At 25.7% G+C, this 72,089-nt stretch overlaps 2 protein-coding genes and 1 pseudogene across 3 annotated transcripts in view; 2 read left to right on the forward strand and 1 right to left on the reverse strand.

Annotated features, from left to right (window-relative positions):
- The first annotated feature begins 9,878 nt into the window (after positions 1-9,878).
- Positions 9,879-32,275, forward strand: LOC145849932 (uncharacterized). 2 transcript variants are annotated; one of them, XM_082955052.1, is made up of 17 exons: positions 9,879-9,973; positions 14,423-14,556; positions 15,726-15,847; positions 16,585-16,726; positions 16,993-17,066; positions 17,437-17,543; positions 17,610-17,668; positions 17,727-17,862; positions 19,129-19,169; positions 21,422-21,522; positions 21,846-21,953; positions 23,578-23,710; positions 26,157-26,252; positions 26,391-26,501; positions 29,282-29,380; positions 29,513-29,666; positions 30,924-32,275. In XM_082955052.1, exons 1-17 carry the CDS (start codon positions 9,922-9,924, stop codon positions 30,941-30,943), a joined length of 1,689 nt encoding a protein of 562 aa, XP_082811178.1. In that variant the 5' UTR covers positions 9,879-9,921; the 3' UTR covers positions 30,944-32,275. The 2 variants fall into 2 exon arrangements, with proteins under 2 accessions (XP_082811178.1, XP_082811179.1); XM_082955053.1 differs by having other exon boundaries at positions 21,425-21,522.
- A 3,512-nt stretch (positions 32,276-35,787) lies between these two features.
- Positions 35,788-38,392, forward strand: LOC145829193 (uncharacterized; annotated as a pseudogene).
- A 19,326-nt stretch (positions 38,393-57,718) lies between these two features.
- LOC145828589 (complement component C8 beta chain-like) overlaps positions 57,719-72,089 on the reverse strand; it is a 16,799-nt gene continuing 2,428 nt past the window's right edge. The window contains exons 3-13 of the mRNA XM_082936343.1: positions 72,064-72,089; positions 67,535-67,667; positions 65,563-65,708; positions 63,832-63,961; positions 63,613-63,761; positions 63,349-63,552; positions 62,667-62,848; positions 59,019-59,164; positions 58,811-58,907; positions 58,652-58,738; positions 57,719-57,923 (exon numbers count right to left, since the gene is read on the reverse strand). The exon at positions 72,064-72,089 is cut by the window's right edge and continues 69 nt beyond it. Coding sequence (XP_082792469.1) covers positions 57,719-57,923; positions 58,652-58,738; positions 58,811-58,907; positions 59,019-59,164; positions 62,667-62,848; positions 63,349-63,552; positions 63,613-63,761; positions 63,832-63,961; positions 65,563-65,708; positions 67,535-67,667; positions 72,064-72,089 — 1,505 coding nt within the window. The remainder of the gene's footprint in view (positions 57,924-58,651; positions 58,739-58,810; positions 58,908-59,018; positions 59,165-62,666; positions 62,849-63,348; positions 63,553-63,612; positions 63,762-63,831; positions 63,962-65,562; positions 65,709-67,534; positions 67,668-72,063) is intronic.

The following is a 72,089-nucleotide window of genomic DNA, read 5'->3' on the forward strand; positions in this document are numbered from 1 at the left end:
TAATTTATGTTTGCCAAATATAAAAGATAAATCTATAGGTCATATTAATATCTACAAGCCATTTTTTGCTAAACATTAAATATTTTTTGATATATAGCTTGAATAAAGTAAAAAAATTATTTATTTTTAATAATTTTAAAATATCTTGAAAAATTTATAAAATTTTTCAAAAAGAAAAAGTGGCTTGTATATATTTCAAGGTCTACATATGCATTTTTTTCTATTGCTTTTTAAAATAGTTTTTTGAATATTTTTATTAAGAATTTTTATTTTCGGAATTTAAGTTGTCTGAATTTAAATTGTCATGTACTCTATTATCAAACACTAATGCATTTTATAATAATTCCTAATATTAAAATAGTGTGTTATTAATCTAAAACTTGTTTTACTAATCAAAATTGCTGACTTTATAAAGTAATTAATAAAACTAATGTTATACAACATATAATATATCACAATGATTTTATCTATTTAGAATTAGAACCTAAATGCAACAGTTTATTAAACGACATAAAAAGACGCTCAAAATACTTGATCCTAGGTCCTGGTGCACGAAGAACCTTTCGCTTACCGAGTCGCACACCATGGAGACCTTTTATTGTCATGTCCAGGAGTCCTGGACCAGGACAGATGTTTTTACAAATTTTGTAATTATTGTTATCTAATCTGCACTGCACGTTTTGTATTACATTGTATATAAACATCTAAAATTCAAAAAGTAGCAATTATACTAGAACAGAAGTCGGCAGGTAGTTGGTGCTCCCATTAAAAGCATGTACTAATAATAGGCAAGTTTTTTTAAAAGAAACATAAATTAGAAACATAAAAATGCCTATTCTTAGAGCTTTTTTGAGGATAGTACATGCTTTTATTAAATTTGTAGTTTTTGTAGACAATTTTATATTTTTATGTTTTTATTCCAAACTTTGTTTTTAAACCATAAAGTTTGTTTATAGTTACTACTCACATAACTATTATACATAATTATACATACTTTTTTCCTAATGTCTGTTAATATTTTATAGACTCAGTAGATCTGTTCTTAAATTTATTTGAGAGAAGTGAAACGCCGTTAGTCGGAATAAAGTTTTAACACAAAAACATCTGTGGTATATATTCTGATAAGCTTAGGTTATCAATATCTCTAGGATTTAACGCCTTTAATGTTATATCTTATAAACTATTAATGATATAGAAATGTTTGTTTTTTATTGAGCATTATGATAATTTTCTATGCTTTATCTGTAATTAAAATCTTGCATTAAAAAAAGTAAATGTGAAATGTTAAACAAACTATAATAATTATAAACAGTTAGTTAAGCTAAGAGTTATTGCAAATACAAAATTTCTTAAGTCAGTTTTAAGAAAGCACATGATTATTTTCAATAACTACAAAACTGATCAGAAGTATGTATCAAGCCAAGTTATAAAGTAGCATAAGTTATCAATTAAAAGAAGAGTCTGTTTAGAATTGAATTTTTTTTTGTGATGACTTTAATAAAAGCATTTTGTTTGTTTTTTTAATGACAATAAAAAAACGTGTTTAGGAAATTTCTGAAGACTATAAAGCCGCATAAATCAAATAAGGAAATTCATCAATCTGTTTAAATGATAGCACTGATACACAAATACTGCTCATCTGAGAATATTTATTCGAGATATTTTTACTAACTTTCACATATTTGAAGAAATTCTAGGTTTATTTCCGATGCAAAGTACAACAACAAGTAAAGACATTCTAAAATCAATGTTGCAATGCACAAACTTAATGGTTGTTGGTCTTAAATAGATAGTTCTGTCACCAGCATTGTTGCTTCTGTATTTTTTGCTAAAAACGTGATAGTATTTGTGTTAAAACCAGATTTTAGACTGTCTTTTTTTTAATTAAACTAGTAATACACCAGCAAGCATTAAAATACACCAGCAATGTGAAGACAAAACTTAAAAGGTCTTATGAACATAAAAAATAAAGTAATTACCACATTTTTTATAAAAAAATGATCACTAGCAGTTTTGAAAAAATACTAGAAGAAGCGGAAACTCAATACGTTGACCTAGTGTACTTTTGCCCTTTTTGTTGGTTAAGTCTTGGTTTGATAATATTACGAATCTATAAGTTATGAAACGAAATTAAATCATTTCTAAAGATCATAAAGATAAAAACTCTATATTGTATATAGCACTTTTGGTAGATCTTATATCACATCTTAACAAACATAACTTGGTTTTATTATGAAAAAACAGGTTATTCTATCCGATAATACCTTTAAGACAGGGTAAATTGTTCATACTTATATGTATATAACTAATTTAAAGATTATTTTAAATTATAGCAGCTGCAAGACTTAAAACTTTACATAAAATTAAAACCAAAACTATCAATCTAACAAAACATACACCATAAGTTTACTTTGCCACTCTACAAATCAAAAAAAGCCAGGCTAAATGACCAAAGACTAACCTAATAGTTTCGAATAAAAAACAACAATGCAAGCCAAAAACTTTAAAATAAATTGCCTGAATTGTTATAAGAATTAAAAATTTCTTAACTAGCTTGACTTAGTCTGAGTATGTGGCGGTTTTTACTTTTCTTTTTGCTTTAATTTAAACTATTTTGATTATTAATATACAGACTTAATAAATTTAACATCCCTAAATTAAGCACACATAAATAAGTAGTACAAAAAAGAGCACATATGTATATTAGTGTGTGATGCATCAGATATAACGAAGTTTTCAAAGAAATATTGTTTTAAAAATGAAAGTGTATACTGAACAAAATATTATTTTAATCTGATACCTCATATATTGTTTCATATGTGTCTGTACAATTAAACATAATATGTAGAAAAAGTTATAAAAGAAATTTTTGCCTAATTTACATCTAATCTAACTTAAGTTTTAACTTTTTAAATGGTTCTAAAAATAAGTATCTGCGTATATTAGTGTGCATAGAAATTAATTCAATGTGCAGTGGAGATTTCAAAAAAAAAAATTATTCTGTACAAAAAACTCTTTTATCTCATGTCATGCATATACATTTATTGAGTAATTTTAGTTTACTAATAATTTCAAACCAATACAAGAACTAAATTGTAATTTAAAAACATTTTTTAAACTAAATGAATAGTAATTCTACATTTGAATACTTTAATTTTTGTTGTGTTTAATTAAAATAATATTTTAGCTTTTGAAATAAAAAAGTGTAGCATCTAAAAATGTATTAAATTAGTTTTAGGCTGTTTAGCGCCACCTAAGTAAGTATTTTAAAAATAAATAGTTTCATTTGTTATGTATATAACAAACACAATAGTCTATAATAGGGGTGGGCAACGTACGGCCCGCGGAGTCAAAATGACCGGCCCTCACACTTTTTTTAAATTTAATTGGAATCCGGTCTGCGGATAAAATTGATCCCGCCCACTAAGCATTTTAAAAACTTATATGAAAGCCGGCCAGCCAATGTAAATATTACAAAATTTGTACAAAACCTTTTTTTGAATAATTTTCACAAAATAAAACTGTAAGACTTTGACCCTGAAAAAAATTCTAAAATGGCTCTTTATTTTTGTGGTTATAAAAACATTCTTTTGTTTGTTCTTTTTCAAGTCATTTGAAATAATCTATTTACAAGTTATCCAAAAACAATTGTTAGCTGAACTAACTTTGATGATCTTACCAACTATAATGACTTTCATAAAAAAATGAGCGTGTCAAAAATTGTCTTCTTTTCCAGATGTGTAGTGAGTTGTTTTTATAAATGTGAAAAGTTTTTTTTTTCTTTAAAACTTTGAAAATTATTTTAAGTCAAGCTGCTCAACTTTAAATTTTAGTAAAATATTCCAAGTTGAGACTACAGTTTGCTTTCTTTTCTGCTATTGATTTATTTATTAAGGACTTTTTGATCAATTATATGATTAAGTTTAGTGATGACCAATTGACGACAATATTTCAAAGTAATATCTCAATAATTTCAAGTACGTTTTGTTAAGCAAATTTATTTTTGCATGTTTGTAATAACAGATTACTATCTAATTATTATTTTTAAAGTACAGAATTTAGTTAAATTTCATAAGTTGTTTATTACTGTTTGATATTTTAAAAAGAAAAGTATTTAAATTTTTAGTCAAAGTAATTTGTTATCTAGGTTTAACTGTTTTTTTAAAATAAGTTTATATGAAAATTTAAATCAAACATATAATTTTCTATGCTTTTAGTAAATTTTTATATATATTTTGTGTATTATTGAACAAGCCAAAGTTTATTAACTTCAAAAGATGATCATGAAACTAGTTGGTTTTTTCGAGACTTCATACATTTTCAAACAAACATATCCGACATAAACATCAACAAGGATAAGCTAATTTCAAACCCAATCGGTATTCCAAAGCACTTGCGGATTTTCCCAGACCGTCATGCAACTAGACTTAAACAACTCTAATATATGATCAACCTTAAGTGTTTCAATGACACCTTTTAATTTTATATTTGCTTTTTATTGTAAAACTGTTTATCATATCAGAATTATTTGTTGTTTTGTTTCTTTTATACCTTCAAAAATATGTAATGAATCTTTATTAGTTTATTTTAACTAAAAGGTAGTAATTATATATTGTAATAACTTCTGTTTATATTATTAATGTAAACTCCAGCCAAGGATTGCCAAAATTAAATAATTTCGAATAGTTAACAATTTTTTAGTGTTTTAGCTTGAAATGGTAGGCTCGAGTAACTTTTAGTAAGTAAATTATTGGTTTTATAAGACTAACTAGTATTAATTCGCTCTAGAGTTATAATAAATATAAAATTATAAGTACTTAAAAAAATTAACATAAAATTTCACACTTGAAATACTTAGTAATTAATAAACTGAATTAAAATTCTGAAATACCCGATCAATTAACATCTAGCCAAATCAAAATATTTTGGAATTAGTTTCCATTTGGATCCGGATCTTTGTCTAAATTTAGTATTTAGCCGGATCCGGATAATATATTCAAATTAGGATGCGGATCTAAAAAGGATCAAGCTGAATCCGGTAGATCACTAACTGGAAATGCTCCGGCCCGCTGAGGACTTTTTTTAGATCTGGCCAGTAAGGATAATAAATAGGCCCCATAAATATTAAAAGTAAAGAAAAATTAAAAAGGCTATTTCTCGAAAAACATTTAAGTTTAAAAATATTTTGTGCAGAGGCATAATACAGTGCAGACTGCAGACCATTTAGTTTATGTGGGTTTAAATAAAATATTTATTGAGATCTACCATAATCGACTAAAACCAGTAAATCATGCATTTCATAATAAAAACTATTTAGAAAAAAATCAAACTGAAGGTTTTGTAAAATGCTATTTTATGTGCGTAGAAAAACTCTAAATAACAACTGTTTTTTTAACTTCAGATTTTTCTAAAAATACTAAAAAATAGTAATGACAGTAATGTGTCTAGGCTTTTCTAAGTAGGCTACCACAACTTTATTTCATTTAATATTATATTATCTCATAATAGCTTTTAATAAAACAATTTAAAAAAAGATGTAAGTATCTACTCAAAAGAAAAAGGCATATTAAAGCATTAGTTTGTTAAAAGTGTTGTGTAAGTAATCATTAATTTAAGGTATAGTGTTATTTGTTATTAATTATTGACTGAAATGTAAAAAAAATGTAATAAATATTTAAAGTTAATCCTTTTTTAGTAGAAATCCAAGCGAAGCAAATTCACAAGAATATATATTAACAAGTTTTCACAGCCTTCTTTCATTATTAAACTAATATTGTTTCTTTGTGTTACCAAGTTAACACACTTCAACGGAGCTCTGAAATAAAATGTACAGTAAGTTTTTTTTACTGAGCTCCGTTGAACTTGTAAACACACAAAAACACATGTTAGTTTAATAAAAAAAGAGTACGGTGAAAATTTGTTTTTGAAAAAAAATTGTTTCTTTCAAATATCTAGTAAAAATTATTTGTTTTTCGTCAGATTTTTCTAAAAATACTAAAAAATAGAATAACAGGGGTGTGTCGTGTGTTTAGGCGTTTCTAAGTACATCTTAACTTTGTTAAATATTAGATAGTCTCATATTAGCTTTTAATAAAACTTTCAATATACTGTTAGTAAGTATTATTCTAGGGTATAGTGTTAATAGAAATTAAATAGGCCTTAAACTTGATTATTAAACAAAAGAAATTATAATCTTGAAAAAAGTAGTAAAAACCTTTAAATTTATAGTAGTTCTTATTAAATTTGAAAATATTTTTAGCCTTTAAAGTTTTAGTTGAATTTTTAAGACAAAACGTAATTTTTATTATAATTAAGGGAAGAACTAAAAGTTATAGAACGAAAAAAATTATTTTTATCAAATTTGTAAATATTTTTTATTTATTTGTTTAATTATTAACAAAAGCAAATTTTAGGTATAAAACAAGTATGTACTAAAAACTCTTGGAAACCTAAATTTAATAAATAACTACTTTTGAATAAAGATTGAAAACAATAGTTCTTTTTTTTTTCTATGATTTTATTTAACTAATAAAGTTTAAAATGGCTTTACAAAAAAAAGATTTATTATTAATAGAAAATTATTTTTAAACGATAAACTAAAAAATAATATTTTAAGTTAGATTATAATTTTTTTTGAAGTATTACTATATTGAAGTTGTATTTGAGTAGTTAAAATGACATGAGCAGTTATAGAGGTTTATAGAGTACAGGACATGACATTAGACTGTATCCTGGTGTATGACTCGATAACCGAAAGGTTTTTTTTGTACACCAGGTCCTTTGACCAAACTTTTGAGCCCTTTTTTTTTTCGTTTAATGAACAATACTACTGAACAAAAACGAAACGTTGAAATTTTTTTTTGGTTTATGGACCTGGATACACAAAAAGACCTCTTCGATCTCGGTCATCGAGTTGCATACCCAACTCTAATCAAAACTATAATGAGCTAAAAGATGAAAAAAAAATCTGTAAAGTCAAAACTAAACTCTATAACTCTTTGAAAAATAAGACTATTAAAATTTACAACATGAAATATTTTTCTAAACAAAAATATCCAAAAAAAAACTTAGTATCAAACATTATACACCTATAAAATATTTATTAAACTCTACGTTAAAAGGTAAAGATTGAATATCAAATGGTTTAACTTTTTGATTTATCAGTATTTTAAGCAAATAATTTAACCTTTTATATAACTTAAAAAAAACAAAAATAAGTTTGAAATTTTATAAAGTATGTTTAAAAATTTGGATTCTATTATCAACTTATTTTAAATTATTAAGACAAAGAACAATAAAATAAAGCAATAACATAAAAATAGTGATAATAAAAATAAATAAAAGTGTAATATTCTAAAAAAAAAAAGCAAAACAAAGCTGTATTTAATAAAAACAAAACTTTTTTTTTTCGTGAATTAAATAAAAAGTATAAAATAAATATATCAAAACTTTTAATTAAAACTATCAGTTTTAACAAATTTAAATAAATATCAAAATTTGGGAGTTTAACTAAACCAAAATATTAATGTAAACAATCACTAAAAAACACTTATAATAGTTAATAAGTTTTTTGAAAAACAAAAAATTAATAAATAGAAAAAAAACGATAATAATTATATAAAAATGGTTTTAATTATCTTAAGTTGAAAGAACCAAAACCTAAAAAATTAAATAGAATATCATTTTAAAACATATAAAAAAACTTATTAACCATAACCTAATATTAGATTTATAATATAAAAATATATTAAAAGTTCTGTTCACATAAATTATTCTACAAGTAAAATAATGTAATCTAACAACTTCGTAAACTTAAGTTAAACTGCAATATATCCTCAAATATAAAGAAAAAATCAGTTAAAAGTTTTCTTTTTACAAACAAGCTTCATAATTTACAAATTTATTTTGACATCGTAACTAAATTATATTTTAGAATTATTAAACAAAATTATGTGTTTTTAAGTATAGTTAGTGTACACCACAAAATTAAAACTTTATTATGATCATAAGAAATATTTGTATTTCGTTATGCTATTTGGATGCTCATGTTTTAATATTCGAAAATTAGAGTTTAGTAAGGAAACACAAGCAAATATATTATTATAAGTAAGAATTCGTTTTATTTGTTAAATTATAAGACAATTTAGTGTGGATATTAGGCAACTTTTAAAATAGCAAGTTATTTTTGTTTTGTATTTGTTTTTATTAAATATTGTTAATGATTTAAGAGTATTGCCTTAAAAAAAATCTATTAATATTATAAGTCTATAAGCTAACTAGTCAGAACTTTTTTTGGTTTTCAATAAATCTAAAATCATTTTAATATTTCAAAGATTAATAGACAATATGGATTAATTTTTTTTTGGCCTTGCAAAACTATAAATTGAACAGTATGTTGTTACATGATTATTAAAATTAATAAAATTTGGTTAATGTTTACATTTCGAGTTTTTACTTGCTTCTTATGTTGTAAGATTTGTTATCTGATTTGTTTGTTAAGTTTTTTTTTTCACATTTAGTTGTACATTTACAGGTATGTTTTTTCCTAGAATAGATAGAAGATCTAAAGACTTTGTTTAAAATTTGTTATGCTCTACAATTTACGATTGTTTGTTTTTGCAAAGAAAAAGGTGAGTCTTTTGAGTTTTTACTGTTAAAAAATATACACATGCTTATTTTTATATGTTTAAAAGATAAGAAGTACGTTATAATACTATAGATTCCTTGTCTTCTACGTTTTTTAAGATAACTACCTGAAATTTTCAGGAAATGTCCCTTGCAATATTTAAAAATTTTCTGTCGGAGCAAGATTTTTATAAACTAAAAAATAATAATTTTAGTACAATTAAACAAAAATAAACAGTTTTTTTGTTTATTTTTTATATAATTAATTTTTTTTTTCTTTTAAATTCTTTTAAATTAAATTTTTTAAATATTGCAAGGAACATTTCCTGAAAGTTTGAGGTAGTATTCTCAAATAATGTAGGAGAAGATAGATTTTTAGTGAAAAAGTCTATTTTTGAAGTGTTTTATTACCAGGAGGAGACTGTGTAGAGCCTGTGGTAGACTATGGTTTCCATGGTCAATATTGGCGGTTAATGGGTTGAAAAAAATTCTTACCATTTTAAACTTGAAATTTTTCTTTTTTAATTTATATATAATTACTATTTAAGTTTTTTATATTTTCATTATTGTTTTTAAGTTAGCTCAAAATATTAGTTACAAGCAAAAGATGCACAGCTCATGTCATGACCAAATGGTTTCCACACCAATCCATTAACCTTAGTTGTGTACACATTTTTCTTTTGTTCTTTATTCATAATATTTTTCTTTTTGTTTTGTTTATTTCATTTTAGTGGTTGCTTTTGTAGAAAGGGCAACAAGAAAAGATACTTACATGATATAACAATTGTAATATAAGGGAGGAGACGGTGTTGTGCCATAGTATACTGTGGTTAATACTGCCAGAAATGGGTTTAAAAATATTTCATACCTTTTTTTCTTTTAGTGTTAATTTTGTAATTAAATTTAAATAAAGGAAAAAACTAAATTCTTAATAAGTTTATTTTATAGTTGATTTTTATATACTGTTTTAATTAAAGCTCTTCAAAAATATTTACAATGTATATGGTGTGAGGCTCATGAACAAAAGATGTTTCCCATACCAATCCATTGACTATAGTTGTGAGCCTCCACTTTTCTTTTTAAATCATAATTGTAATTGTTATTTATAATTTAGTATTTTACAACTGATAATAGCTTATCAACTACAGTTTTTAAACAAAAATTGTTTTGATGCTAAAAAATAATAGTAAAAAAAAACTTAGAAATGGTTCAGTACAACTAATAATTAAAATTGATTAGAAACTACTTACTTCAGTTAATTTAATTTAAAATATTATAAGCTAAAAATAAAAAAATATGGGAGAAGATCCAAATGAAACATTCAATTCAAGTTCTACAAGTTTTGCAGGTAGGTTTACTTTACTTAATTAATTTGTAATCAAATTCCTAAGCCTTTTTATTATTAATTGTTTCTTGTTTTGTATATTGCTTTGGAAGCCCCTTCAATGTTTACTGGAGTTTAATTGTCAGCTTGATTTTTGATATATACAGTATTAAATCATTTTTACCAAAACCAGAATCCTGAAAGTTTTTCCATCCCCAAATACTTGACTATGCACCAGTATCAGCTATAGCAGTTACCCATACAAACTTGTATTTGCACATTTAGTAATTTTAATTGGTCCAAGTTGATGATCAATGGTTGCTTTGGCCTTATGCAAAGTTTTATATTGCTGTTCACTGTGGCATGTTGGCGCCAAATTTTTTACTTCTAACAAAATAAATTATATCAAATGATGACTTAGACAAGATATCCTCAGTCCAAAGAACTTCTCTTCTAATCACATCGTCACCTACACCTTTCACATTCCTCTTTCTACAGTCACACTCACTGACTGTATTATTACAAAATTACAAGTTTATGCTTAGCTGGAAACACAGGTTGCAAAAATTCTGCTTTTTTGACACCTTTTGCAATTTTTATGACTGCATATCCTTCTAATTTAGTTATCAGTCTAGGGTCATTTGCTGACATAAGACCACTAAGTTGTCCTGCACACACTCAATTGGGTAGCTATCAAATTTGCACAAGCCTACAAAATTGCACAATGGGACAAATTTGCCAAGCATTCAAAATTGCATAAAGACACTTTTGCACTAGAGGATAAAGAATATAAGCTAAATCAGGTATATACATGTGTCTATTAAAAATGAAAATAATTGCTATAGATTTTTATAGGTTAATGGGCAACGGCTTCTTTATCCTCTAGTGCAAAAGTGTCTTCATGCAATTTTGTAGGCTTGTGCAAATTTGATAGCTACCCATTTGATAGCTTCTTGTATGACATTCCAAAATTGTCTTGGTAAGGAAATATTTTGGCTAGCTTGCAGGTATCTTGTTCTAGAGCTGCTACTAAGTAAAATTTTCAGCTCTTTAGCCATAGAAAAATCAAAAACACCTGATGTAGATGTCTTAAAAATTTTAAGAATCATTAGTAAAATGTCTTGCAACATTTTGATGGAAACTATGTTTTGAATTTAGAAGTTACTTCTAAAATTTATCAAAAATATCAAAACTTTAATTGCCTTGTCTGCGTGATGACTATAAAGAGGCTGATAACTAGACTTAATTTACATTGGAGTTGTATTATATAGTTTCACTTCTCAACGTCCTTGGGCTGTTTCTAGAGCTAAATGGATGAGCAAAGTCATTTGAGCTCTTAGAGTAGTTTTGCTTTCAAAACAGAATTCATTGAAAACAATTTTAGACACCACTTGTTTAAAAAAACGGAAACGTTTTGTTAATTTTTGCATAAACTGCTATCTTCTCTATTGGATCAATTCTACTCTAGCTTCAGCAGCTCTTGGCAACAACTTGGATCTTTTAATTACACTTCAAAAATACATAAGTACTGATAAGTTATGTGCAACCTTGGCGTTAAGTGCCATTAAGTACCATTTTGGTATCTTGTTGAAGAACCAGTTCCTTTAAGTTTGTTTGAATGTTACTAGTCAATCAGTCAAAACTAAGGTTCCTGATGTTTTAAATCACCAAATAAATTAGGATTAGCCCCGATCATTTCAAAAAAACAATGAGTTACCTAATTGTTCTGTATGGTCTAATGAGAAGCAAGATTTAGCAGACTTTTTTGGAAGTAACTCCATGCTTTTTTTTTTTAAATCATAGACTGCAGTCATTTCTTTTTATTAAGTCACCAGAACAATGGACTAGTATTATTCAAAAGAAGTAGTTTATCACATGAGTGTAGTCAATGACGGGTGTTAAGGGCATAGGGGTAGTTCACCTTGATTTTTAAATGTTGATCTTATTTTATAGAGTTTTATCTGAGCTATCAGAAATTTTTAACCGCTTGAAAATATTCAAAGTAATTTTTGAGATATGAACAATATGAACAAAAGTTGGTGACCTCAATAGGTTCCTAATGAAAGACTCAACTAAAAACGCCAAAAAAGATTCACTAAAAATCTATCTCCTCCTTCAATCTTTTACAGACACTGTATTATTAAATTTTAAAAAGATCAAATGTAGGATTTTTTTAATTTTGAAAAATAAAATTTTTATTAAAAAAAACCACCTATGTTTTTTGTTTTTTTAGTCCAAAATTTTAATTTTTTAATATTTAAAAAATTCCAACATTTGAAGTGTTTTAAACTACAAAAGGAACGTTTTCTGAAAGTTTGAGGTCTCCAGCTCAAAAAATGAAGAAGAAGATAGATTTTTAGATTTTTTAAACTTCCAAGAAAATTGACCCCAAAAAATTTGGGGTCCATATGTTTGTATCAGAAACTTTAAAAAAAAATTACAATGTCTCAAAAGTTTAATAAGATTTTTAAATTCTTTAAAAACTGGCTTGTAGTTTGAACTTCAAGCTTTCATATAAGATCAATGTTATTTTTAGTAAAAAAAATGTTAAACCCCCTATGCCCTTAAACTGTCCTGTAACTTTATTGAAGATACGTATCAAAACTATTGAATATACGTAGCAAAGCAATCACTATCAAGGAGGATAGGAAGTACCAAAACTCCGAATTATAAACAAACAAAATATTGTGATTTGTTTTTCTTTTGATTTTAATAAAAAAGTTCAATGCTCAAGGATTATTTGCGTCTATTGTATTAATTAAGAGCAATAAAAATCAGTATAAATGTTTGGAAAACTTTTAAGATTAGTATAACAAAATTATTGTAAAAAGTACAATATTGCTTCTACTGTCTTAAAAATGGACAAATAACACGCTTTCAATTCACTAGTACTTTTGTTTATTAAAACATTATCAAGCAATAAGCGGCTGAAAATATAACATTTGGGGTCCATATGTTTGTATCAGAAACTTTTAAAAAAAATTACAATGTCTCAAAAATTTAATAAGATTTTTTAATTCTATAAAAACTGGCTTGTAGTTTTTACTTCAAGCTTTAGATTAGTATTAATATATTCTAAAACTTATTTTAAATACAAAAAATGACCTTTTTCAAATATACTGATATAAACCAAAATTTTCAAAAGTGTTTTGCGCTAACATGCAAACAGTTGGGAAGCTTTTTTTTTTGTGCTGTCTTAAAATGTGATTTGCCTTGCACAAAAAATGGGCTAAGCACTAATAAACTTTTTTCATTTTTGAGTGGCAACAGATGCACCATACTGTGCAATTGTATAAATGTGAAATATAAACTTTTAAGTCTAATTTTTTTATCTAATATCAGTAACATTTCTTTTTATTTTGAAATTTTAAGATTTGTAAGCATGTATAACTGTCAACTAATGAATTAGAATTAAAAAACATGCAATATAAAGTTGCTTTACAAAAAAAATTTAACAAACACATTTAATTTATTATTATTACTTTCAAGTAAGGCTTATCAAAAATTGTATCTTACTAAAATAAACTGAATAAAGATTTTATTGTAGTTAGAACATTAAAGTTTAAAAAAATAAAAAAATATTTAATGATCAAATACAGACCTGAAAAGTTAACTAGATGCTTATATTAAACAAAATTACTGTACTAATGAAACTTGTTAGATTAAAATCAAACTAAAATGAACCAGCAATAAAAACTAACAATAGAAATAATATTACAAATTAAAGAAGTACTTAAAGATTATGCATTCAATCTTTAAGGTCCATTTTATGTAAGCAGATAAAGTTCATATATCAGAATAAAAATTTTTAAATGTTGTATTCTTAATTTTATATTAATTGGTTCCTTAGTTTATAAGTGTTTTCTTTTAATTTTATTGTTAGTTTTTATTGCTGATTCATAGTTCAGTAGTTTGATTTTTATCTAACAAGTTTTACTTATACAGCAAAGTTGTTTTATTAGCATCTAATTAATTTTTCAAGTCTATAATTGATTATTAGGTCATTCTTAATTTTTTTAAACTTTAATGTTCTAACTACAATATAATTTTATTTAATTTCGTAAGATTTAATTTAGTAAGATACAATTTTTGATAAGCTTTACTTGAAAGTACTAAATTAACTAAAAATTAAATGTGTTTGTTATATTTTTTGAATAAGTTATGCACGTAAAAAATTATTCAAAGTTGTATAAAAGTAAAATATGCTTGAAGTACATGACTTTTATTCTTTTAGGTTTAAATTTTATTAACTCTGGCTAGTTTTTTGCTTATAAGGGTGGGCACAATGACTTAACTGATATATATTTTAACAACTAGAATTAATAAAATAGAAACTTCGCATTAAACTACAAATTTTGACCTAATACTATTGTCATCTTTTTTGTATCCAGTTAAAAATTTTGAACTTTTTTTAAAACTTAAATTTTAAATGCTGTCAAATAAAACTTCTTTACTAAAAAACACACTGTACAGGTAAACTTCCCTATCACTGTGATGTTCAAACTCAATATGTGTATGAGTCTAATGAACACCAAAAAAGTTTATTGTCTAGTATGAATGAACAAAGAAAACGTGGAATTCTTTGTGATATGACCCTTGTTGTTCAGGTAAAACATTAATTTATCAAATTTTAAGGTTTTGAAATATTTATCAAGGTTCATTACCAAGTTTTATTTTTTAAACTGTACGAAATCTCAGCTTTAAGCACAACAAGCTTTTTTTTTTCAAGAGTAACTAGTTAGTACTAGTAACTTTAAACGTTTTAGGTTAAATTATTTGTCAATTAACCTTATTTTTAGGAATATTTGTAAGACATACAATATTTTTTAATTTAATTTTTCAAAAATTTATTTAGCATACTAAGTTTTGCTCAAAGACTTTAAATAAACTATAAAAAATATTTTTTTACAAAGTAGAGACCTTTAATTGTTTTTCAACAATCAATATTTGTATCAATAATGTATTATTTAAAAATTATCAGTTTTTAATAGTTATAAAAATTGAAAATTTCTGAATAAAAAAGGTTAAAAATTATTATTTTTGGGTAGATTATTAGATTTTAAATTAAAATCATATGATTTCTATTCCCTAAATGTTACTAAAATTTAAATGTCAGAATTTGCTAGTACAAGTTCTCTAAAGTTTTATTTTATTTTTTAAGACATTTGAGAATTATAGTTTTTTGAATATATAATTTAATGATAAATTTCTTTCTATATAAACATTTGTGGTTTTTGTAAGGAAAAGTTAGGGAATTGTTAGTTTGTTTGTTTTAGTTAAATTTACAATTGTATCGATTTTTTTGAGATTTGCAGCTTAATAATATTTTTGAACAAGCTACATCCCTGGTATGTACCAAAAATCATATGATTTTATATCAAAAGTTAATTGAAATTTTTACATTGTATAAAAACAGATTTATAATTTATTTTAAGAGTTTTGTTTAAAAGCAAATGTTAATTTTAATAAAAAGATCTTGATGACCCCCCAATGACTTTAAAAATAAATTTAAAGGAACTTTTAGTATGCTAAGTAATATGGTTATGCAAGATAAGTTTTTATTTGATTAATGCCAAACAATGTTTCAGAAATTCTTAAGCTTCAATAATTTATAATGCGGAGATAAATATATCTAATGAAATAATTAAAATTTTATTCTATGTTAAACTTTAGGTAGTAATTTTTTTTGGTTATATGTAATAATTAAGTTAAAACAGTCGGTTTTTTACTTTTATATTTCATAAGGTTTTTCAATAGTAGGCAAATTAAACAACAGGGCACACAAGTTAAAGCACATAGAGCAGTTCTTGCATCATGTAGCTCTTATTTTAACAAAGTCATAATGGATCCTGAAAACTTACGTCATAACATAGTCTTAGAATTAAGCAATGTTTCAAAGTAAGTTTTTAGACAATATTATATTATTACTGTAACTTTAGTAAAAATAAAGTGATTAAGTATTTAGAGTTTTAGTACAGTAGCAAACTTTTTATAGAAAAAAAAATTAACCTAAATTAGTTTTTAAAAACACTTGTAGTTTTTTATTTTTGTATAAAAATTAATCAATGACTTTAGAAAAAATTATACAACAACTACTTTTGTTTTTTCAATTATATTATGTGTTAACAATCAGTAGATTTTTTAGCATTTTTTTTCCAATGAATTATTTTATGGAGTTAAACTTTGAATTTAAATGCTGTTTTATATACAAAATTATTTTTAATACTTTAAATAAGTAAAGGCCTTCCTATGTTTTGATGTAATAAATACTATATAAAATTTTTTATTGATTATCATATTATTGATAAAAAATACCTTAATAGAAGATTGAAAAATAAAATAAAGTTTATATATTTTTTTTGTAAATTATTAGATTTTTGAGAAGTTTGACTTGAAAAAAGTTCAATGATTTTTTGTTAGTAATTTTTTACAACACTGACTGTATCTCAAAAAATAATCGAAACTTTTTATTGATAATTAATACTAAGAATTTTAATTTATGAGCCAATGTAATTTTTTTAAATTGTTGGACTCTTCTATGGACTTTACTGATATATAAAAATATTTATATTGTTAGAAATCATATTAGTAGCTTAAGTATAAAAGCTCAAATAAGTGTTTTAATCGTTTTTAAGATTAGCATTAGAGTGTATACTTGATTTTGCCTACACATCAAAATTGACCATCTCAAAAAGAAATGTATCTGAAATTTTTTATGCTGTTAAAATTTTGGATATGAAAAATATTGAATTAGCATGCATCAGTCATATCCAACAGGTAATTTTATTTTTTATAGAAAAAAGTTGAGCCATAAATGATATTTTTATGATATATTTTCTATAAAAAAAAACGACTTCTATAATTATTAACTAGAAAAAATATTCATAAAAAAACAGACTTGTTTTAAAATTGTATATTGTACACAAATTTAACGTTTACTTTTAGTTTATTTTTGAGAGTATAGTATAATTATAGAAGTTTAAAGAGTTAATTATGTTGAGATTATTTTTAAAACTTAAATTAATATCAAATATTATCTGCAGAAACTGTTTACTAGTACAGAAGAGCACAATAGGCATGCAATTCCCTCTAAAGCTTCAAAAACCAATTTCAAAAGGTAATATTTTCTCTATAAATTGCTGAAACTTTGGCTAATAAAAAATATTAGCTTAGTCTTGTAAAATAATACTTTATTATGCTAAAAATTAGATAATTAAGTGTATAATAATAACAATTAAAGTTAATTATTTTAATAGTAACTTAATTAAAGTTTTTAAAATACTTCTTTTAAATGACATGTAAATAGTTACACTAAATAGTTACACTAAATAATATATTATTAAATAATGCAATAGTATTAAAAGTTGTATTGTATAATAAATGAAAAATTATCCACATAAATTTTAAAGGAAAGTTATATTACTAAAAGTAGGTCTTAACTTTATAAATTATATAGTACCAACTAATCATAATGTTATATAAAAAAGTTGTGAAGGCAATAATCACCAGGACGTCACGCAAAACTTCTACTCTTCACCTAAACTAAACAATTCTTTTGGAAGTGATAAATGTAAACTGAACGGATACAGTCCAAGTAAATGAAATTGCTTCTTATCAAAATAGTATTTAGTTTTGTAATTTTATATTTATTTTTTTCTAGACAGCCAAATGAACTCAGTTACTAAGTGTTATCAAAACAACGTTATTGATCTAACAAAGGTATATAAAATAATTATGGTTACTGTTTTAATAAGAATTTAGCCTTGCTTTATTTTAGGACGGGGTAGAAAAATTAAATAACTCTTCCACTTCTGGTGTACCTTCAACTAACTGTCCTGCAATTGCTAATTTAAGATTTACAAATAGTTCATCTTCTAGTACGACACAGTTTCCTTGTAACATTCGTAATTGCTGTAAGTTATTTTTTAGTAGTTAAGTAATTAAATCTAAATATTATATATGCATGCTGAATTTGCTAAAACAACCTGGTTTTGTAAAGAAATGAGATGTATTTACTTTTATTAGTTTCAATTATTTTTATTTGAGTAGAGGCATATGCTAACAAATGTAAACTAGATAGAAAATTATTATTTTTAATTATAATACTATTTATTACTTAAAATGGATGCGCATCTTGGTAAATATGATTCTGAAACAAGTAAAAACTGGTTTGAGGCCTCTTCTTAAATATCAAAAAGTTTTAAGAGAATTTAGAAATTAATGATTTGAAGTTAATAGCAGGGTGACCACGCAACCAGACATCATATCATATTTTATACTTATTCCAAAATTTCTTCTTAATGTTTGTTGTTATTACATGTTTGTTTGTAAAGCTGGAAATATATCTTTACTTTGAAAAATCTACTGCGTAAGCCAGAAAGCAAAACTTAAGTCTTGTTGTTATCATTTTAATTTTGTAGTAAATATTATCTTAAATAAATTTTATATACAATTTTTTGTTATGTAAATGTAAAAAAATAAATGCCCTTTACAATAATTGTAGGTAGTAAGTATATGAAGCAATTGTTTTTACAGGCTTTTAAAATTAGGACAGTGTTTAATTAGTATACTAAAAAACTACATAAATTATAATAACGTAAATATAAAAAAAAATACGCACTAGTATGTTGTTAATTTGATTAGTTTTAAGCAGATACACTAGAATGGCTTAAGTATTTAAAATTATCAAAATAAGAGTTAGAAAAGTGCTGTAAATTACTGTAATGTCCTTATCTTTTATCCAGCCCTTAAATTCATTTATTTTGCAATTTCGTTTTGTTTCATGTTTCAAAGAGTATATTATTTCTGTTCGAATTAAATTTACCAGGCTTATATTAAAACCTACACTTATGTCTTTTAAATCCAATTTTATTTCGAAAATGTTTTATTTTTTGTTATTGTAAAAATATTTATTCGTTATGTATCTGTTTTGAAATTACCCAATTACCAAGCGTACTGTTTATTGCCCTCCATTGTCCTATCTGTCGCTTTATACATGACATTAGTTAGTAAGCAAATGCCTTAGACCTTGCATTTTCCTTTCAGTTGCATAAATTTTGTTCTTTTTTACCTACAACATTTTCTAATTGTAAGACATTATTTTGAACTTTGTGCTAACTATGCACGAGTTTAAATATGGTGAGAGTTATACTATTAAGAAACTGAGTTTATTTTTACAGGCATGTTAGAAAGCAATAAGCCTGCATCAAAAGAAAAATATGTGAGTTATAGTTTTTAGCTTCATGAATTTAGTTTTTCTATTGTATTAAAACAAAATTTGGATAAATATATTTTACATATTTTTCAAATTTTAAATATTATACTTTGATATTTTTTTGCACTAACTTTTGTACAGTTTAGATGGGAACGGGTCAAAATTGCACGAGGGCACAAAATTGCACAAAGATACTTTTGCACGAAGACAAATTTGCGCGAGGGGACAAAATTAAACAAAGACAGTTTGGCACTAAGGGTCAATTTTGTACGAGTTAAAATTTTGCACGGAGGGTCATTTATGCACAAGAGTAAAAAAACAGAAAATAAGACATTACAAAAAACTTAAAGATAAATTAATAAAACAAAAAAAAAAGAAAAAAAGTTACTGACTGAAGGTAAGGGTTAGGGGTAACAATGATAGTAAAAAAAATAAGAAAAAAAAAATAAAATGAAAAAAAAAAAAAGAAATAAAATAAACTTCAACCCGTGCAAAAGTGACTTAGTGCAAAAGTGACTTCGTGCAAAAGTGACTTCGTGCAAAAGTGACTTTGTGCAAAAGTGTCGTCGTGAATTTTTATCTTCGTGAATTTTTATCTTCGTGAATTTTTATCTTCGTGCAATTTTATCTTCGTGCAATTTTGTACGCTCGTGCAAATTTGACAGCTACCCAGTTTAGATATATGTAGTATTAACAATTTTTTTAGAGATAAAACATAGCAAAGTAAAATAGTTTTTTATCAGTTAAAAGTATTGATTTTCATAGATTTATAAACTGCTTCTTAAATTCAACAGTTTTAAATATGAAAATTTTGTTATAATTTTAACATACACTTTAAAATGAGATCAAATACTTCTTTCACGGTTTATAGGTTTTATGTTGGTTTAGAATTTTTATTAATTTTGAAATGAAATTATATCAATATGTAATAATTTTATTTAAAAACAACCAAAAAATTAATAAAAAAATTACCAAGCTGAATTAACAAGTACTTAATTTATTAAAAACTAACGACGTTTCTCTGTGCTATGGCTATCACAATTTTATGAAGATAAAAAAAAAAGTTTATGTTGTTCAAAGAATATAAGATTAAGAAAAGCAGATAAATGGTAGTTTCTATAAATATAGATGCAAACGTATATAAATGTATGTATTATTAAACAAATTAAGGCCATAGGGGGGGGGGGGGGTAAGCCACAATTTTTAAAAGTTGATGTTATTTTATATAGTTTATTCTAAGCTTCAAGATGCTTTTTATCGATTTAAAAAATTCGAACTATTTTTTGAGATATGACCAGTTGAAGTCGGGCCGCATAATAGGTTCCCAATGGGAAGGAAAAACTAAAACAGCGAAAAAAGACTATTTTATTTAAAATCTATCTCCTCCTAAATTTTTCAAGCAATCTTCTTCAAACTTTCAGTCTAATCTTTATACAATAACAAAAAAATGTTATTTTGAAATTAGAATTTTTTTTCTAGAAATATTATTTTTTTTAGTTATTAATTTTAAGGTAAAGCTATATATTAATATTTTTTTAGTTTTTGTTGTTTATTAACCAACTTGTTTTTTTTGGATTTTCTATTAGCAAACGTTATTAGCAACTTATATTTTTAAACACTAGTTGAAAAATACAGATTTTTATACTAACCACAGATGTTTTCGTGTCAAAACTTTATTCCGACTAACGGCGTTTCATTACTCTCAAATAAGTTTAAGAACAGATCTACGGAGTCTCAAAAAAGACTAGTCTGATTCTTAGAGCATATAAACTATTCTTAGAGCTTTTTTTAGACTCCGTAGTTCTGTTCTTAAATTTTTTTGAGAGTATTGAAACGCCGTTAGTCGGAATAAAGTTTTGACACAAAAACATCTGTGGTATATATTCCAATAAGCTTAGCTTATCAGGATCTCCAGGATTTAACGCCTTTTAACGTTACATCTTATTATGATTTTTATACTAATTAAATTTTTATATACTAATTATTTTTCTTAATATTCAAATCATCAATAGTTTTAAATTTTTTATACTAATCAAAAAAGCTAATTATATAACATTAGATATTGTATTTATAACAAAATAATGAGTGCTAAATTAGTATTTTAACTAAACTTTTTAACAAAACATTGTCGACTGAAATGTTAAACAAAAGTCTGTTTTCATTAATGACTTTGATATTCTTAATGTCATAAATTTGATATATTGGACTTTTGATATATAATAATTTGATATATTAGTTTATCTTAAGCTTATTAATAGAAGCCTTTGGAAATAAATAGTTCTGTGTCGATCGATAAGCACCAAAGTCAAAAATATTTACCTCTCGAAGATAACAAAGTTAAGACTGTACCAAATAGCATGTTAGTTCTATTTTTAGTTTTTAGATGTAGTCTTTCAATTTGATATTTAATTAATAAAGTATTACAACTTTTGTTTACTAGTACTATTTTTAGAATATTTGCGTTTTCAAAGTAATATTTCAGTGTTGACGTTTAGTCTTATAATATTTAAAAACTTTTTATTGATTAAGTTCTGACTTATAATCTTTCCAAATTTTCTTAAAGATAATTTTAAATACTTTATTTGATACAAGCAAAATTTTTTGAATTTTAAATATGTTTTATTTAGTGAAGTAGAATGTTTAAATTTTACACTCTTCACAATTATAATTAGAATTTTACAGAAGGGAAAAAAGTAGTATGGAAACTACAACTTGTATATCTTTTAGAGACACAAGTGCAAGAAGTCATGTTATGCCTGAAATTTGCAATATATTAAACAGTAATGTTAAGTAAGTTTAATGATAAATTGGGTTGACTAATTATCTAAACTTTACGTTTTGTATTACCTAAATTCTTATTATTTGTTTTATAGTTTGTATTTAAAATTTATGAAACTTATTTTTTTTTTACAAACAAGTGAAAAACCTTCAATATCTTTATCACTAATTTTATCAATTTAATCTTTTAATAGGTCAATCAAGCTAGTTTTGATATTTTTTTAATATCAGGCTAGTTTTTATGACTTGGAAATATATTCTTTTAGTGATGTATGTATCCAAGCTTGTGAACAGTATTTTTTTGAATTTTTGGTCTCTTACTACTTAATTTAAAAAAAATCACTAACTCAGATTAGTTTTTGGTCAAAGGCTGATTTTTTTGATTTAAGTAGTTGTAACCGTGTTTTAGAGCTAAATACCAATCAGCAAAGAATTAATCTTTAAATTTCAAAACCTTTACTATAGAAATGACGTTGTAGCTGCTTTTAAGTTACTTCTTTGCACTGTTAGAAAGTTTATTTCTAAAAAGAAATTAAAAATATAAAGATTTAAAAAAACTAACTCTTTTTCTTTAATTGTAAAATTTTACTTATTGTAGTTGTATTAAGTAAATACCAGAAATAAATATATATAAATCACCTGCATAGTTTTAAATATGATTTATATAATAATTTCAAATTTAGCAAAAAAAAAAAAAGAATAAAATAATTTTTTATTTGAATAGTTATTTATTAGACGAGTTTAAATTTGAAATGTCATAAAAGTTTCAAGTTCCTAGGGGGCCACAAGGTATTTAAAAAATTAAAATAACATGGTATCATACATGAAAATCTAAAGAACAAACTATAATTTATTATACTGCTTTCCTGTCAATAAAATTGCTGATAGTTCATCTTGGAGTCGAAAACGTTATTAAATTATGATTTTAAGCACCAGGTAACAAGGGCCAAGTGGACGTAAACTTACAAAACGTATAGGTATATGATACAAACGTATGGACTAGTAGTTTTTTATTGTAAATATTTTCAAAAGTTGGAAGTTTACAAAATTATATCTACTTTTTAATTTTTTGAGCTAAAGCCCAAATTTCAAAGTCACACTTCTTAAGTTGTTTATAAACATTACATGTATGAATTTATAAAGTATCGAAAAAAGGTATAAAACTACCAAAAAAAACTTTCAAAAAAGTACTTGTTTTCGAAAAAAAAAATCCTGCTTGTATTTTAAAATGATTATTTAAATGATTTTTGAGAAATTTAATTAACAAGAATATAGATTCAAAGTAAACTAGTATTTCTTACCTTTTTAGTTCACGTCTTTTATAAGAAACTTGTTGAACTCACAATTTTGGTCCCTGACATTTTAAAATTTTCTTTGAATTTTGTTAAAGGGTAAAAGGTGTTAGTTAGCTAAGATAAAACTTAACGAAATAATTATAAAACCACTGAGTATGACCACAACTTACATTTTAAACAATACGTATATATTGTTTTTGGTAAGTTCTGAATGATATACCTAAGTTTAAAGCTAGTCAATGATTTTGTATGTTAAAATTTTAGTTATTATACTTAGTCACCGTTGCTTAGTTAATGTTTGATAATCAAAAAAAAAAAAAACCACAACAATAAATCTACAGTAACAAACTGGACACAATAAACAAAAATTGCACGAATGTAATACTTCCATTTACGTATGATGAAATTACCAAATCGAGTCGAAGTGAGCTGCAGGATCTTTTAAACATGCACCCAAAACTTACTCAAAAACAAGTTTTTTCATTTACTTAATTTTATTTTAGAAATTTAAGATTCTTACAAGCCATCCAAAAATTATAAAGCTTTATGCAATGATAATTCACAAAAACTAACATTAGGTCGTATATGAAAGCTTAAAGTAGAAACTAAAAGTTAGTTTTAACAAATTTTATATTAATCAATTATTAATTTAAAAAAATTTTAAGGTATAGTATTTTTTATAAAAATTTTACGATGTAAACCTAATGACAGTTATTTTCTCTGAGAATTTTAAATTCACAGAAAAATTGTATCTCCTTTTTTGTTTTTTTAATTGAGAGACTTGATTTTTCCAGAAATATTCATTAACTACTTTTAAAAAAACGACAAGTAAACTTTTTCAATTTTAGAAACATAAAACATTTAGATAAATTCGCCGAAAAAAGGTGGTTTAAAAAACTTTTATTTTTCAATTTAAAAATACTCCCAAGCAGGGACGTAGCTTGGTACGTTTCTCTGCAAATCTACAGAAACGTATACTTAATTGCGAAAAATTTTGCTTTTATTTCAGCTTGAAAAGACTCTGCTTTCTTAGCTTATAGTATTTATTTATACTTAGTTATGCACTCCTGAGAGATAATTTTGACATATATGTACTCTTTAGCATTTTTAGTGTCGTAAAAAATAAACGAATTTAATACATCCAAATTGTAATATTTAGCGCGTTAAAGCTTTAATTTTTCAAAAAGCTGCATTGCAAAATTGATTCTAATGGAAGCTGTAGTTTCAAAAGTCAAATTCATACAATTTTATGTTACAAAAATTTGCATAACTTGTTGTTACTATTGACTACTTATGTTTGATTTTGAAAACAGTATAAATATTTTTGAGTTAAATGGTGATTTTTGTATACTTATTTGATTTAATGTTTTCTGGGTTTACATAAGTGACATGACATAAAGAGTCATAGGGGGTGTGGAGCAAAATAAATTGCCTTGTATACAGTTATCACTCGTACTTCAACATTCCATTTTTGATGTATTAACATAACTGCATATTTTCAGATTAAATTCAATAACATTAGAGGTAGTTTAAGTTGCTGTGTTCCCGCTAGGACGTGTTATTTCAAATGTTTAAATATTTGCAGATACGTAACTTTTTTGAGTTAGCTAGTCCCTGCTCCCAAGTAAAACACTTGTAACAGACTTTATAAATTTGAATAAGATTGGTCAAAAATTATGATTAAGGTCAGTTTTTAATGAAATAATCTTATTTCGTCTTTTGATTTAGCCTTACATGAATACATTAAACTCTCTGACATTGATCCCTATTATCTAAAAATTTACTTTAGATTATGTTAAGCTTATAAAACTCTACAAAGTAAGATCAACTTGTAAAAAACAAGGTGGACTGGATACCCCATTTTTAATTTTATTTTGTAAACTTTGAAAACTAGTAAATAAGTTTAAATAGTATAGTACACATATTTTCGACAAAAAAAAATCCGGCTAATTAAGAAAATTATTATGTATATATTTAAGTTAACAAAAAATTAAAAGCTGAAGTTAAAAAATTACTTAATTAGTATTTTTTTTATTTAACCGGGAACTGTGTTAGTATTTGTTTACTTCACAATTGAAACCAATGTCTTTCATTAATAATTATTCATACAAAATTCATTTTCTAAACAAAACTTTCAAAAAAAAAACAAAGTTAAGTATTTAATTCAAAATAAATCAAAAGTACGATTTAATTGTTTTAGTGTACTGAAAAATAACAATTTCAGTTTTGATACCAATAAAATACTTAAATGGTAAGTGAAACAATAAGTTTTCGTACGCATCCTAGTATTAACAGTATTTCAAACATTTTAAAGTTTTGTTTAAATGAAATATTACTTTATTGATTAGATGCCAGTATCATACTGTTCTTAATATTTACAGTTACAATGATTATCTTAAATTCATCTGTGAAAATATGAAATAGTATAGTATATAGGGAATTCTCATTGTAAATTTATAATGTTTAATGTATCTTATTTTGAAAGTAAACCTTTTTAGTTCGGTTCTAAATAAAAAAGTGTATAATGTTTCACAGCGTTTTATATAACATATCATAACTTACATTTTTTTTTAAATTTATTATTGCCGCTTTCTTAAACGATATTAAATTTATAAAAGAAAGTAGTTAGAAAATATTTAGATTAGTTTAGATTTATTAAAAAAAACTAGAGCAATATATAGTTATTTCAGTATTTTTTATGTAAAAAAAGGTTTTTGTTTACTTCTACCTTTAACCATATTGAATTTCTTATTCTCGCATAAAAAGAAATTATATAAGTTCACAGAATATTCTTCAATAAATTTTTATGTAATTCTAAAAAAATTGGATCAACTTGATTTTCGATCTGAAGATCAATCTATTCTTTACAATATTGTATTATGTTTTGGTTTGAAATTAATATGACTTACCTTTTTTATAGCTAAACACAATAAATGAATTACGTAGAAGGGGAAAAAACAGGATCGCAGCCCAAAAGTGCAGAAAGCGAAAAATGGATGAAATAAAAAATTTGCAAGTAAGTGTAACAGTGTTACATAAAAATTCACCATCTCATTAAAATAAAATTTAAAGAGCATGTTGAAAATAGTAAAAATTGTGTATTTTTTCATTATCTATACAAATAAGCTTTTAAAATGTTTGTTTTTACTCACAGTTAGTTTTAGAAGAACTTCATAAGCATCACTCATCTTTGATGGACATAAGATGCAAATACTTAAGAAAAAGTAAAAACTTGAAACATAGCTTTTCTGAATTGCTTAAACACGTTAGTTTTGAATAAATTTATTTTATAGTTTAACACGAAGTAGTTATAATTAATTTACATTTACAGTATACTAATCACAATTATTTTCACATTATTTTTCTTTATTTAAGTGATGCAAGTTTCTCTCTGCTAAACAATTAAAAAAAATTCCACGGCGTTCTGCTAAAAATAAGTACTACAAAAAAGAATAGAATATAAAGGAGGTGAATATGTGTATTTTCCATATATGCTAACTATAAACTAAATATGGTTTATATTTTGACAAATACTCATATTCATAATCTTAATCTTCTTTTCTTTTTTGCAGTACTTATTTTATACAGAAATATGTGGAGCTAAGAAAGTTGTAAAACACAGAGAAACGTACGTCAGTTAAACATAGAAAAGTACTGTGTAAATTATTGCAATTACTGTTTATACTAATGAATTTAGTTTGTTAGGATCTGTATTAACAAACTGTTAGTTTGTGTATTTTGAATATCTTAATATTTACAATACAAACATGTTTCATTCGTGTCATATATTACAAAATGTAAGTTTTTTTCAATTCAAATGCCTAAAATTTTGTTGATTACTAGAATAAAATTGAAAATCTGTTTTTTTTTTGAGTACATTTTTAAAATATGAACTTAATTCTTATAAAAGTTTGGTTTTTAGCTCTATTTTTAATAAAATTAAGGCTATATTGGAAAATTTTCCGTATTAATCAGTACAAAAGCTTGAAAAGTTAAGAGATTCTAAAATAAATTCGATAATTAATTTGTTATTAAAAAGACTATCAAATTGTAAATTTATTTCTAGATAAGCATTTGGTCTTAGTAACCTTAATTTTACTAAAATCAAATGCCAGGATTTTTCAGCACAAATGCCAGAAAAATTTCTGAATTTTGAAAATATGTTTGAGATTTACCTTGTTTAATTTTGAATATCTTATTTTATTGTAAGTATCTTTTTAAACATCATTTGGTTTTTGTTACCCAGAACTCTGTAAGCTAGCATTCTGAAAGTAGACTTTAAATATGTCTTTAGCAGTTAATTGACTATTCAAATTTTGGCTACTCAAATTATTTATGATATTTTCCAGTGGCCAATATTATAAAATATTTTAGAAAATGTACAAAAAGTCCTGTTAATATTTGGCTATGCCTGACTTGGTAAAAAACACTGTGTTTTGTGTTAAAATATCCCCGGCAGTAGGATTTAAATTTAAATTTGTATTATTTAAGTCTTACTGTCTTACGGAATTTTAAATACTTAACACAGTGCCTTTTACCAAGTTTTGGCTATGCCATTAAAACGAAACTTATAAGCTACGTAATTTAATCTGACTATAAGCCCATCTTGATGCGAAAAAACAAAGTTAAGAAAATGTCTGTCTAAAATTGCAAAATTTTGCGTACGGACCCTGTATAAAGTACTAACACAATTTCGTTTATATTGAAACCTGTGGAGACACGTGGTACTTTTGGTAGGGCGTGCTGAAAAAAAAATAATTTGAAACTTTTTTTTAGCTCGAAACTTTTGTATTGATATGGTATAAAACAACTAGAAGCTTAGTTTTTAATGTGAAAAATAAGACTAACTTAAAAAAAAAGTGATTTACCTCCCGAGGTTATAATATTTTTTTGAAGGCATTAGTGGAAGCATAAATTACTTAATAATTTTTAATAACTTGATAAATTTTAGGCCCTTATGGCCTAAAAATTACTTATAGAAAAAAATCTATGCTGTTTTTATCAAAAATATTTTTTCAATTAGTAGAAGTTAATCAAAACTTACTTTAGAAAATAAAAGTCAATGCTGGATATATTACTTACAATCAAGCAGTAAAGGACTTTTTTTTTTAATTTACATTGGTTCTTATTTGAATCTAAAATAAACTATAAATCAGATTTTATAGAATTGAAAATTCTTATTTAACTTTCGAGATATTGTAATTTTTGTAAAAAGTTTCCGATACAAACGTATGGACCGCAAGTTTTTTGGGGTCAATTTTCTCAGAAATTTGAAAAATCACAAAAATCTTCTCCTTTATTTTTTGAGCTAGAAACCTCAAACTTTCAGGAAATATTCCTTACATTATAAAAAAAAAATACTATGAATTTTAATAATTTAAATAATAAAAATTTTAGGACAAAAATTAAAAAAATTCTTTTTTTTTTTCAAAAAAAAAAAGGTATTTTTACTTAAAATCTTTTAAAGTCTAAAGTGAATTTTTTTTATTGTATAAAGATTAGACTGTAAAAGTTTGAAGAAGATTGCTTGAAAAGTGTTGGAGAAGATAGATGTTAAATGAAATAGTCTTTTTTTGCTGTTTTAGTTTTCCCTTCCCATAAGGAACTTATTATACGGCCTGACTTTGACTGGTCAAATCTCAAAAACTAATTCGAGTTTATTAAAACAGTAAAAAAGTACTGTTTTAAAGCTAAGTAAAAACTCTGTAAATAAGATCAACTTGTAAAAAACATGGCTTGCTTCTCTAGGACGTTAATTTAGTAAGATACATTTTTAGATAAGCCTTACTTAAAAGTACTTAAATAAATAAAAATGAAATGTGTTTTGTTATATTTTTAGATTAAAGGTTTTCTAAAACAATTTTTTTCTATAAGTTCAAACAACTCTTCTTTATAAGGTTTTCTGATAGTACTAGACTCCTTAATAATTTTAAATTATTTACTAGTATATTGACTTTATTTTGAGTTTCTCAGCTTACAGTAATAAGTAATGCTTTTTGATGCTTGTATATACCATTAATTAAGTTTGTTTGAAAATATTTACAGACCTTCGATTGTAGTAAAGACTCTTATATGCAAACAAGTGAAAAGGGTACCAAATCTATGACAAACAAAGAAGTTGAAAATGCTTATTGTAATTACAAGGTTACCATTTTTGTTTTTAACGTTTAAAAAGTTAATAAGCTAATTGGTTCTCCATATGGATATGAATTAATTTTTTAGTGATTAATTTAATTATTAACCAAATTTTTAATAATGTTATTAAAATATTTTCAGCAAATAGCAATGAGGCTCGAACGTTATGATAATAAGTTGAAATTGTTGTGTTGTAAACATCAACCCTTGTATCCAAGTAATTCATCTGCTATTCAAGAAGATGATGATGATTATGATGATGAAGATCTAATACTTTGTTGTGAACAAGACAATGGTATGTATTTATAAAATTTTATTAGTTCTTACTTATTATAATAGTTCATTTTAAAATACATTTCCAACTAGGTACATTTTAGCCTTATATCAAAATATCTTCTAAACGCTGTTGTTAAATGTTCATTTATGTTTACATTAAAAGTATAAGGTGAAAATAACTACAGCTTACCAGACAAAAATATTATTTTTTAATTTTAAGTAGAGATAACTTCTTGAAAGATTTTAAACTGCTGATTAATTTATAATCAAAGGTATCCATTTTTTGACTGTATTGCATATTATTTAGAGAAACAAGAAAGTTTATTATCAATTATTTTAAATGACTACAGGGTTGCCACTTTACCTGGAATCATGGAAAATCCTGTAATTTGACAAATTAGGCAAAAATAACCTGGAAAAACCTGGAATTTGAGAAATTTTGAAAAAAACCTGGAAAAATCTGGAATTTTTATCAAAAAACCTGAAAAAACCTAGAATTTTTAATAATTTTAATATTTTCAGTAGTAAAATTTCGATTTGACACAAAAATCTATCATATAAATACAATTTTTTTGTCATCATCAAAAATTTATTTATTTGTAAACACATTTAAAGTAACTTTACAGTATGTTTTCAATGTTTTTATACTATTTAACACAGTTTCGTATATAGAAATTAAGTTAAAACTAAAAATAGACCCAAAAGTTTGTAATTTTAAAAACCTGGAAGAAATTTGGAAAACCTGGAAAAAAATTGGAAAAAACGAGTGGCAACCCTGTAACTAGGTTTAAGGTTTGTAATCACTAATAGTCATCTTAGCATGAAATAACATGTTTTATATACGAAAACAAATAGAACTACTTTTTATTTTGTTACTAATGTCACTGGCTGGCTAATTTGTATTTAAAATCAAAAAAATTACATGTAAGAATTTTTTGAATAATGCAACAAACATTTACTGAAAACTTAAGTTAAATATTTCAAAACCCGTAGAAAAAGTGATTTGAACTTTTTCACCGTTTTAATTATCTCATCCCATAAGTTACTCTTCAACTTTAACTAGCTATATCTCACTTTTTTTTTAATATTAAAAATCTGTAAAAAGCAACTTGTAGCTTAGTTAAAAATCTACAAAATAAGATTACGTTGTAGAAAAATGATTTACCCCCTGATAGCCTTAATTATTATTTTATAATTTAAACATTTAAATTTTTTTAAAATTTTAGTTTTATATTTTTAGTAATTATCACAAACTGACTCTACTTATATTTTTTAGGGGAGAGGGAGCTTTTCTGATGAAAAAAAAAAGTTATTGGTGTTATTGGAGAAAAAAATGATGTGGTGTTGTTGATCAAAGCAGTTTTTAAAACCCAGTTGTAATAAATTTGACTTGTTGTTTTCATTTGGAATTATACTAAGTTTTTTATACAGTAACTATGTATGAGTTTTAACATAATTTGATTTGTATACAGTTTATCAATGTGTTTTTCAGTAATTATGAAATTTCTTGTTTGTAATGTACTTAAAAGTCTTTAAAAAGTAAATACTTCTGTTCATTTTTATTCAAATGATCATTGTTTCAATTGCCATTTTTCAACAATGAAGTAACATTTCAATCTTTGAAATAACTTTTGGTGCATCCTCGTTAAAAACCTCATAAAAACGTCAAATTTTAGTTTAAATGTAAATTTTATTTTTGTTTAAATGGAATTGAGTTTGTTTTTGTCTAGCATTTTTATATATTTCTAATGTTGTTTAATATTTTTACGTATTACTAAAATAAAAACTATTTTACACTAAATTACACTGAAAAAAATATCTTAAACTTAAACTTCATAAATAGATTGACTTAGACCAGGGGTCGGCAAACTGTAACCCAAGAGCTAAATGCGGCTCGCAAAGCAAGTTTTTGGTTTGCCAGGTACTTTTTAGCTAAAATTTATATTTAAAAAAAAGTTTTTGTCGCAAAAGTTTCAATTAGGATATTACTAAAATAATTACTAATTACTAGTGCTTGATTATTGCTTATTTTATTATATATTTGGTTTAAAATACTATTTTCATATTTGATTATAACAACTATTTTTTAAAACTGCGGCCCGGTATTTTTTTGAAGATAATTTGGCCCGCGACTTATAAAAGGCTGCCGACCCCTGACCAAGACCACAAATATTGTTTTATTAGAAGAATCATATCTTTATAAGTTGTAACTTTTTATTTGATTGTTATAAACGTTTACAATAATTGGTGACTTTTATAGATAATATTTTCATGTAGTTCAAAATAATTGTTGCAATTTACTATTAAATTTATTAGAGTTGAAGTATTTTATACAAAAAAAATCAATATAAATTATTATCTACTCAATTTAATCTGAAATTTATGCATTTTAAATGATCTTTAATGAAACTAATACTTAAAACCATCAGAACATGTTAATAATTTTTTTATTAAAAATTTGTATGACTTAATTTTGCCAGTTTATTTAGTAGTTAAAAAAAACTAGCTGTCAACGCGTTAGTTTAAAGATGAGCTAATGAAATATTTGTGTTGTTTAAAAAACAATCTTTTCTTGCCTTACAATTACTAATTATGTGATTTTTTTTTAATAAAAAACTGAAAATAGTGCTTTAATAGTGTTTTATTACATCCTGATGATCCTCGTTGTCATCGCAACGAAGGGGAGGGTTGGGATGTGCATAGCTACTCGGCACGTCCTGTAAAAAATTTCTAGGAGTTGTACGTTTTATCAAAGTTATACCTTAATGTTTTTTTATTAATTTTGACTCTTAGTAAAAGTAATTCTTCAATAAATATGTAAGCTCAACTTAAAACTAGAAAATCATTTATAACAGTTAAAGCCATATGATTAAATAATTTTTAGTATATTTTTTTATACGTAAGTATTTTTTTAAAACTGATAAGTAAGTTACCAGTTGCTTCTTACCGTTTAAAAATTCTAAAGTAACTCTTGAGATATAGTTGATTATATATAGAGAGTATAAAGCAGTAGGGGATGCAACATTTATTTTCAATAAAGTAAATATTGGCCTTTGTATTAAAGCTTAAAATAAATTTTAAAAGATACAATTTTTTAAAACATTAAAAAACTATTTTATTAATTACTTAAGGCATAGGGGACCCACCTTTACAAGTTAATGTTTTATGTTTAATACTAGCTATCAGACACTTATTACCACTTGACAAAGTTCAAAGAAAATTTTTAAATATGATTATATTATACATATCATAGATATTAGTTATCAAGTCATTAAGATCCAAAAATTTTTATGAAAAGCACAATCCAAAATGTAAAAACTAACTATTTCGCTAAAAATATTTTCCTTCAATTTTAAACAATATTTTTCAATTTTTAACAATTAGTCCGTTACTAATATATAAAGAAATTCATCGAAAACAAATTAGTTTTGAAAAAGGAATCTTTTGAAAACCAACTTTTTTAATTTCTAATCTGAAATCTTTGTTTATAAATATTTTAAACATTCCAGTGATTTCTATTAAACAATTTATGGGATGTTTACATAAAATTTATGTCTTAAGAAAAAATGGACAGATTTTTATAGAAAGTCACTATACCTCAAAAGTTAATTAAAATTTTTTTGTTTTATTGAAAATACTATTAGTTTATACTTTGAGGTTTCATATAAAACCCAATGTTATTTTTCGAGAAAAATAAAACACTATTCTTCTATGACCTTGATGTATAGAAGTAGAAAAGAAACTTTTAAATAAAAATAACAGGCTGTTACTCACTCAGGCTAGTTTGAATTTTTTCTTGGAAAATTTAGGTCATTTAGAACTTTTTTTAAACACTCAGACTAGTTTGGAAATTTTTACTTACTCTCAGGCTAGAATTTATGATATTAAACCTTTTTTTAGTTGTATTTTTATGAGGTCTTATGTTCTCATTTTGATATTTTTAGGTAATTAAGCTTGATTAGCAGTAATTATTTTCCCTCTGGTTTTTTTGAAGTTTTTTATAAGCGTAGGCCTATTCAAGCTAGCTTGATGTAACTCAAGCAAGTTTTTGGTCAGTCAGGCTGATTTTTTTACTTGAAAGAGTGTTGACCCTGAGACATGTATTTCTTTTAAAACATAAAAATATTTTTGGTTACTAGTTTTTTAAAACTATTTTATACAAGTTGTTCTAAATTCTGCAACAAAAATAAGCCCTAGATATTCAAGATAAGCTTGCTTAAGATTGTATGAGCTATAAGATTTTTAGTAAATTTTTCAAACCACTGCCGTAAAAATTTTCTCTCCATTTTACATGTAGGAAACATATAAAACAAGTGACTATTATTCAAAAATTAAATGAATTTTGTATATGTCATAAAAGTATCTTACAGTATTTAACTTTGAGCTTTTAAAAAAGGGTCAACGTTAAGTTTTGTAAAAATAATGTTGGACTACATGTAGGGGTAGGGAGTACTTAAGTGATGTTTGCTGGACACATGAACTAATATGAAGTGGATGTGTTTTAGCTTCATTAAGAAGAATCTAAAGAAAAATAAATGCAAAAATTACTGCTAAAAAACGGATTAGAACCCTAAAAATCACATATTTACAGGGTTGCCACTTTACCTGGAAACCTTGAAAAACCTGGAATTCGACATTTTAGGCAAAAATAACCTGGAAAAACCTGGAATTTTTATCCAAAATCCTGGAATTTTTAATAATTTTAACATTTTCAGTACTAAATTTTCAATTTGACACAAAAAATCTATCATATAAATAAGATTTTTTTGTCATCATTACAATTTTTTTTTATTAAAAAGCACATTTAAAGTAACTTAACATCATATTTTAAATATTTTTGTACTATTTAACACAGTTTCTTTTATAGAAATTAACTTAAAACTAAAAATAGACCTAAAATGTTTACTTTTAAAAACCTGGAAGAAATTTGGAAAACCTGGAAAAATTTTAGAAAAAACGAGTGGCAACCCTGTATTTATAAGATTTATTTAATGAAGGAGAAGATAGATTTTTAGTGAAATGGTCTTTTTTTGCGTTTTAGTTTTTAGTTTGCGCCTTCCATTAAGAACCTATTGAGGTCACCGACTTTGAATCCTCATATCTCAAAAATTACTTTGAATTTTTTCAAGCGGTCAAAAATACCTGATAGCTCAGATAAAACTCTATAAAATAAGATCAATTTGTTAAAATCAAGGTGAACCCCCTTTGGCTTTATTAGTCAAGTTCACAGTTGTAAAGTATTCTTTTTATTATACATGACTTTTATAATAAGCAAATTAATAAAAATCTATCTGTAAACTAAAATAGATATTTTTTCATCTTCAAGTATCTCTGAAAATTACCAAATGCCTTTTTTTGATTTATTTGTATTTTTTCTAAAATTTTTGTATAAACATCACTTGCAAATGTTATGACAACCATACCCTGTTATTCAAATAGTTTGTGATGTCTATCAAGAAAAACAACTCCAATATAGAATAAAACTGTTTGTTTAAAACATATTAAGTTGTAGTAACTAATTAGATAACACTCATTATACTCAGACTAACTCAAATAAGCTGGATATTAGAAAAAAATCCAGATAGTTTTTTTTTTCTTTGAAAACTCAGGGTAGATTGGAAATTTTTACAAAATTTCAGGGTTTAAATTTTTTTTGAGATTTCTGTTTTAATTAAGCCTTTTGCTTATTATTTTGGTATTTTTATATAATTAAGCTTATTTCAGTATTTCCAGCTTTTGGCTGTTGCCTTTTTTCCTTATTTTCTCATAATTTCAGGCTAGTTCGATAAAACTTAGGCTAGTTTTTGGTCTTATTTATCTTAAAGAACCCTATAAAATTTGTTAAATAATGTTCATTTAAAATGTTTTTCAAAAAGCTATAGCTAATTAACTAACGCGTTAAGAAGTCTTATAAAATGGACTTTAAATAGCTTGATAAAATCATGTAAAACAGTACTAAAATTTCTTTAAGATTTTAAATACTATGCTTAAATTTAAACTTAAAACAAAAAAGGAAACCTTGAAGAATTTTCTTTAAAACTACTGGCCACCCTTTGTTATATCTTATAAATTTGTATCATAATTTTGAATTACTTTAATTAAGCTTAATAAAATTTCTATGGAAATAAAACAGATTTGTATTTTTTGTAAAAAGTTATGTCTGATCATAATGGAGAAAGTTGGCGTAATGGCAGAAAATCTGTAAATAACTCAAGAAATGGATCATGGCGTAGTAAAGACAACAATAGGACCCAAAACAGTTGGAGTGGAAGTAATAGCAATTATAGAAGCACTGACAGCTTTAAATCTTTCAATAAAAATGATAGCATGCCCATAAGAGCGACTAATAATAGATGGAAAGAAGACTATAAAAGCAGAAATGATGATAATCGTAGATGGAATAATAACCCGAAACAAAGTTATAGTTCTAGTTATAATCAAAGCTACAAGGGAAATAATAAAAACTGGAATTCAACAAACAACAACTACGGTCAGAAAAGTTATTATAAGAGTCGGCCACCAACAAATGAGGAGTGGAAACAATTGCCAGTTGTTGAGAAAAATTTTTACACTCCATCTGCTGTTACTAAGAATCGAAGTAAAATGGAAATCAAACAGTTCCTTACTACTAACAAAATAACTATAAGTAATGGTAATGAATTAAATCCTATTTTGACTTTTTCAGAAGCTAGTTTTCCAGATGTATTGCAACAAAAACTTTTAGGTCAAGGTTTTGACAAACCTACAATGATCCAATCGTTGACCTGGCCTTACGCACAGGGAGGACGTGATTTGATTGGTATTGCAAAAACAGGATCTGGAAAAACTCTTGCATTTTTGATGCCTGCTATAGTACATGTTACCAGTCTAATGACAAAACACGACCGAAATGGTTGCAAACCTATCGCTCTTGTCATATTACCTACGCGTGAACTGGCACAGCAAGTTGAAAGTGTTGTAAAGGATTTCGCTCCGAGAGGTTTTAGATACACATGTGTTTATGGTGGTGCTGCAAGAAATCACCAAGCTCATTTATTAAAATATGGCTGTGATCTTTTGGTAGCTACACCCGGCCGTCTCATTGACTTTCTAGAGTCTGGTGAAATTAATCTTACCGCTTGTAGTTATCTGGTCCTTGATGAAGCTGACAGAATGTTGGACATGGGTTTTGAGCCTCAAATCAGAAAAATATTGGAGTTTGTACGACCAGACAGGCAAACATTAATGTGGAGCGCTACCTGGCCTCAAAAAATCAGACAACTCGCGAACGACTTTTTGACCAACCCAGTTCATTTTCAAGTAGGCTCTACTGAGTTAACTGCAAATCACGATATAACTCAGAAAATTTTGGTATGTCGAGAGAATGAAAAATATAGTCACACTTTGAAACTTCTTGACGAAATTACATCTACTGATGATAACAAAACAATAATATTTGTCGAAACAAAGAAAAAATGCCAGCAAGTCGCGGACAACTTATGGCATGACGGATATAGCGTTGGCTGTATCCATGGTGGTAAAGGACAGCATGAACGGAACAGGGCAATAAAGGATTTTAGAAGCGGCGACGTGCCAATTTTAGTTGCCACTGATGTTGCTTCACGTGGTATTGACGTTATTGATGTAAGGTACATAATCAATTACGATTTTCCTGGAGACATCGAAGGTTACGTTCAGAGAATCGGACGCACAGCTCGTGCTGGGCAAAAAGGAACCTCCTATTCGTATTTTACAGGAGAAAACAGCCGACTTGCAAACGACTTAATTAGAATTATGGAGGAAGCAAATCAAGAAGTTGACTATGAATTACGCATGTACCAAGGTTACGGTGGTGGTGGTAGCCGTTATAGTGGTGGAGGAAGATACCAAAATAAACGTCCTTATTCTAGACCTTCATATGGAAACATGACATTAGGAGATGACAGCAATAGTGGATTTATTATGACACCTGAAGGACCTGTAATGCGTTCAATGAACTAGAACTGCCCAGTAAATTAATTAAGTCTTGTAAGTAATATAAGAAGTTGTAAGTTTAAAGTATTTTTTTTCAAACACGTCAACCACCTTTTCCGATTTGTTAAATTGTAATTACTTCTTTATTAAAATTATAACTTATATGTTTAATTTGTTATATGTTGCGTCTTAAATTTAGTTTTTTAAGTGTGTTATTTCATGTTAAAACAGTTTAAGTGCAGTAAATTTTTCTAAGTACATTCTACCAAATGCTTGAACTTAAGTTGAAAGACCATCAAGCTGTACTTAGTTGCGGCTACTTGTGTATTTATTACCTAGATAATACATTCGTTGTAGGAAAATATAAAGCGATTTGCTGCTTTTTAATATCTTAATAATTTTACTCTGTAGAGTTCTTAATAGTTTTTTGATAAATATCAATATTTTAAAATAAATTAAAAACATCAAATACATAGACATTGCTTGAATTTTAAATGTATATTTCTCAAATTGTATTTCTAGCCTAATCAAATTTATTATTTATTAGTTTAAACAAAATGTTAAACACTGCAAAAACTATGTTTTAGTCTCATTTATCTAACAACAAAAGCTATTAAGATAAACAATGTAAAGAAGTATGTTTTGTACAGACAGACATTAATTTTTGAAATACAGCACACTAAGTTTTGTAGCATTTACACGTAATTTTTTTAAAAACTAGTTTTTTATTGTTATTGATTGAGGTTTTAATACATGTAAGATTAGAGGTTGATATTGTTGAATAAATGTTACAAAAAAGTTGGTTAACTTTTTAAATAAACAGTAATTTAGTATATGCTTATGTAATTACTTAAAAACAGATAATTTTTTTAAACTATAGACTGACTGTGCTATATTCATTTAAATGGTTTTTTTAATAGCTTTTAGTTAGTCCTGCTTCTAAAACAGGGGTCGGCAGGCAGTTGGTGCTCGCGGGCCAAATTTCAAGTTTCAAAATCTTCGCGGGCCGCACATTAGTTTTAGTGGAATTAAAATATTTTTTTGGTTTTAGTTTTAGTCACAATGAAGAAAATTTTACCTAAATACTAATTACCTAAATGTATCATAAAAAAACTAAAAAATATTTCTTAAAATAATTAATGCTCAAATGTTTTAATAAAATAGCTTATTATTAATTTATTAGTATTTTACATGGTTGCCACTTTAAAAGCAAAAATTTCTGAATTATATCAAACCAGCCTAATTTTATTAGAAGTTGAAAATACTAAAAGCTTGATGTCGATCAAGCTTAAATACCTAACTAAAATATCATCATTATAAAAAAGAACTAAAATCATTATATTTAAGTAAACTAGAAAAATTTACAATTAATAAACTACACTACAGTCATAAAAACTATTTTGAGATTTATTAAAAGTGTTTAAAATAAAAGTTTCACACACCTGAGTTATTTAAAGTTTTTTTAAAGATGTCTCAAACAGGTCTAACCTAACCTTAATTTTTCAATTTTTTAAACTTGTTTGTTTGACAACCTTTTTAAAATAAAGTTCACAAAAAAAAGACAGTGAATTAGTTATATACAGTACACTACCGCTTAAGTACGCAAATTGAACCCGACCAAAAAGTGCGTACTTAGCACGGGTAGTGCGTACTTTTTGACGACATAGTATGACATGAAATTTAGTTGTTTGTTTTTTTTCTTACAACTAGCCACCAAATAATTAAGCCAAAAAAACAAGTCTTTTTATTTTAAATAACATTTAACACATAATTCTAATCTGCAAATTTTTTTAAACATTTTAAAATGATTTGTTTTTTCTATAAAAAGTTTTTACATAATTAATACATACGTTTAATATAAAAAGTCAATGTCAGTCAATGATATAAAAAAGAATACTAAGTCATATTTTGTTTTGTTAGAGGGAAAGTACCAAACTACATTGTGTTTACCATACATTTTTAATCTGTTAAAGCAATTATTCAGGTTATTTATTTATTTAAATTTGATATAGATATATAAAAAAAATTATAAAAAGTATATAAAAAAATAAGATTTTTTTTATTTTTCTGGATAAATGCGTACTTAAGGCGGGGTGCGTACCAAAAAAAGTGCGTACTTAAGCGGTAGTCTACTGTACTTTATTTTTTATTATTTTAGCTTGAATAGACAACTAAGTTTCTTAAATACTTTTAACGGAAGTATAAGAAATTTATTTAGTCATTAATGAAATATAAAAACTTATTTCTTATTGAGAATTATAGAAATTCGTTATCTGCAATAAAAATATTGCATATAAAAAGAGTAAATGTAAACTTAAAAAACGTTAATTAGAAGTTATTGCAAATAACAAAAAAAATGATTGATTAAGTCAGGTTCAACAAATCACTAGATTATTTTCAGTAACTACAGACTGATCAGAAAAAAGTTCTTAAGGAAGTTTTAAAAGTAGCAAAATTAATTACTGTGCATTACAATTATTCCTATGATAATTTCTGTATAACGTTTTACATACATTATAAGAAGATTATACTGCGAAACCATATAAATCCGATTATCTACAAGGGATGTTAAAGATAAGAAAATTAAATTAGTTAGTCCTTATACTTAATACTTCCATTACTACCTACTAAAATAAAATGTTTTACCTGTGCTGTATAAACATGACGTACGTCAAACAAAAATATATGTGCTATTTTTAACTCTTAGAAAGAATGTAAACAGTTCCAGTGTTGCAAAGGTTTTTAAGCAAATTTTTCCATGTTTTTGAAAATACAAGTCTTTGGGTCTATTTTTAGAATAACATTAAGTTTAAGATAAAAACTGTCTTGAATACTATAGCAAAATTAAAAAGATACTGTTAAGCTACTTTATATGTTTTTAATAAAAAAAATGGTGATAACACAAAAAGATATTCGTATGATAGATTTTTTATATCAAATCGAAATTTCATAACTTTACATGTAAATTTTTTTAAATTCTAGGTTTTTTCTAAAATTATCAAATTCCAGGTTTTTTCAGATTTTTTTAGCATAGGTTGTCAAACTACAAGCTTTTTGAGAATTCAACGTTTTTTTTTTGCAACACTAATTGTTAACACTTATATGTATACAATTATTATAAACAATACTTCAAATTATAGCAACTGCAAGACTTAAATTCAATATATATATTATAGTTCAAACAAACATTCTGAATTAAACAAAACATACACCATAAGCTTACTTAGCCTCTCTTCAAAGCAAATAAGCCAGCGTGAGTGATCAAAAGCTAGCCGGGTATTTTAGAACAAAATAAGCAATTCCAGCCAAAAACATTAAAAAATGCCTAAATTGGCATGAGACTTAAAAAGTTTTCAAAATAACCTGACTTAGTCTGACAGTGTGTCAACGTTTACTTGTTTATTTACTTATATTTGAACTATTTTGTTTAAGTATATTATTTATTGAACGATAGAAAAAGTGCTCAATGATTTTGGTCTAAGGACCGCGTGTACAAAGGAACTTTTTGGTTATTGAGGCGTACACTACCACTATACAAACTTAATAAATTTACCATCCCTAAATCTAGTTTGTATTAAGTAGGCAAAAAGAAACCTCTGTGTATATTAGTATGCAAAGTATAGAAATATGTTTAATTTTCCAAATATATTGTTTGAAAAATGAAAATGTATGTCTAAGAAAAACTGTTTTTAATTATACCATATATATTATTTTAAATATGTCTGTACACACTAAGATATTACTTATATAAACAATAATAATAGAAAAACGTTGTCAATCTAACTAAGCATTAAATAAAACAATGGTTCAAAAAATAAGCATCTGTGTACTTTGGTTTGCCTAGGAAATAATTTAAAGTGCACAAAAAACTTCTAAAACATCAAATACAAAAACCAAAATAAATAGACTTTATCTTTTATCAATATGTTATTTTAAATGCACACTAAAATTTAACTTTTAGTGATAAAACATCTAAAAAAACTTATGTTTAAAATACATGTTGAACAAAATACCTTAATTGTAAAGAAATGACATTTTAATTAGTATTTATGCATTACATTTTTAAAAAACTGAAAATATTTGCATTTAGTTTATTTACTAAGAAATTTTTATGAAAATATCTTACTAAGTCTAAGCACTCTTTACTTTTTTTTTTTCAGATGATAACTGGCTGTTTTAAGTAGAAAGTTATTATGAAACTGAAAAAAAAACACTGGACGAATGCTAATTTATCTTTTTCACATTGTTAAGCTAAATCAGAAAAGTCTATTAATTGTTTTACAGTGTTGTACAAGGATTTAAAACAAAATTAATCAAATTAAAGCAAATTACCAAAAACATTTTGACTTGAAATATATTTTTGCTCAGCGGGCCACATTTACCTACACGCGGACCGCAGAATTTTCTTACGCGGGCCGCATTCCATTCAAAAAATAAACGTGCTCGCGGGCCGCAGTTTGCCGACCCCTGCTCTAAAACTACGTATTATTAAAAACACTTTCCCTAAAAAACTTATTCTAAATGCTACTATAGTCAATGTAAGAAGTTTCACTAGAACTTAAGTAAATCAAAAGAATTAAACTGGGTAAAAAATAACATAGTAACAACAACTGTGCTAACACCTAGTTAAAGCTAAACCTGGAGCCACATCAATTCTGGCTTTAATTCTCTTAATTTAAATATAGTATTTTAAAACGTTAAATTTTTATTTTAGTAATGATAATGTTTTTCACAGAAACCAACTTTATACTATATTAACTATTATACTTGAAGTATAATAAGAATATTAGAACTAACTACTTAGTTTTACATAATAGTATACAACTTTATTTAAACTAAGCTATAAAACTATGAGACAAACAGTTCACAGTTTTCATTGTTAAAATAGTTTGTTGACGACGTTTGTTTCGTCTTTTTACAATAACGAAAGCTAATTGTACCGTAAGATTACAGTTCTCAACACGTTATTTATAGGGAAACTTAAAATGTTAGCTCAGTTTGTAGCACTACTAGTGACAAAATATTTGACTGCTATATGTACAAGCTTTTTTTTTTGTAAAACTGTTAGGGTATGGGTAGGAAAACTGCGGCCCTCAAAGCAAAAATTTACGGCCGGGGAGTTATTTTTTTGAAATACCAAAAATAAATGTTTTGTAACAAAAGAAAACAACAAGGCTTTTCATCCAATAAGTAGTACATATTTACAGGGTTGCCACAAGGTCAGGAAATCAGGAAAAACTAAAAAAAAATGACAAAAGTCAGAAGAAAATGGGGGTTTTTGAAAAAAGTCAGAAAGTTTGACAAAGTTTTAAAAAAAGTCAGATTTTGTCAGTTTAAATTTACAAAATTTCTTAAATTCCAAAACCTTCAAATGGTAAAAACTTAATTATAAATCCTTTAATACAGACTAAAATTGCAAAATTTTCCTAGAAATTTACAAAATTATTTAATTTCCAATGCCTTCATCGGTATAAATTTATAAAATATCCCTTATAAAACTGCAAAACTTTTCTATTAACATTGTAAGCAGTACGCTTGGTCTCCGAGAGAAGAGAAGAGTCTTTTTTTGCGTGTAGCAAATCGCATAAAACCGAGCGCCGCGAGAGGGGCGTAGTAATTGGATTCAGGCAGTCATTCGATTCGGTCGTTTGATTCAGTTTTTTAGTCTTTTGGTTCATTCATTTGGTTTAATTGTTTTGATTTTCGTTTGTTAAGCTGATTTTTTAAGCTAGTTTTTACGCTTCAACAAAGAGTTAACGTTTGTGTTAAGCTTAGATAGAATAGTTTCTTTTTTTCACCGAACTGTTTCTGTAGTCTTGCATCCAAGAACCACTAAGAAACAAAGACAAGCGTATTTTTCAATACAGATTTATGTTTGCGTTGTTCGGTTTTTATAACAAGGTTTAACAAAAGTTAAGTACTAATACATCTAGCGAAAAGTGCCGAGAAAAAAACCATCGAGCTCTGACCTGCACGTGTGTGAGTGTTTCTTTTTTCATATCGCTTTGTATTTTAATTGTAGATTAAATTTTGAGTGTTAAATAGTTGTCTATTAACGATAGAACGTAGCTAAGTAAATATTAGATTATTATTACTAGTTTATTGTATTTTAACTTTTTATTACGATATATTACGATTAGTTTATTTAAGTTACTTTATCACATTTGATATCAACTACGATTTAGTTGACAACGTAACCGAGACCAACCTCGGTTTATTACAGTTTATTCCAGTTCATATCAACTACGTTTAATTGACACCGTAACCGAGACCAGCCTCGGTCTATTACGGTTTAATCCATTTCAAATCAACTACGGTTTAGCTGACACCGTTACCGAGATCTTAACCTCGGTAAGCGATGAGTACTACCTGTAAGAAACCTAAAACCCTTTCAGCAACTAGCCTCTCTAAGCTGGTTACGAAGCATGCTAAGCGTGCACACTCGGCTGATATGGCAGTAAATTCTAGTAGACGCGCCCAACAAAGTAATCCTGAGCTCAATACAGTCTCTGACCAACACAATGTATTATCAGACCCCATTGCAACAGCGGAGGGTTATAACATATTGAACAACTACCCTTCTTGAACAAGCAGTTTTTATAAGTATTTTAGTATTGATGATCTGTTGCAAGGAAACTTCCATAGTTAAACTGTGATATATACAGTAAAGTTTATCTGGCATAATTTTGGAATCAAAGTATTTTTTGTTTAAGTAAATAATTGAGTCTTTATAATTAAATAGTTAGTTTAGTATTTTATGTAACAAGTTGATGTGTATACTTCACTTATATAGTTTTTTAAAAGTTGTTTAAATTTTTGAAATAAGTAATAAGAGAGAGGGGACTAGACGAAGGAAACCATACCTTCATTAGATGAATAGGTTGAAGTGCTTATAAACAAACGGAGAAAATAATTTTAGTACATATAATATAAAAACAGTGTTAAATTAAGTTCTTTATTGTTTTAAGGTTTTAATTGTAAAAGTTAGTTATTGTTTTATGATTTTAGTTGTAAAAGTTCGTTATAATTTAAAGTTTTTATTGTAAAAGTTCCTTATATGTCGTTTCGTTTATATAGTTACATTTATGTTAGGAAATGCTGAAAAATTGCGTCTTTTTTCAGACAAGCTGTGTTTGTAAGGTAATATTACAAGTATTTTGCTGATAGAGCTGTTTATTGCAAGTACATCAATCATACACAGATTGTTCAAGTGATGTAATGGAAGTTTGATGATTGAATTCAGCAAAAAACCTTTTATTTTAACCTGAATTAAAATTAGATTGAAAACTTTATATAGTTTCAAGTACTAGATTATGTATTTTAGAATAAGTTTAAATTAAGAGTTTGATTTAGAAAAGTCTGGAAAACTTTAATAAAAAGTCAGGAAAACTTTATTAAAAAGTCAGGAAAAAGTCAGGAAATTTTTTTCAGCTTGATCTGTGGCAACCATGTATTTACTAGTGCTCTAATGTTGCTTATTTTACAATAATTTTTTTGTAAAATAGTTTATTTCTATTAATTACTACAAATATTTTCAAATGAATGCGGCCCCTGAAAGCTTTTCTAAGAAAATTCACTGACAAGTTACGAAAGGCAGCCGACCCTTTTGCCTCGTTAGAGTAAGAGTCAAAAAATTGATTAAAATAAACAAATTTACTCGAGCTTATATCGATTAAAAAACGGTATACTATCAAAATCCATCCGCGTTCATAATCCACCGATCAAAATCCGCCCGCTTTCAAAATCCATCCGATTTATTTATTTATTTATTTATTTAATATATTTTTTGCATTTTTTAAATTTATTTTTATATTTTTCACCATCACTGTTAACCCTTACCCTCGATCGGTAAGCGGTTCTCGAATTTGAGTGGGTGGATTTTGAACGCGGGTGGATTTTGAACAGTTCCCAAAAAAACTGCATGTATATGAAGCAGTAACTATCACTTAAAGCTTTGCTTAGTTACTGATAAAGACAATCAAAACATAAAATACCACTGTTTTTATAAATAATTTGTGTTTGCAATAACCTTTTGTGTGCAAATCTTACTTTTTAGTAATTTAGTGTTCGCATTTAAAAAAATGGTCTAATAAAATATTGGCGAAAGTCTAACAGAGCCTAAGTCTGAACTTACATATGTCATTAGACAAACTCAAGTTAAAATAAAAATTTTGCACTAATTCTCTATTTGCACAAGAAAACTTATTCGCTATAAACACGTTATCGTATAAAATTAGTTGAGCTTACAATTATTATTCTATTTAGGCAAAAAACATCTAAGATGGTTCGTCTTGCTTTGTAGATATAACATTTTTAGTTTACATCAATTAAAAACATCAATTTTTTTGACCTTTAATTTGTTTTATTTAAACTTGACGCTCAATTAGTTTTTTTCTTGCTTATTTTATATAAAAATAAAATTCTTAAAATAATAATCGAGCTTACAGTTCTTTAACAATCTAATTATTCAACTAATTTAAAAAAGGCTTATTTTTCAGACTCAGAGCGTGATAAATTAAGAGCAAAGATCAAAACTTTTCGAAGCAAGTTTAACTAAATTAAATTAAAATATTGCTTATTTTTAAGAAAAAAAACTGACTATCTCAATAAAAAACTTAGTTTAGTTTAACTAAAATAAAAAGAAAATGCTTTACTTTTTTATGAGTATACTTTTTTATATCATGAGTGCATTCTTGTTTTTGTACATATTACAATAAATTTGATATTTTCTAAGATAATAATATCACAACAGGTTATTCACGAAGTTTCACCAATACTTCGAAATCTTCCGGAATTACCAAGAAAAGCTACTTATAACTTAGATCAAAAAAAAAAATTAAATACATTGTCTAGAAAGTAGGTTTGTATTTGGATTGCAAGTAAACTTAAGAATGATTTTAAATAAAAGTTTTAACAGTTTCATTAGTGATTCGGAATACACATACAAAAAAAAAAAGTCAAGAAAAAGAACTGTCCATTTTTTATTGTAGAGCTTTTTGCAAGATAAAACGTAAGTAATGTTTTTAAACTATATAATATTGTAATGGAAAAATAAATAAATAATTTTCCTAAACAGAGTGTCCTGCTGTTTATAAAGTTTCCTGCTTTTTGACTGCTCTCTTAGTATGTTGTTGTGAAGGAGATATAACATAAAAGAAGTTTCTAAAAAAAGTTTCAAAGCCCAGACAACAGATTAGGCAACCTCATCGGTGAATTTTAGTCAAGGAATTTTAAAGAGAAAAACTGTCTGCTTATGAAGTATCGCAAAAAAAGATTCAATTTAAAGTAGTATTTTCTTTCTTTTATCTGATATTAAGTTAAACTTATTTATGGTAAATTTTATTGGTTTTGTATTATGTAAATTAACATGAGGTTTATACTTATTTTTATTCGTTTTACATAAGAAAACTCCATTAAAGCAAATAAATGCGGGGAATTACAGCGGTTACACAAAGAAGCGGTCATTTCTGAAATGCTTTCCGAACAACAAAGTAAGCAGAAAGGAAAATGGGTTGACGAGATTATTGAAACTAAAAAGGAATTTGACACTCTGAGTCAAGAAACACAAAAACCAAAGGGTTAGATTTAAACGTGTTTTGAAACCTACTTATAATTGTTTTTGATTGGTTTAAAAACTTAAGTTTAAAATTTTATTCAATAACTAAGTTAAAAATTCAATCGAACGAAGTTTTTTTTTCGTTTTGTAAAAGCGTGTGTTTATGGCTTCAAAAAATACAGGTATTTCCAACAAGTTGACTTTGATGTTTTATGTGTAGCTTTTATCTCGAGGAAAGCTTTAGATTGCTAGTTCAATTGCTTAGATAAGAAAAAAAATCCTAGTCTTTACATTGACTCAACTGGTTCTGTAATTAGAAAAATACCAAACATAGGAAAGAAACCTTTTTACTACTGTATGTCTGTGAAAGGTTAAGTTTTATTAGAAAAACAGCTAAAACAAATTAACTTATTTGTTTAATATAAGGGAAACAGAAAAGGAAACCCTCCATTGACACTAACTCATTTTATATCCTCTGGACACGCTATGAAACATGTGTGTCCCTTGTTTTTAAAATCCTTTCTAGATTTTAGAAAATATTGTAAAAAAAATGTTATTAACCCTTTATAAAAATTTAAATATAGTTTATGATAACATTTAAAAATTAAGCCTTAGTAAACTGTTGTACAATAAAGCAAACGAGCTTACTAAGAACACAGGCTTAAAGGAATTGTTCAGATTTATTTTTGGAATGGTGCTAAATGCAGATGATATTAAAACTATAACTAACATTTTTAAAAATTTGTGTACACTACTGATGAGTAAAGAATATGGTATCGAGAAAGAAGTTAGTCCCGTTAATAAAAATAAAATTTTTCTAATATTATTAATTTATTATTTTATTTATTATAATAATTAATTATTTATAGTTTTATTGTTATGAATTTTACTTTTACTTTTAGCTAATACTTATACTTATCAATAGTGTAGATTACAATAATCAACGTATAACTAGAAGTATTTCTAAAATGATAAAAAAAAACTTAGAACAAGTAAGTGATAATAGCTCTAAAAGTATAAGTAAAATGCATAACAATAAAACTATAAATAAATATTCAAAACCAACTAAGCCTAAGAGTGATAAGTTAAGTAATATGCCTAAAACATGTAATTGCCGTAAAATAAATAAAGATAACTGCCCATTAAAAGGTAATTGTTTAATTAAAAATGTAATTTATAAAGTTAAAGTTGAAAGTAAGGCGCCAGATAAAATTTATATCGGAAGTACAGCAGGTAGTTTTAAGGATAGATATGCTAACCATAAACATACTTTTAAAAATATAAATAAAAAACAAAGCACGCGTTTATCGGATTACGTCTGGAGCTTTTTTCACAGGTACGGTAAAAGGCCAAATATGGAGTGGAGTATTGTTTCAAAGATCAAACATGCATCCAACGGAGTAAGTAGAATTTGCCCAACTTGCAATACAGAAAAAGCAGTAATTGCAGCAGAAGATAAAGACCTACTTCTGAATAAGCGGCAAGATTTATCGAATATTTGTCCCCACAACCGACGATTCTACTTTAAATAACTCTGTCTACTTATGCACTTATTTATTTCACTACACTCACATTTACAATCACAAACACTTGCAAATTTAATATTTCATGTTTTTAAGCTGCATAAATTATTAACCAATTTGTTAAATTTTTTATGACGTAACATTTCTGCACAACTCAATTTAATTTTCATTTTAAAAACTTGCCTATTCTTAGAGCTTTTTTGAGGTTAGTGTTTGCTTTTATTAAATTTTTATTTTTTGTAGACAAATTTATAATTTTATGTTTTTATTGCAGACTTTGTTTTTATACCATAAAGTTCGTTTATAGTTACTACCCACATAAACACTATACATAATTATACTTTTTTTCTAATGTGTGTTAATATTTTATAGACTCCATAAATCTGTTCTTAAATTTAATTGAGAGCAGTGAAACGCCGTTAGTCGGAATAAAGTTTTAACACAAAAATATCTGTGGTATATATATATATATATTAATGAAACTCTAAGTTTTCAAGTACAGTTGTTTCACTGTTCTGTTAAACAGAACATATCTTCAGTTTGTTTATTGGAATAATATTATATGTATATAGAAGTAAGTTGATAAACGTAATAAATTAAATTTTTCAACACAGAGCCCATCTTAAGGACTTTTTTAATAAAAAAGTTTATTAAAAGACGTGAAAAATTGCAGAACTCAAGTTTCGTGCCTACGCTTTTCTCAACTGCAAAACAAGTTCAAAATAAAGCACAAAACAAAACATTGAAATAAAATTTGAAATATAAGCATAAACACATTATTACGTAATCTTAAAACTGTTAAAAATCATGCAAAACGGCTTGTGCAAAAATTAACTTCCCAATCGACAATAAACAGGCAAAAATTCATAAAACTTCAGTGAGTCATTACAAACTTAAACCGAAAACTGAATAATATAAAAATAATAAAAGTTAAATAAAAATTTTAATTAATATAAGGTGAAATTCAAACTTATTAAAGTTCAAAAGCGATTTTTTTCTATGTCTACAAGACGACACAAACTTGCTTCTTTTGTTTAAGCAGATGTTATCTTTCATTGCATATACAACGGATTATAGTTTATTTTTGTGCAACTTTATTTATATATACATATGCATATATATATAGATAATTTTATAAATATATTAATAAAACACTAAATTTTCAAATACAATTTTTTCACTCTTCTGTTAATACCGGCACCTAGAATTCGTTATAGAGAGCCTCTCTATTTCAGCATTTATATAACAATAGAAGTAATTTTATAAACATATCCGTTACAACTCTTAAAACAATTCTACATGTACAAGTCAATATTGTAGTTTTTTCAACTTAATGACAAACATTAGAAACTGTTTGTAAGTGAAAATAGTTTAGTACAAATGTTAATAAGGAGTTTTCAATGTAAAAAATCTTTTTTACAGTATTTAAACGCAAAAAATCTACATTTCGGATCTCTTATAACAAAAGAGTCTGATCAACTTACAAATACAAAAAAAGCCTCGGTCAACTGAAGTAAAGCTCTTTGTATCTTATGTATTTTATCAAAAAAAGATGTAATTTTTAATAGTTTCATATACTTTTAGCACTATTTTTAAACAAGCTTATGGAAGCATTGAATGGCTAAATAATTGGGGGGAAGGTTTTATTCAGCATGAGCAACAAACAAGTGGACGGGAAAAATTGTGGCATTCATGTCATTGAGGTAAAGTACTGTGACATTTTAAGTAAACAAGAAAGTGCTCTAACTTAAGTTTAATTTCAACACTTTATTAAACTCTATGCTGATAGCTGAAGAGATACTGAGAGCACTTCCGAAAATGACAAATAAAAAGTAAAATTTATCAATACGGAGAACAAATCAGATAAAAAAAAAGAGTAGAAATTGGAATTTATATTTTAGCCGCTGAAAGTTTGTAACAGTTGAAAAAAATTAAACTAAAGTATATGGAAATAGTTATTTTCACGCAATTTAACAAACAGATGAATTAAAGAAAGAAGCAGCAAATGAAAAAAAGATCACGAAGTGTATCGTTAAAATTTAAAGGCTCTTACTTTTTTGATTAAAATAACAAAATTCTTCAAGTCTAATTTAGATATTCATCATTTCGTTGTTTTTCTTTAATCTATATAAAAATGTCATTTTTACAAAGCAAGACGAGCCATTTGAGATGTTTTATGTCTAAAATGAATAAGAATTGTAAGCTCCATTAGATTTTTATGACGTTTTTTTGGTTGGTTTATGTAGTATAAACACGAATAAAACTAGTTGGACTTATAGTCTAAAAAAATACTTTTTTGTTTAATCTAAACTAAAAATGTAATATCTACAAAGCAAAACATCAAAAATCGTTTAAGATGTACTTTCTTTAAATTAATAAGAATTGTAAGCTCAATAAAATTTTTAAGTAACTTAGTTTTTTATATCGAGTAAACAAGAAAAAAATTAATTGAAATTTTAGGTCAAAAAACAAATAATTTTCTTTTTTTATCATTTTAAACCAAAAATGTCATATCTACAAAGCAAGACGAATCATTTGAGATGTTTTTTGTCTAAATTTAACAAGAATTGTAACCTCTATTAACTTTCTATGAAACTTAGTTATTTTGTATAAAATAAAAAAGAAAAAAATAGTTGAACTTTTAAGTCTAATAAAATAAGTTTTTGATGCTTTTGTTTAACTAAAACCAAAAGTATCATATCTTTAAAGAAAGAAAAACCATTTGAGATGTTTTTGTCTAAATTTAATTAGAATTGTAAGCTCCATTCATTTTTTTACGAAACTTAGTTGTTTTATAAAGAATAAACAGGAAAAAAATAGTTGAACTTTTAGGTCAAAAAAATTTTTTTTTGATGTTTTTTTTAAAATCTAAACCAAAAATGTCATATCTACAAGGCAAGAAAAATCGTTAAAGATGTTATTTGTATAAATTAAATAATATTTGCAAGCTCCATTATATTTTTACGAAAACGTGTTTAAAGCGAAATAGTGTTCAAAAACGCGAATATCTGATTTTGAACATCTGCGAAACTTTAGCTTACTTCAATTATAAGTATTTTTTTTATAAATTTTTTAGCGAATAGTTCTTCTAAAAATTCTAAAAACACGTTAGTAAGCTTAAGTGTTTTTGATAGGATAATTAGTTATTGAAATGTTTAAATAATTAAAAAACAAATCGTAAAAATATAAGAACTATTTTTACTTTTTATAGCAAAAACTTAAAAAAACTAACTAATCTAAATAATTTTTTTAGTATATTAAAGTATAGTATATAACAAATAATAGAATTTTTTCCTCAAAAAGAACTTAGCTTAAACTAAGGTAATTTTTTTATTTAAATATCTAGGCTTTTTTATAAGTAGTATATTAATAAAAGTTTAGAAAATAAACTGCATTTTTGTTGAAAACAAAAGTATGCTTTTAAACTACAAATACATTCAAACTATAAACTTTTTAATTTTTAATCTGTTTTAAATTCATTTATGCGTATCTAGTAAAACATTTTGTTACTTTCATTTTAAAATGCAAACGTTTTTGCTATAAAATTTTTGATTAGTTTAGTATATATTGATTTTGATAAAATATGTTTAAATATTGGTATGAGTAAAGCTGTTTTATTATTTATTAATATTTTCTAAAGCTATTTGGGAAACTTTAGATTTAAATAAAAAAAAGTAGACAGTTTAAAATAAGCTTCACATACAGATTACTGTTATAACCAAAGATACAAGTACAGCGAACAATCTTTTAGAAGTTGAAGAAGCACCTGTAAAATTTAAATAAAACCAGATTATTTATTAGTTATATTTTCAATTTAGATAGAAAACGCTTGAAAATTAAAAGTTAAACGTTATAATTTGTTTTAAATAGCCTACCGCAAGTGTAGGCACTTGGTGTTTCATCATAAAGACAAAAACATTTGTAGTCTGGTCCTGTTCCAGTTAAGTAGGTTGAACCTTGCTAAAAGAGGTGTATATTTTGAACTTCATAGAAGTAAAAACCATAAAAAAAAAACAATTTTATTTTTGACAAATTTTGAACTTAGTTTTAACAATCATGAAAAAAAATTTTCGGAGTAAAATAAATTAAAAATATTTTTTTGAAGAACAAGATGGTCATTATATTTTTGTCTATTTTTAATTCTAATTGTCCTGTTTAATCTTAATGTTTTTAAAGATTAAGTAGCTAACTTTACTTACAACTTTTAAAATTTAATATAAACAAATTAAAAAAAAACTAAAACACTTAAAAATTATTTTTATTATTTTTTATGAACAATTTTATAATAAATTTTTATGTAATAAAAAAAAGTTTAGCTTGTTAAAAGCCACAAGCTACTTTAAATCTTGATAAAAATATATGCTAAAGTGAACTAGTTATTAGCAAAAAAAAATGTGAGAGATATCTAACTGTTTGTAACTAAATTTTCCTATAAAAACTAAATAGTAGGAAAAAGATTTAATTTTTATAAACAATTAAAACAAAAAACAAAGACATTTTGTTTAGTAACAATGCTAAGTATATAACTTTATATAAGAAAAACAAGCATAATACTTTTTATAACCGATTTATATATATTTTTACAACTTTACAAGTGTATATAGTATATACCATCATCTTTAAAATCTAAACTTACTATTTTTTCGTCACTATAATATCCTTCTTTTATGCATGGATCACATAAAGTTTTTGAGTCATATGCTCCTAGATATATCTGATAGTAGATTAATACTTAAAATTACTGCAGACATTAAGATTTTAATAATACTTCTCTGAAAAGTTGTTGATACTTTAGAAAAATATTTGTTCTTTAACTACTATAACATTATACAACTGAGTAATTATTTAGAATTTAAAACATTAAAATTCAAATCATTACTAGAATGTTTTAACAAAAAACCCTATAAAACAAAAATGTACATTTAAGTAAAGCTGAAAACGATTTGAACAAAATTGTAAAAAAAAAACATCATAAAGTAGTAGCTAACATTTGTATTCAATTTAAACTTTAAAGTATAAATTTCCCTATATACTTTAGCTCTTAGTTGTGTGAAAGTTATGACATTTGTATTATTTTTGTGATGTTTTAACAATTTCAATACTTTCATTAAATCAAGAATTTCAGATAAAGGACATATACTCGTTAGTACTAATCTTTTATTTTACTTTTAGATATTTTTTGTTTATTCAAAACGATCATGTTTGTTTTAATTTCTATAACAAAGTCTAAAATCAGAATATATAAATAAAATGAACAGAAAATATACTTCAAAGGCTGCCTAAGAACAACCTGGTGTTAAGAAAAATAAGTTTTATCTGACAATGAGGTTCTAACAGACCGAGATTACTAATATTAAAACTGTCAGTCCTCCACAACTAAACAAGTTTTAGCTCACAAATAGAGCTCATCATAAATTATTTCAGTCTCAGTCTATAAAGTCACATGATTAAAACCAAATTTTGTGTGATCTATATAGAAATCATAGTCAAAACTTTAGTTCTGCTGACTTTGTTTATATCGACTCTCTCATAATTTTGCCAAAATTAATGTGAAGTGTTGAGCAATTTTGTATATATACTTTTTGTTTATGTACTAAATTTGTTTGTGGATCTCCACTATAACGCATTTGCCTTTTTAGTTAAATGGTAAAACCTTTTGTAGTAAAAAAATAAATGCTCACATAGCTTATTTAAATATAGTTTTAAATAAAGAAATGTCTTTACAACCAATCTTTAAAGCTATAAAATTAACTTTTATAGAAACTTATAATAATATAAAACAGTTCCTAAATTTACTGACAAATTTGAAAACAAAGTTAAACAATTTTAACAGCAGCTAGTTTTTTTTAATTTTTTACTTTTTTTTATTAACTTCAAGTAATAGTTTTTAAAAATTTTTATTTTTATAAAATGTAATAAAGATAGTTTTATAAAAAACTCCTTATATGGCCAAGTTTAGCAAGCTTCTTAATCGGTTACTTGAAATATGAAACTATTATAAATCTACTAAGTTAGCAACATTAATGCAGTACATAGATGACTATTTGGTGATTTAATACAAAAAAATTAAAGTATATTAACGCTATATTCAACAAACTTAAAAGTATATATATATATATAACAAACATCATCTTAATTATTCGGAAAAATAGAGATTTTAGTGTACTTCCATTACGGGTAAGTATTTGTACTTTTTATCGTTTTGTAGCAAGAAAAGGAGCGTTTATTGGGAAAACTACAAATCACAGAGCATATACGATTTTTTTGTCTATTTTACTGAAAAATGAGATTAAAATATAATTTAATTTGATATAGTTGAAATCCAGAGTTTCTCGTTAAATAGAGTAATTAACCTTCACAAGGAGAGCTTCTCTAAGAAACATTTGGATTGAAAAAATAGGATATTCAGGTAAAACGTCATGCTAAATAAATAAATCACAGAAACGCAAAAAATCTAGGACAATTTTTGTATCTAATCTCATGTAAGTATCGACGTGAATTATTGAAATTCGCATAATGGGAAAAGTTATAGTGTTTATATTTCTAATTGCTCCTGTAACAAGATACTTGTTAAAAAATCTAAACGTCATTGCAAGACTAGGTTTAATAAGCATATTCCTAGATTTGTTGGGATTTTTAAAGCTAATGAAAATATTCAAATAACAAAATCAGTGATAAATTCTGAAAAAATATCAGCAACTAGATAGAATCAGAAAAGCAACGTAAAGTATGCGAAAAGTTTGAAAATTTAATGTTTAAAAAAATCAAACGATGTACAAAACAAAAGACAGAAATAAGTAATATGTTAACCAATTAGAAGCGCCTTAGATTTGCAGCTGTCAGTTTGGTGAGTTTACGTAAATTAATGTACCACACTTTATTTAGTTTATTAATAGATTTGTGTTACATTTTTTTGTTTTGTATGTTTTTAAATGTTTCTTAATTATTTAAAATACAGCTACATTTAATTACAGCTATATTTAGCGTGGCAATAAGTACTAATATGTTGAATAAGTATAGTATAATTTGCAATAAGTATAATATGTTTAGCGTAGCTAAAAATACTGTTGTTTAGTTGGTATGTGCTAATAAGGTAATTATGAACTTTTCACTTTTGTTGTAAAATATTATATTGTATAAACCATAGTTTTTACAATTGTTGTCGTTATACAATTACACACTTTTTGTTAAAAAAAGTTGAAATTTATAATAAAAACCATTAATAAACTTATTTAAATTCTTTATTTTAGTAAATATTTTTAGTACTTTTTAAAGTTAACCGTTCTTAGTTAGATTAAGGTAGATCTATAATTTTTATATAAACTATATAATTAGTTCAAACAACTAAAGAAGTATTTATTTCAAATTTAAAATATAAACTATATGTATTTTTAAAAACCTCAATCGATTTCTTGAGAAAGTTAATAACATTTTTTCGACGTTCTTTTTCCATGGGTATAAAACGTGAGTTCAACAGTCTATAAAGATTAAAAATTTAAAAACTACAGTTAGAAGAGATAAAAAAGTAAATTAAGGAAAAATTACTAATCGAACAAAATAGTATTTATTATATCAACGTTTCTCATTCTATAAAAGCTGGTAAACTACAGCCCGCGGGTCAAATGCCGCCCGCCAGGCAAAAATCTGCGCCCCGTGATGTACTGCTTAATTAGTTTTTTTGTTTTCAAAGAGTAAAAGAAAATTATTATAATAAATTTACAACTAGGCTCTTAATTTAATAGTTAATAGCTACTTTTACTTTAATATTCCTTATTTTGCTACGTACTTGGTTAAAATACTATTCTTATACTGATTAGTAAAATTATTTTTAATAATTGCGGCCTGCGAGCAAATTTCGAAAAACCGGCCTGCAATTTTAAAAAGACTGCCGACCGTTGTTATATGTAAAATATTCGACTTATTTTTATTTTTCGGTCATAGTTATTTGTCTTAATTAAATATATTGCTCAGTTTATTTTGATGTAAAGAGCGTATTTAAACTAATTTAGAAAATTCTAAAAAGAAAAAAAATCTAAACCAGGAACAATAAAATGCAGATTGTGCTTAAAAAAATCTTTATTAATACTCGAATCCAATACAAATTGCATAAGAGAAGAACAAATTTAATGAAATTTTGTAGACACAGGAACAAGTTTTTATTAATAAACTGGAAAGTAGATAAAACTTAAATAAGTTTACAATACTAGTACAATATAGGTTTGACATTTTTATTGATTTTTGAATTTTGTTAATATTTTGTTGATTTTTGGTTTAAATTTAGTTTTTTTAATAGTTCATAATTCCATTTTATTTTTGGATGGTACAAATTTTATCTAATTATACACTTATAAGTTTTAATTTTTCAAATATGCAAATTTTTAGTTTTGTTTATACTTTCATGCATGAATAAGTTTTTAAATAACATTATAGATAAGCAACATTGCTAGGTGCAGTTTACTATTTTATCATATTTAACAAGTTTGAATTTTTTTACCTGGTATTAAAACCTGGTATAAAATAAAATATTTAGTTTTCACAAATATAAAAAGTTAATTATTTTATTTTAATTATAACTTAATTTATTTAAAACGCTAAAAGACCTAGTTACTTCAAAAACTGGTTAAAAAACGCTAAGTAATACGTTTTTGTAATATTTTTCTTAAAATAAAATTTATTAAAGTACTGTTTATTAGTTCTAAGTCAGTTGTCGCTAGTCTGGTCTTTAAAAGACCAAATACTTTCAGCTGGAGAGATTTGTGCACTTAAAATATAGCAATTTTCAGAAAAAGATTATATGCGTTATAAAAATTCAATCTAAAACCAATCGATAATTTCAGGACTTTTTACTTTTTTCTAGTTTATGTCAACTTTTGTCGTTTTATTTTCTTTTGTAAAACTTATAAAAACAAAAACAAAATAATCTGACAGAAATATTACAAAAAAAAGTAAACAAAAATACAGACTTTAATGGTTTTGTAAGCGTTGGTTGCTTGTTTAGTCTTAGAGACTTAAAAAAAAGAGTTTTACTGTCGCGGAACACTATTTAAATCCGAGCACCACCAGAGTAGGGCGCAGTTTTAATATTTTTAAGTAAATGATTTTTGCACTTGCGTGTTCATTGTCGTTATTTTTAAGCGAGTGCTCTTTGCACTTGCAGGCCTGCATTTCAAGATTACCAAGTAAGTTTGTTTTGCTATTGTTGACCAAGCGCATTTTTGCTTTTGCGTGCATTTTTAGATTCTCTCTGCGAATGGACCTTCACTTATTTTAGAATTGTGTTTTTAAACTTTATGAAAAAAGAGAACTAAAAAATGTTTGTAAGAACGTGGTGTTAGACTAGATTGCTAAACTCATCTAGATTTTGTCAACTGAGTGTCATTCCATTCATTTGTCAGTCGGAAATAACCATTTTCTTCCTGTTTGATAAAACCGTTGTTTTTCAACTTAATCTTTCATTTGTAAACGTGAATCGACTGTACTCTCTAATCTGAACAATGTCCTCAAAACGAGATATCGAAATAGCTTTTGGGTTGTTTTAAATACTCAAATGACCTAGCTTAGGGTGTTGTATAACTACCGATTTAGCTCAGTATGTTTTAAGTGCACGCTTGCTCTGACTTCTTTTTTGTATCTTTACATTTGTTAAGTCGTAAAACCAATTTTGAATGATGATAATCGCTAGTTTTTTTAATTTGTAGGACCCAAGAACCTAATACTTTATCAGCCGCTAGCCTCTCTAAGATGGTTTCTAAGCACGTAAGCGTGTGTAAACGGCTTAAAAGACTTCAGGCACAAATATACATATTTAAAAAAGTAAACCTAAGCTAAACAAAGTTTCTGACAAACACAATGTGTTATCAGATGACCTAGAGGTGGCAGAGGATTATAGTTTAAATTCTATTGACTTTATCTAGTTCAAACAGTTATAAAAATGTATTCAAACAAGTATTAACAAACTTATTAAGAGCTTACTCTGTGATTTCAATAATCTTAAAGTTTTCAGTAATCAGTGTTGGATTCTGTTGAATACTGTCTACCCAAGCCTCCCAAGTATCAGACCTGTTGTTATGATTTATTTTTTAAGTATGTTACAAAATTATTTAAAAACTTTTTTCCAATTATTTATCTTACCCAAAGTTGAACTTGATTTTAGAAGCAGTCGACAAACTTCCACCGATTGTAGATATAACTGTTTGTTCTACTTCATCGTGTAAATGGTACTTACTACCTGTGTTGATCAATAGTTTTAAATTAATTCTCTAAAAAGTTAATAGTGTTAAAGTTATTGTTTATAAGATAAAATGCTTTTTGTTAATATATACGCATTATTATATATAACCTTTCTCATCTCTGGTACACATGTTTTGTAGAGTATAAGTATCTGGTTTCAAGTTGTACATAAAACTATCTTTGGCACATATTTGAAGAACTTCTGTGTATGGATGATCAGTGTACTTTTCGTAGTCTCCATATTCCAAAAAGCACCTAAAGTTAGTTAAAGTTGATTAAACGTTACGAAAAAGTTTGTATGTAAAGATAACTAAGTTTATGGTTTTTTATTGAGCATACAAAATTTTGCGTAGTATACTTTATGTAAACGAAAATAAAATGTATGTTCAAACATAGAAGGCTTAAGGAATTTATACTTAATAAGCTATCATGCATATGTTTAAAAAAATAGTTATTGTATTTAAAAAAATAGCTTTGAAAGTATTGAAAAAATATATATACTTAAGTCTTTTATTACAACGTTTGTGAGCAGTATATAGAAAAATTGTTTAGCTTAATCTTAAAGTTTATTTAACTTAACTGTTTTTGCTTAAAGAAATGTTATATATATATATATATATATATATATGTATAAAATAAGGTTAATATTCAAACTTGAACACCTTCTACTGAGCCCACTTAAAGGGCTTTTAAATAATTTATTGAAATGACGATTTTAAAAATACTGGAACATAAGTTTCATAAAGACAAAAAAGATTGTCTTTAATCTTCAGCCAGTTCAAATTAAAAATCATCAAATATATATATATATATATATATATATAATTAGAATTAAGTTATTTAACTTAATAAATTAAATTTTTCACACTGAGCCCACCTTGAGGGCTTTATTAATAAAAAGGTTTATTTAAAGATGCAAAACTCAAAGAACTCGAGTTCTTTGAGTTTTGCATCTTTAAATAAACCTTTTTATTTATATATATATATATATATATATATAAAATAAGGTTAATGTTTAAACGTAAACACTTTCAACTGAGCCCACTTGAAGGGCTTTTAAATAATTTATTCAAATGGCGATTTTAAAAAATTCTGGAACATATGTTTCACAAAGCTTTAATTTTTCATAAAGCTTTGATCATCAGCCAGTTAAATTCAAAATACAAAGCACTGTACTAAACAAAGATACAAAAGTTATGCAAAAAAACAAAAAACAGTATGACGTAATATTGTACATTACAAATAAGTTTGAACATTAACCTTATTTTATATATATATATATATATATATATAAAATAAGGTTAATGTTCAAACTTAAACACCTGATGAAAAATTAAAGCTTTATGAAACATATGTACCAGAACTTTAAAAATCGCCATTTCAATATATATATATATATATATATATATATAGAATTAAGTTATTTAACTTAATAAATTAAATTTTTCACACTGAGCCCACCTTGAGGGCTTTATTAATAAAAAGGTTTATTTAAAGATGCGAAACTCAAAGGACTCGAGTTTCGTGACTATTCACTCATCAGCTTCAAAACAAGTTTTAAATAGTTTATTGTCTGTTGGTAGATTAATTTTTGCACAAGCCGTTTTGCACGATTTTTGATAGTTTCAAAATTACGTCATAATCTATTTATGCAAAAAAATTTTTACTTTCATTAGTGATTTTGTCTTGTGCTTTATTTAAAACTTGTTTTGAAGCTGATGAGTGAATAGTCACGAAACTCGAGTCCTTTGAGTTTCGCATCTTTAAATAAACCTTTTTATTATATATATATATATATATATATAAGATGTAACTTTAAAAGGCATTAAATCCTGGAGATCCTGATAAGCTAATGCCGTTAGTCGGAATAAAGTTTTGACACAAAAACATCTGTGATATATATATCCTTTGAGTTTTACATCTTAAAATAAATCTTTTTATTGATAAAGCCCTTAAGGTGGGCTCAGTGTGAAAGATTTGATTTATCAAGTTAAATAACTTAATTCTATATATATATATATATATATGTATATATAACGGTTTATTTCAAGATGTAAAACTTGAAGAACTCGAGTTTCGTGCTTATGCACTCATCAACTTGAAAACAAGTTCAAAATAAAGCACAAAGCAAGTCACACAAATGAAAGTTAAAAAATTAAGCATGAATAGATTATGACGTAATTTTGAAACTATCAAAAATCATGCAAAACGGCTTGTGCAAAAATTAATTTACCAATCGACAATATACTGGCGAAAATTCATAAAAATTTAGTGAGTAACTAAATATTTGGACAGATAATTGAAAAAGATAAAAATAAAGTTAAGATAAAAATTTAATTTCAAATTATCACACGATGAAACTAAAACTTGTTAAATTATAAAAGCGATTTTTTTATATGTCTACAAGACGATACAAATTCGCTTCTTTTATTTAGGCATCTCTTGTCTTTCAGTGCATATATATCAGCTGTATCCTAAAAATATCATAAAACAAATTCCAAACATAATCAATCAACGCTTAAACAAACGATCTAGTAAAGAAGAAAATTTTCTAAAGATAAAAGATGAATATGAAGCAATAATGAAAAAATGCGGCTACGATAATAAACTTAAATTTGAAAAACCTGAGCAACAACCTAAAACTAATCAAAAACATAAAAGAATAAGAAATGTAATCTGGTACAATCCTCCTTTTAGTAGTTCAGTAAAAACTAATATTGGAAGAAAATTTATAAATATAGTTAAAAACACTTCAATAAACAAATCTGCTAACAAAAATTTTCAACAAACATAATATGCGAATAAGTTATTCGTGTATGGCAAACTTATAGAATATCATAAAGGCACACAACCAAAAACTTTTAAATCGAAACTCAAGAATTCGAAGTCAATGTGGTTGCGCTGGTAGCTGGGGGCAATTGCCGTTTAGAGTACATCGTTTACAGGACCACAGTTAACTCTGGCGTTGAGACGAGGTTCTATGTCCGTTTGTGCTCGACTCAGTTTAGATTCAGGTATGTCAATCATAAAAAATATTTTAAAGGCGGCATATATGAAAATGACACTGAGCTTTCAAAGTAAGTTTGAGGCTTAAAGCGCAGCGGCATTGACTTTGAAATATTCTGGGAAGTTATAAAAAGAGCACAGCCTATAGCTGACGGCAATAGCCCAATATGTAGGCTGTGTCTAAAGAAGCAACAGCCGTTGTATATGCACTGAAAGACAAGAGATGCCTAAATAAAAGAAGCGAATTTGTATCGTCTTGTAGACATATAAAAAAATTGCTTTTAAAATTTAACAAGTTTTAATTTCATCGTATGATAGTTTGAACTTCAATTTTTATCTTATTTTATTTTTATCTCTTTTAATTATCTGTTTAAATATATAGTTACTCACTGAAGTTTTATAAATTTTTGCCAGTTTATTGTCGATTGGTAAATTAATTTTTGCACAAGCCGTTTTGCATGATTTTTGATAGTTTCAAAATTACGTATAATCAATTTATGCTTAATTTTTAAACTTTCATTCGTGTGACTTGTTTTGTGCTTTATTTTGAACTTGTTTTGAAGTTGATGAGTGCATAAGCACGAAACTCGAGTTCTTCAAGTTTTACATCTTGAAATAAACCTTTTTACTAAAAAAGCCCTTAAGGTGGGCTCCGTGTGAAAGATTTAATTTATTAAGTTAATCAAATTATTTCTATATATATATATATGTAACAACTGTATCCATAGTTTTAATAACTTTTGTAACAAACTTTGAAAACTCCTGAATTTGTTTGAAAACTCCTCCTAAATTTGCTTCGGAAACATAGTGAGTACCAAAATCTTTTATAAAACTTAAATATTTGTCGTAACTTAGTTCTTTATCTGGAAGATCCATGACTCTTCGAACGAAATCAATCGAAGGAATTAGGTTTGTTGATTCTTGCAATGTTACCTAAGATTAGTATAATTTTTATTTATAGCTATATAAATATATTATAATTATATATAGTTTATAACTGTTTAAAAGAGTTTAAACAATCAAATGAAAACAAAATCCAAAATTATAATTTACTAAAAAGGTGGTTTTGATTTTGGCAAGAAGTCTACAAAAATTTTGTAGAATTTGAATTTTGGTTAACTAATCAAACTAATTACTGAAAACGGAAAACGTTTCTTTGAGCATAAGTAAAAATTTTATAAAAAAAACTATGTACACTTTAATTTTTATATATACACTATGATTTTATTTGTGTAATTCGCGTACTTTTTGTTGTAAAATAAATAGAGAAAACAACTTAACTAGTACTAAAAATAGTAGTAAATTTTAATCTAAATCTCTTTAAAACCAAACATGTTCTCATGCAAACGATATTTTTTCTCTTTGTTTTGACAGATGTTTACCAATTTATTCATAATTACTTATAATGTTAAGATCGAAATAAAATGTATAACCTCAGCTTTAGTGATATCTGAATTTTGTTGCACATAAACTTTTGTTATTTCGTCAACTGAACTAGAAGTAAGCATTTCTTTTACTTGACTTTGTTGTGACATTCCAACTCTACCAGCTAGTTCATTTACAAACCCTGCTCTATCTGGATTAAATCTTAATTCGTTTTTTAAGGTTTCCTTCAGGTCTTCACCATTAGAGTATAACTAAAAGTTATAATTATATAAACATCTAGCAATAAAGCAATAATTGTACTTTATACAAACAGTAGCTTGCGGTACAGTGATTTTACTGGTTTGCCTGAATGAAGCAACATTACTTGGAACTCTGTAGTACATACTTTCACTGTCTTCAATAAGTACTTTTCTACAGCTTCCCTGTGGTGACATGTCTAACACTGAACTTCTATAAGTACCTAAAGTTTATTTGAATGACTTACCTGATAAATTTTTCAATTATACATTATCTTAGTATGTAGCTAAAACCTGAAAGAATATCTAATCCATTAGAAAACTTATTTATTCCAGGTATTCCTTTCAGCCACCGTTCAAGGTATTGTGCATCTCCAGCACTGGTTTGGCCTAATTCTTCTCTTAAACCACATATAGTTATTTTCTAAATTTAAAAAACTTTTTATTAGTATAATTATATGTTTAAAACTATTTTGTACCCAAATGTAAGTTATTTTTAAACATAAGTGTCTTTATAAACTATTCTTTTTCAAAAACTCGCAATTATAAAATCCATACTTATCGAACTTATTTTGTCAAGACTAAACGCTTGATGATGTAAAAGAAAGAAATCATAGAATTTTTAACGCTAGATGGAACAAGTTTAAATTGTTGTTACTAAGCTGCTATGTATAACAATATTAATATAACTAAATTTTAGTTGACATAAATATAAAACTCTTACTTATAAAATAGAAAATAAAACAATTTTTTTTTTTCATATCAGAAAAACGGGTAGCTGTCTAAATTGCGCGAGCGTACAAAATTGCACAAGTTCACAAAATTGCACGAAGATACTTTGCACGAAGGGTCACTTTTGCGCGAAGATAATTTTGCACGAGCAGACGATTTTGCAGGGAGACAATTTTGCACGGGTTAAATTTTTTTTTGTTTTTTTCTTAAATCTTTTGTTATTAGTTTTTATTATTTTTATTTTTTATCACTGTTACCTCTAACCCTTACCCTCGGTCGGTAGCTCTTTTTATTAATTAATTTATATTTTTTAAATTTTACTATTTATTTTTTTATTTTTACTATCACTGTTACCCCTAACCCACGGTCAGTAACTTTTCTTTTTAAATTAAATGAAATTTTAGATTTTTTTGTTTATTATCTACAATAATTTTTTCTTTATTTATTTACTCACGTGCAAAAATGTAAAACGTGCAAAATTGACCCTTGGTGCAAAATCGTCTTAGTGTAATTTAGTTCCCTCGTGAAATTCTGTGCCCTCGTGAAATTTAGTTCCCTCGTGCAATTTAGTAACCTCGTGCATTTTTGTCTTCGTGCAATTTAGACCCGTTCTCCAGAAAAAAAATTACTTCAGTCACAAATAAACATGTTCTCTTGAAAACAAAAGTAGGTTATAGTGTTAACGAATGATGCAAACATACTTAAGTTAGAAACTTACAGTTAATTTAGTGAAACAGTTATATCTAATCATTAATTATTAAGAATATTTTTTTATGATAAGAGTACGCCTAAAAATGTAATTTAAGACTGTGTATTATCTTAAGCACCTTTAGTTTTAGATTAATTGCACTGCTTTTTATTTTCTTAGTTTACTTGAATTCTACGTCGATGAACATAAAGGTGTTTCTATAAATCACGTCCTAAGACCATACTTTTTACCGCCAATTTTGTTTTAGTGTTCAACTAATTACATTAAACTGATTAAAATAGTTTTTTTTTTTAATGTGTTAAGTATTTTGTTATAAGTATATTTTAATAAGATATTTTATTTAAATGTAAATGTATTACTTTTTTAAAAACTGTTTACTATGGTTTAATTTTATTTAATACTCACAACAAACTTAGGCACGATGAATTAAGTTAATGGTACTATTTTGAAAACACCAATTTTGAGGATACCATGCTGTTTTTGTTAAAAAAAAACAGTAGTATTTTTGCTTTTAATTAACTATTGTTCAATAGAAAGCAATTTCAAGATAAAGGTTTAGTAAGCTACCTAACTAACAACTAAACCTGATCTTTTGTGTATGGACATGTTGTATAAATTGGATATTCATCTGAATTGTCCCCACAGTCGTCTTCGAAATTGCAAGCAAGAATCTTTTCTATGCACTTACCATTGTTACATTTGAAAAAATTTGAGTTGTAGCCAGAACAATCTAAAGATATAATAAGATTTTAATTATGCATGTTTAGATGATGTAAAAACAATTTATCTTGAACTAAGTTAATAAATAATGTTTACACTCACTAGAAGTTGTAGAAATGTTTATATGATTTAAAAAAGTTAATTTAGAAGTAAAACTTTTGTTAAGGTGTAACACAGTATGCATCAAAAAAGGTGTTAAAACTTGTTACAGTACTTATTTTAAAATATTTCCATTGAAACCGATTTCTTCACATATTACACTGTAAATCAGATTATTAAAAAACTCATATAAATTATTGCCCACTTGACATAGTTTTTGTAAATAACCGCCCAGTGTATTAGTTATATTCCTTTACTGAGTTAAACATTTATTAATTTTATTTTGCTATCTCACTAATTATTCCCCCTGAAAGCTAAAAGCTCACCAAGCTTTGTGAAGTTTTGTAACTACTGTAAATAAGTTGAAAAATTTAAATTTTACATTTGCAAGCTTTGGAAAAAAAAATATATATATAACGATATTTATTAAAAAAAAAAATTACATTTGGCTACTAAACTGTTTATAATAGATAATACTTATATGGTAGAGATAAATGAATCTAAAATTAAACTAGAAATTCTTAAAAGTTTACGAAAATAACTAGATGTTGATTTGACATATATAGTTAATAATCTCCGATAAAACTACTTGTAAATACTTTAGAATAAGAAAGATTAATAAAACAGCCATCAAAAATAATTTAACTTCAATGAAAAAATTGACAAATGACTAAAAAACTTTATTGTGTTTGTATGGCCTCTTCAAATGTTAAAAAAGTATTTACTTATTTTCGAAAAAAAAACTTCTAGATCCAAATTTGTTTTATATGTTTTCATAAAATGGTTAAATACATACTTAGCAGGTCGGTATATGAACCTCTATCACACTATTTTACCTTGCTGAATTTAAAATTAGCATAAAATAGAAGCAACGAAATGCTATCACTTACTTTTTGTCAAAATAAAAACATTAACATTTGTTTTCCTGAAATACTTAAATCCGTTAATACTTTTTAGATTTAAGCACAAAAAAAATATATTAATTATAAGTTTTGTAGAAATTCTTATAACGTTCTACTTTTATATACAATTCAAACAATTCTATCTTTCTTAATTACTAAAAAACTTTTATTTTTTTCCAGTCAATAGCTTTTATAAATAAATTAAAGCTTAACATAATTGATATATATTTTTATTTAAATCACTTTTTGCCTAAGCTCTTCAGTAGATATATCTTTAACTAAAAAATAAGTATGTTGAAAAAAAAAAAGGCTTGTTACTTTACTTATAATTGGATATCTTTTAAATACTTTAATGTGAATTCAAATTATAAAATTTGTGATGATTTTATTTAAAAATTGTTTATATGGTTACTATTTTTGTTTTATATAATTCTAGTGCTAAAATCTCGAAACTGGATTTTTATATTTTTACTCGTTTTTTTATTAAGTTATATGCTTGTTTTGATATAAGAATATATTTAATAAAATACAATTTATTTAGTCGTTAGGTTAGTAACTGTTTTTGTAGTTTTTAAATATAAAAGACTTCAATCTTTATCAAAAAAATTAATGATAAATGTCTACAAAATTTTAATTATATTTTTATGCTAATAGCAAATACGATATAAAGTTGTCATTTTCATCAATGCATTTTTTACATTCTTTTATTTCTAGTGTTTGTTACTTAAAAAACTCAAAATAAATTTTGTAAATCATTATGATTAACAATGGTATGAATAATGACCTTATATGCACATAACTTAATCACGGTTTAACGATATCAAACATGAAATACCTGTATTTTTTAAGTTAGTAGGAAAGGATACTTCTGCTTCCTCGCAAGAAGTAATATTAACTTGATTAACTGTGTAAGTACTATCACATGGCACTCCATCTTCTTGTGCAGGAAACAATGTTAAAATTTGTTCCTTATAATAAAACACAAATTTTATCTCATAACTAAATTGTTTTAAATGATATATATTGTTAATTTTTGAATATATTGAAGCTGTAAGAAAAAATAACTGTATAGACCAGAGTTTTTCAAACTTTTTTTATAACACCCCCTTCAAATCTTTTTTTTCAAAATATACTATGCGCACACTTTTTTGCAATTAAGTGTAAATTGGTGCAAACCAAAAACCACTACATCACACAGCTGTTAACTATAACTTAGTAAATTTATTTTAAATAAACTTATGCATATCCATTTCCAGAAGTTCAAGATACTTCTTAAAATTAACAGCCCGTCTTACTTGATAAAGGTTTTCATAACAAACGTAAAAAAAAACACTTAATTAAAAGTTATCCTCTAGTAATGAAAACTTGAACAAAAAAATCCTTATTAAGTAGTTCATTGGCAATTTGTTTATGTCAATTACAGCAAGTTAAGTAATTTAGACTGTACACACGTTATATAGAAAAATAAATTTAAATCACTAACATTGTGCTGCATGGCTACATTTATTTTATAATTTTAGAAGTAACTTATTTCAGAACTAATATTGTTATAAAACAAACATTTTCTGAGGTTTTCGTAGACTATCTGCCGAATAATAAATGAAGTTTTTTATTGTAAGGAGTCAGCATTCTTCTGAATGCAACTTTACCGGCGTTTGTTTTTTAAACACGCGTTATTTTATTTAACCCGCTGTGTTTTTTGTTAACAAAGACATAATATCATGCCGACGTCGTCAAACAAGTTCTACGTCTTTAAGTGAAGTTCTACGTCGTCAAGTAAAATGGCTGTTCAATTTCCGTTTACGAATTAACTCCAAATAAAGTAAGCGGTAGGACTTTTTATGGGTAGTTTTAAATATTGGGTACTTTTAATTGCAGCAATTTTGCAAAAAAAGTACCCAATATTTTGATGACGTCACTAACTTTACTTTGGGTAGTTTTGAAGCTTAAACTTTGTAAACAAAGCAAAATTGCTGTTCAGGCCTATGACAAATTCACATTGTTTATTTTTTTAAATATGAAAATGCATAAATATGAATAAAAACAATGAAATATTACAAATTATTTCCCTTTGTTATTAAAGTTATAGAAATATAATTTCTAACTCTGATATTTTTTGTGTAAGTTACAATTTCAAACTAAAAACAAATAAAGCTATTATTTTTTTAATTTTTCCTTTATAGTTTATTATTGATGATTTTAAGTCATTAAAAATTTAAACAAGTTATACATAAGTTTTGTAGTTCAATAAAACCTAGCTTTTTTTAGTTTGAAATAAAGCTAAAGTGATGGTCATCAAACCTAGATGTTTATTGGAATCTTGGAATGTTGTATAAAATCCTAGAAACTAACTTACTTACTCTTTTTCACCTAAGTGTTTCCACTTTCGAATGAAATTAAATGCTTCTTTTGCCATTTTAGTACCTTAACACTACAAATATACCTGTTAATAAAACATTAAATTTAGTTTAATAAAAAAAAATACTTAGGGCTTGGGGAGGGTGGGCTTAGTCTTTTTTGTTTAACTTGATCTTACTTTGTTGAATTTTAACTAAGCTTTGAGTTACTTTTTACAGAATTGTTTTATTAAAATAGTTTTGTGAGAAATAGCCTGTTTAAGTTGGAGAATACAATAGGTTGCTTATGATAGGGGTTAACTACTACTAAAAATCTAATAAAAATTTAACATACTTTTTTAATTAAAAAAGTATGTTAAATTTGGAAAAAATTGAACAAAATTTCAATAAAAAACTTAGTGTAGTTACAGGAAGGGTGTAGATCAGCTTTATTACAACTTGATGCTATTTTACAGATTTTTAAGTAAACCACATGTAGCCTTATACAGATTTTTAATACTAAAACTAATTTTTAAGATAAAAAATTATATTAGTGTGTACAATAGGTTTTTGTTGTCATCTTTTATTTTGTTTTCTTTCTTTTTATAAATATTCAAAGATATATTTCCTTAAGATTTGACAGGGTTGCCAAAACACCTTGAATCCAGGAACTTGACAGTTTAAACAAAAACTGGAAACACCTTGAGTCTGTGGAATTAAAAAAAAAAGGAAAAATATGGTATTTCAAACAAAATCACCAAAAAATATATGATTTTTAAACTATTTCTGCATGTAAAGTAATAAAGATTTAACTAGATATAAGAAGTCTATCATGTATATGAGTTTTTATCTCTATCAATAAATTTATTTAACTATAAACACATTTTAAGTATTTTTACAATATCATTTTAGTGTTGTTATACTATTTAAGATAGTTATTTACCTTAAATTTATTAGTTTATGCTATAGATAGATCAATATACTTGTTGCCTTAAAAACTTAGAAGAAACTCTAAAAACATGAAGAAAGTTTAAAAAAAATCTGTTTATGGTATTGATCTCAAAAACGTAGGAGTAGAAAGATTTTTAGTAGTAGTTAACCCCTATCATAAGCAACCTATTGTATTCTCCAACTTAAACAGGCTATTTCTCACAAAACTATTTTAATAAAACAATTCTGTAAAAAGTAACTCAAAGCTTAGTTAAAATTCAACAAAGTAAGATCAAGTTAAACAAAAAAGACTAAGCCCACCCTCCCCAAGCCCTAAGTATTTTTTTTTATTAAACTAAATTTAATGTTTTACTAACAGGTATATTTGTAGTGTTAAGGTACTAAAATGGCAAAAGAAGCATTTAATTTCATTCGAAAGTGGAAACACTTAGGTGAAAAAGAGTAAGTAAGTTAGTTTCTAGGATTTTATACAACATTCCAAGATTTCAATAAACATCTAGGTTTGATGACCATCACTTTAGCTTTATTTCAAACTAAAAAAAGCTAGGTTTTATTGAACTACAAAACTTATGTATAACTTGTTTAAATTTTTAATGACTTAAAATCATCAATAATAAACTATAAAGGAAAAATTAAAAAAATAATAGCTTTATTTGTTTTTAGTTTGAAATTGTAACTTACACAAAAAATATCAGAGTTAGAAATTATATTTCTATAACTTTAATAACAAAGGGAAATAATTTGTACTATTTCATTGTTTTTATTCATATTTATGCATTTTCATATTTAAAAAAATAAACAATGTGAATTTGTCATAGGCCTGGACAGCAATTTTGCTTTGTTTACAAAGTTTAAGCTTCAAAACTACCCAAAGTAAAGTTAGTGACGTCATCAAAATATTGGGTACTTTTTTTGCAAAATTGCTGCAATTAAAAGTACCCAATATTTAAAACTACCCATAAAAAGTCCTACCGTAAAGTAAGCAATCGTCTCACGCGCAATTAATACGTATTTACCAGCTGTAGCTGTATATAGTTCTTTTTTATCATTATTACTTGTAATGATTTTACTTGTGTTGTGACTTATAACAGTTTCTTTTTAACTTTCAGTTTTAATAATAAGGAATTTTGCAAACAAAATGATTGACAACGATACTAAGAGTTTATAATATATACTTAAGATTATAAGTTACTTGTTTGTATTACATGCATTATTTTGAATATAACTTTAATATTAAAATATACTCTTAAGTAAGACAATCGTATCGGTAAAAAAAATTAAAAGCGCATTATAAAAGTACAGTATTCCAATACCCCCAAAAGCACCTTTGTATTTAAAATACTTTATAGCAATTTTTACGCTTGTAACTTTAATGTAAAAGAAATGATTAGTTTAATGAACAACTATAAAACATAAATAATTGAAAAAATTGGATGACTAATATTTATCTAAACTCATTTTCATAAACGTCCCACTCTCAAAAATTTAAGAAAAACTATCGCCCTTACTCATTAAAACTCCTGAATAGCTAGTGTAAATTTCAAATCTCCAGTTAATTGTACCTTTTTTTGGACCACTTTGGAAAACCCTAGTATAGACAATGCTAATAGTTGAAATAGTTTATACATACCTATACTTTTTGATTTTGTTTAACTGTAAACTAAATTAATTAAATAATAACAATTTACCTCAATAGATATTTTTCGAGCTAATAAACAGGCTTTAGTAAACTTAAACATTTTTTTATACTGTATAAAACAAAGATATGTGGAAAAGTATATTTGAAAATAAAATTATTTAAACAATCACTTTGTTTACTAATAAAATTTAGGACATAAATTTTAGCAGATTTCGTATTTTGCTAAAAATATCTTTATAAATTTAGACTGAAGAAGGCAAAAAACCTCGATTAGACTATTATTTAGTGTTTTGCTTAAAAACAGAGGAAAAAAAACAACTTCTGTTTATTTTAAAACATTGTGTTTAAAACAAATGTAAATTGTAATTAAAATGTAAAGAATCAAACGTAAACCAATTTTAACAACATTACGTAACGGCAAAAATGACACAAACTTACTTTCCAGTTTGGTTTTTTTAACGTTG

The sequence above is a fragment of the Thalia democratica genome, chromosome 2 (assembly GCF_965202585.1).
Source record: "Thalia democratica chromosome 2, ktThaDemo2.hap1.1, whole genome shotgun sequence".
Lineage (NCBI taxonomy): Eukaryota > Metazoa > Chordata > Thaliacea > Salpida > Salpidae > Thalia > Thalia democratica.

Bases quoted from the DNA above. Each gene is read 5' to 3' on its own strand.
- LOC145849932 (XM_082955052.1), top strand. From the start codon at position 9,922: ATGGGAGAAGATCCAAATGAAACATTCAATTCAAGTTCTACAAGTTTT. The intron at 17,544-17,609 runs GTAAATGAAATT...ATTTTTTTCTAG, and splicing joins ACTGAACGGATACAGTCCAA to ACAGCCAAATGAACTCAGTT. The intron at 19,170-21,421 runs GTGAGTTATAGT...GCTTATTAATAG, and splicing joins CTGCATCAAAAGAAAAATAT to AAGCCTTTGGAAATAAATAG.